Below are 71,629 nucleotides of genomic sequence, written 5' to 3'. Positions count from 1 at the left end.
TGGCAGGCATTCTGCCTTGTCTGGCTCTGTGACAGGCGCACCCCACCCTCCAACTGCGTCCTCCCCAGAAACCCGGCCTCATCACCCACAAAGGCCGGCCTCTTCCAAAGCACAGGGGCCTCATCACGGCCAGTGTCCGGCTTCCTCTCGCTCAGGCATGGACGCTCCTGCCCCGGCAGCTCTGTGTCTGAACCCTACCTGGCTGCACTTCCTCCTCCTTCATTTCTCCAGAAGCGTCGTCACCTAATACTACTTGGACCTCTTTTTCATTTTTACTTTTTCTTTAACGAGTGCGCATATTTTCCTGCCCTTTACCATGAGTGCCCAATCACACACACATTTTTATTTTCAGTCTTGCTTCCTCCCTAAATCTTAGGTCCCTGTTTCTAGCTATGTTTTTTTACTTCAGGACACTGTCTTTTACACATGATGATAACAGTAATGGCGAGGACGCTGGTGGTGATGGTGATGATGGTAAAGGGGATGTGGTGATGACGATGGTGGTAACAGAGAAGAGATGGTGATGCTGATGGTGTGATGATCATGGTGACGATGGTCGTCATGGTGATAATGGTGGTGACAATGACATCTTCGGAACCTCACTGTGTCCTCACAGAATCCCTGACTCCAGAAAAGATGATCATTCAGAAGATAATTCAGGAAGAGAAAGAACAAACCTAGTCTAATAAATCTGTGAAAGTGAAGTCGCTCAGTCGTGTCCAACTCTGTGTGACCCCAGAGATGGCAGCCCACCAGTCTCCCCACCAGGCTCCCCCGTCCCTGGGATTCTCCAGGCAAGAACACTGGAGTGGGTTGCCATTTCCTTTTCCAATGCATGAAAGTAAAAAGTGAAATTGAAGTCGCTCAGTCGTGTCTGACTCCTAGCAACCCCATGGACTGCAGCCCACCAGGCTCCTCCATCCATGAGATTTTCCAGGCAAGAGTACTGGAGTGGGGTGCCATTGCCTTCTCCAATAAATCTGTACATCCCTGCAAGGTAAATACACTCCAGGGTGGGAGACAAATAAGCAACAAACACAGGTATATACGTACACAAGACACATGGTGACAAGCGCCGTGAAGAGAAACGTGGTCTGGCTTTTAGCACAGCGGGTCCTCCAAGGGCAGAAGCTGGGCCTGGCGAGGGGGGCGGTCTGCGTCTCTCCTTGCCTTGTCCCCAGGCTGCTATCTGAACGGCCACGCCCTTCTCCTCCAGCATCCCTTCTTCCCCTCCACCCCGGCCCGGGGAGATTTCATTGCTAAGGGCTGGATTGCTCCCCCTGCGTCCACTGGTAGACACCAAACCCCCAGTGTGACTGGAGATGGGGCTTCAGGGACGTGACTGAGGAAACACACCATGAGCTCCTGGGGGGCCCTGACTCAACAGGACTGGTGCTCTTCTAAACAGAGAAGGAGACACCAAGAAAGACCCCTCGACCCTGCCCCGCCGCTGGGGACACGGCGAGGAGACGGCCGTCCCCAAGCCAAGGAGAGAGGCCTCCTGAGAAATTCCTGGCCCCGGACGCCCAGCCTCCAGACCGTCCGAGCTGCCCAGGGTGCGGGTTCTGAGAGGCAGCCTGAGCAGACAAATACATTCAGTTCTCCGTCTACAAAAAGGAGGACAGTTCTAGTCCCCCATCAGAGGGCCCGGGTTCCCCGTCGTCTCCCCCTGCGCCCTCTGCCCCAGGGGCAGGCGGCCCTGAAGCCCGGCCGTCTTGGCCTCCCGCCAGCCTGGCCCGGCTGAGGCGCCCCCGCGGGGCCCCGCGTCCCGGCTCACAGGCCGCCTGCCGCGGCCTCCTCCGTGCAGCGGGGCCGGCGGTCTCTGCCCACCCGAGAAGGCTCGCGTGTGGGCCGTGCTGGCGGCCTCCAGAGCCAGCAGGCCCGGAGATGCTGCATCACGCGGGCGGCTCACCCTTCCCCTCCCATCTCTCCTCCCAGCGCCCGGCCGGACCACGCAGTGAGCGGTGCTGCCCGGATCCCGGAACCTCCAAGGACTCGAGGTCTCAGCCCCAGCGTTTTCGCAAAGAGCACCATCCACGTGCCCTGAGACTCGGGCAACGTGGAGGCCTCAGGCCTGGCCCTGCCCCGGCCAGGCCCCGGGAGGCAGGAAGGCTCCAGAGCTAGGGCACGTCCGCCCCGGAGCCTGCGTGTCCTTCCTCCACCCTGGGCCCTGGGACCCCAGTCCCTGCTCCCCTATCTGCTCCCAGGCCCTGAGGTCCATCTTTCCTTCCACGACCAAAAGGCTTCCCACAGGCCTGATAACCCATCCGGCCAAGAGCCAGCAGGTGGCCTCCCGTGAACGTGAGTGAGCTCGTGTCTGCCCACGGCTGTGTCCGCCTTCAAGGGCTGAGCCCCTCTGGCCCTGCTTCCCCGCGGCTGGGGGGAGGGGGCAGCCTCCTGGCCTGAGCACACCGAGGGATTCCCTCCAGCTCTTTGTCGTTCTCGCCCTCAGCATGGACGCGATGCTCATCCTTCTGGCAGAGGGGATGTGCCCTCAGGAGCCCGGCCGGCCTCCCGACGCCCTCTTCAGGACTTGGCCTTGCTCTGTTTGCTGCACTCGTCTGCTTCTGAGATTTGATGTCGTTGTTCAGTTACTCAGTCATATCTGACTCTTTGTGACCCCCATGGACCGCAGCACACCAGGCTTCCCTGTCCTTCACCGTCTCCGGGAGCTTGCTCAGACTCATATCCATTGAGTCAGTGATGCCATCCAACCATCTCATCTCTCCTCCCCTCCTCCTGCCGTCAGTATTTCCCAGCATCAGGGTCTTGTCCAATGAATTGGCTCTTCACATCGGGTGGCCAAAGTATTGAAGCTTCAACATCAGTCCTAATGAACACTCAGGACTGATCTCCTTTAGGATGGACTGGTTGGATCTCCTTGCAGTCCAAGGGACTCTCAGGAGTCTTCTCCAGCCTCACAGTTCGGAGAAGGCAATGGCAGTTAGAAAGCGTCAGTTCTTAGATTTGTGCACGTGTCATTCTGGCCACCGAGTGTGCCCCCAGGAGAAGATAACAGCACTTGACAGCTGGGCACTCGGCCCCCAAGGCAGCCCTGCCTCCAGGGCACCTGGACCCGGCTGGAGCTGGCAGGCGTGAATTGCACTGGGGACGGAGGGAGGAACGCCATCTCACTCATGGCCAAGGACGGGATGCGCCCTCCGTGCCTTCACACATCTTCACCTCAGCATCCCCCTCACCAGGCAGCAAGCCCACAGTCTGGCATGCAGTAGGTGCTCAATGCCTGTATGCTGACAGAAATGATGAATAAAACGTGTGTTTGTAACGGTTACTTTACATTCAAGTGTGACCCCCATCTGCCATCTAGTGGTGGGAGCGGGCAACTTCGGGAGGACAAGCTAGGGCCGCGCGGCTGGGATGCTGACAGGGAAGGAGGGGCCGTGGGTTCCAGGGCAGGTCCCCCACCCCCACCCCATCTTCGGGAGGAGCCCTGGGGATTCGGCCCTGGGGCCAAACCTGACACCTGTGGAGCGGGGAGGGGGAAACCTTTGAAAAGACAGCAAACTAAACGATGCAAAGGGGAAGGAGCCCCAGTTAAATGCACGTGAAGTTTCCAGGGGTCCAGCAGGGAAGACTGGGCCAATATTCGAGGTTATGCTTGATACTCTAATGGGAAAATCTGTTTTGCTCCCAACTTTGCAGGGATCAGATCCATGGGGAGCTTTGACTGAAAAATACAGGAACACAGCGTTCTGCATTTCCTGAAGGAACCCACAGACAATGGGGGAACATTTAAGTGAATTCAGAAGAAAGAGAAAGAGGGAAAGTGAAGACAGTAGGGAATAGGTGTCAGAGAGATGCCCGCATGACGCACACTCTCTATGAAAGATTATAAAGGTGCACAAAGACTGCACACTCCAAATACCTGTGGGTGTGAGGGGGTGGGGTCACGTGACCCCTCTGGACCCTCCCCCACCAACCTCCTGGTTAAACAAGAATTTTAGCCGACATGGTCTCTGGGGGGTTTACAGCCCTCACGTTTTCCAGGCAGATGCCTAACTAAAACCTTAATGTGCATTCATGACAGGTGTGAACTTTTCAGATGTTTCCTTGAATGGTTCTTTTGTTTCCATAGGAGTCATTCCAAACCCAAGGGCGCTGCACTCGGTTCAAACGCTACATGATTCATTAATACGTTAGCCTACGCCTGGGTTGCATGGAACCCTAACAGGACCTCCAGAAAGGATCCAGGGCATGGGAGGGGGCCTGCCATGCTGAGAGCAGTTATCTCCCTGGTACTAGGTGAGTCAGGCTTGAAGGTGGCCAAACACAGCATCGTGAGCAGGCATCAAGAATCACTGTCTGCGATGAGCCACCAGCGTCTTAGAAAATCCTGGGCATGACTTGACCTCAGGCTGCACAGACAGCTGTGAGACTGGAGCCAGTCCTATTCTTGGGGAAATTAGGAGGAAGCTATGAAGGTTCAGAAGGAAATGGCAACCCACTCCAGTACTCTTGTCTGGAGAATCCCATGGACTCCTCAGAGGAACCTGGTGGGCTACAGTCCAAGGGGTCGCAGAGAGTCGGACATGACTGAGCAACTTCACTTCACTTTATGAAGGTTCCCTCCACACCCCCACACCCGACTCTGAATTCACGGCCTAATCGCTCCCAGCTGTAGGGGTACCTCCAGGGCATCCTGACCCACCTGCCATACGGGGCAGGCACTCAGACCATCCCAGGGCATGAGCACAGACCCTGGAAGTCCCCACCCCTGCTCCCCACCGGCCCACTCCACATCCACCCCGCCCACCATCCCCCCCCCCACCACCCGCCCCCCACAGAGCACAACCAGACATCCATCACCTCACTCCTGAGAATGAGGCTAGGTACCAAGACCCAGACTCTGGGTGATGGAAAACCAACAAGGAGCGAGGTTTTGGAAGAAATTCCACCGAAGGATCAAGGAATATAAGGAATGCAACATTCCTGCTATCGTGGTTTTTAAAAACACATCCCTTGGAGATACACACTGGAGTATTTACAGTTGAAATGTCATGACGTCTGGGAATTACTTAAGTGATTCCAAGTCAAAACAACTATGACAACAAAGTAAAAGATGCCAACACAAGCTGGCAAAATGTTGTCATTGTTGGATCCGGAAGATGAATATGAATGAGTATGCGTGTGTGTCTCATTTTTCCTTTTTTTTTTTTTTATTTTTTTTTTTCATTTTTCTATTTTAAAAGTCAGAATACATGTAGAATAGGAGGAAAAAACAATGACAACTATAAGGTCCTGGATAACTTGCGTGCGTGCATACTAAATCGATTCAATCCTATCTGACTCTTTTCGACCCTATGGACTGTAGCCTGCCAGGTTCTTTTGTCCTTGAGATTCTCCAGGCAAGAATACTGGAGAGGGTTGCCATGCCCTCCTCCAGGGGATCTTCCCGACCCAGGGATCGAACCTGGGTCTCCTGCATTGCAGGTGGATGCTTTACCATCAGCGCCATCTGAGAGGGCCCCTTGACAACATGAGACAATTCAGCAAAGGTGATGGTGGTATTCAAAGCTGCCATGGGGAGAAGTGACCGTGGACTATTTTTTTAGGAAGATTGACATTAAAAGACAAGACATGATAGATGGAGAGGAAGCAGAGGACCAAGGATGGGTTTCATCCATACTTGGGGGTGGTTCTGAGGAAGCGGACGTCCAAAGTGTGAAAGGAGCAAGGAGAGAAGGGAAGGCTGGGTCTGCAGGAGCTCAGCTGATGGTTCTGACAGGACACACGTGAACTCACACTCAGAAATCAGCGTCCCTACCCCTGTGTGTCTGTTCTTCACATACAGAAAGTCAACCAAGAGAACCTTTGACCCCTCTGAAATACGATCCCAGAAATCCAAAACCTGTTCTGATTGGTGACATTCCCCCGTCTGTCTCTTGAAGGCGGGCCATGTATCTACACTCCTGACCTGGCGGACAGCTGCCCTGACCCACGGACTGGGGTGGTTTCTGTGCTTCAGAAAGATGAACCGTATCATAGGAAGATCATATCCCTACAGGCTGCATGCAGGGCGTCAAGGCGAAACAGCAGTGCAGCAGCAAGTCACTGGCCGCGTAGCTTTGACTGACTGCGTCACCTCTGATCTACCTTTTTTTAAACTTGTTAAGTGGGGCTAATAATGCCTGCTTTGAAGAGCACTGAGGCTTGAATGAGCTAAAAGATAGACGCAAGCTTCCACCTCAGTTCCAGGCACACGGACAGTCCTTTTACACAGGATGGTGTTGCCATTGGTCTGGATTTACCGCGAGGCTGAAAGGGGCATCACCTGGACCTAGACTAGGACGATTCTCCTGTGCAGAACTGCCTGGCCCGTGTCCTTCCTGGCCTTTGTCTTTCTCAGCCTGAAAGGTCTCACCTTTTCCGTCTCATGCTCAAGCTTCCGCTTGACACCTGGACTGTCTACCTCTGGCTTGTTTCCGGTCCTGGAACTTGAAGGATGACAGACACACACACGGGAGCTGAGGAGAGATGCCCGGAGTCTACACAGACGCAGGCTGTTCTGCTGATGCGGGGTTTTGTCAGTGTCTTCCCCCTGGTATGTGTCATGGATCTCTGCCTGAAGCCTCACTTTGAGTTAATGTCATCAAGGGATAATTGACAATGATCCCCGTCCCTTTCCTCTGTCAGATCTGACAAGTCAAAATATGTTCTGAGTGTTCCAAGGGGCATTTCTCAGAATGCATCTCCTTAGGCTCTGCCTCACTGAACCTCACGCCACTTCTCTCCCTCCTGTCAAGATCTCACAGATGATCCCGGTCAACCAAGGTCTGATGTCAGATGCAAATTTCAATTTTAATTCCAAGCCATCACCCCAGTCATTTTATAAGTTTGTTTCCAAAATTCCAGGCGCGTGCCCCCCGGTCCCAGGGACACACGGCATTTAGTTGCTTTCGTGAGCTCCTCGGCCTCTCTCCCCAGGGACCCCATCCCGCTCCCATCCACACCCCCAGAGCCTGTGCCCTGCTGGCTCAGAGTTCGTGCTGACACCTGCCTTCCTCCTCGACCATGAGGTCGCCAAGAGCAGGTGCCGTTTTGCCCCTCTCTCTCTGCCGGGGGTGAGGGCTGCACTTAGACTGGCTGGCTCTCAGGACGTGCTGAATGAACTTATAGTGTCAAAAACTTTCTGCACAACCTCTACAGTTTCAGAGGAGCCTGAAGTCCAGTGAGGTCTGGTTCCACCTGCCCTCTCCATGCAGGGACCCTGGTCCTGCTGCCCTCACTCCAAGCTCCTGCTTGACTGCTCCAGGGCCCATCTGTCGGTTCAAGGGGCAGGTCGCCCTACTGTTAAATGGCCGGACCCTCAGGTCATCCTGTCTACCGAGCCCAAGTCAGCCTGTACCTTCCGCTTGCCTGTCCCAGGTCTGCAGTACGAGGCGTCCAGAACTCGCTGTTTCTCAGGGCAGACCTCCGATGGCCTCACAACAGCTCTCCTGTCTCATGTGACATATACCTTTCTTCCCTGAAAGAAACCCCCTCTTTGGGTCTCCGTGACCCCGTCCTGGAAATGCATCTAGTTTGCCTTCACGACTCTCTAAATGTCATTCCCAGAACTGAACAGAAAGTGAGGGGACTGGAGAGGCAGAGTCAAGTGGGGAATGGGGCTTCTTGCGACCTGACCATGGCGCTTCTGCTGATGAACCCCAGGACGAGGAAAGGAGAGCGCCCTCTTGCCCTGCCGCGGCTGGAGCTGTCAGCAGCCAAGCCAGGGGCTCCCTGGGATGCCCGCTCCCGGCAGATCTGACATCCCTTTGGGGGAGGGGGCTTGGGCTGGGGGGCTCTCCATCACATCCTCTTTAGTTGAAATGAGAGACAGAGACAGAGAAGAGGGAGGGAGAGGAAGAGCATTCTCAGTGCAATCTTCGTTTCACCGTCTCTTTCATCTTCCCGTAAAGGAAACCGGCCGGAGGGCTGTGTGACAGCCACGTGCTCCCAGGCTCCGGATTCCAGCAGGACTCCCCGCCCTTGGAGCCTGCCAGGTCGGGAGCACCAGCCGGCAGAGAGGAAGTCAGACAGTCCAAGGACTTGGCACACAGGCAGATACCAGGGCGTTTCACACTCCCTTTTCAGTATTCTTGCTGATCTCTTGAAGAATGAAAAGTGCAAGTGTTACCGCTCAGTCGTGTCCCAACTGTTTGCGACCCCATGGACTGTATAGTCCACCAGGCTCCTCTGTCCATGGGATTCTCCAAGCAAGAATACTGCTGCGGGTTGCCATGCCCTCCTCCAGGGGATCTTCCCGACCCAGGGATCGAACCCACGTCTCCTGCATTGCAGGCAGAGTCTTTATTGTTTGAGCCACTAGGAAGAATACCTCGCATTTTGAAAACACAAGACTGAGAACATGTGTAGGAGACCAGGAACGCACCACTCTTGTTTTCAAATGGCAAATCAGTGAGAGGGAGGAAAGGTCCCGTCGCAGGGGGTGGGGGGGGCGGGGGGTTGGCACAGGGATTTGTCTTGTGTGTGTGCAGCTCAGCCACATTTGCCTTGAGCAGTGTGCGAGGCAAATCACAGATGCAGTCAACGTTCAGACACCATCAGCCACCTCATTCCCACCGCCAAGGAGGACATCCATGGGCCTGTGGCAGGACACCCACATGGCTCTTTGGTGACCAGTGGATAGACAGAGAGAAAAGACAGCTGTCCTCCTGGAGGAAAGAGTGCAGTCACCGCAGGACACTCCAGATGTGCGTCTGTGGTTTGAACCCACGGAAATCACACACCCGTGTTCCCTGGAGGGAACTCTGCATACCTGATGACACACAGATACCTGGGCTTATTTCTGCCTGTTTCATATACCGGGAGGGAGCCGGGCTGCCTCTGCCTTTAGCATCAGCACCCTTCTCACCAGACCCAGCCACCTGGGGGGAACAGGGCTCTCAACTGAGCCATGATAAACTGAGATCCCACGCAAGGTCCAGGTCTGATGTCTGCAAAAACCTAAAGACTCTCTGAAAGCCCCTCAAACTCATTTTCACCCGAGAACGCAGGGGCACAAGGGGGCCGTCCGTGACCCCCCTGGATGCCCCCTTCACTGTCCAGCCTCGATCTTCTGCCCTGACAGACACAACGTGAAGGGCACGTCAGGTTCCCACCCTTCCTGCCTTTCCCTGCCCGCTCAGACAGAAATCTGTTTCACTTCAAAACTCAGGTTTATCTTTCCACACTGAAATTCTGTTACTGCATCCAAGGGCCCAAGTCCTGTTTCTGCCATCTGAGCAGAAAATGTACTGCAAGTTGAAGAATGCTGTATTTGGTGTCGGAGAATGAGAGGTGCTGGGGGTGAATGAGAAACACAGTCACCTTTAAAGAAGAGGAACAGTGTGTGCGCCCTGGAGTCCACACACTTGAAAAAAAAAAACCTGAAAAAAAAAATCCTCTGGTCACCTTAGCACATTTTTAAATGAACCGTCTTGTGGGATCATCCCTCAAACTCTTCTGCTTATATAAATAAAGAGCACTAACACCTGGGGTTTGCCAACAAAAATCTTCAAATGCTAGACCCTGACGGGCTGTCAAACGATTCAAGCCACCTCCTGAAATAGGGGAAAAAGGTCTTTTCGAGAACTCAAGAACTCCAAGATGTTTTTATTGATTTCAATTTCCAATAAAATGAATATGTCTTATCTAAATATTTTTATCACACAACTGAAACATTATTTTTTTCAGAAATAGAGTTAAATACATCAATCTAGTTACAAATTCTAATATAAAGAGTACAAAATACAATGTTATAAACTGTATTTTAAAAAAGAAGTACAAATTCTGTGGTCTTTTGCATCTCACTGCCTCAAAGCATAATTAGCAAAGTTGAAGAATGAACATTTTCTCTCGGTCATTCCACAGACACACTTACGGGGGCACCTGAACCATCGCCTGAAGTCCTGGCCTGTCGTTTTCCTTTCTCTTCCTTTCTGCTCCGTGTATAACATGTCCTGTGATTTGAGCTCGCCCAGGTGAGAAGCAGTGGAACAATACATGCTACTTCAGGTCTGGAGACATTTGGAAAGTGGCAAAGCAAACCTGGGGAGACCCAGCTGTTTTCTGTGCGTTGCTCAGACCTCCCGGGGCAGGGCGAGGAGGGGGGTGTTTGCCTGCTTTAAAGATGGAATGTGGGTGAAGAGAGTCTCCCCGTGAGACACCAGGAGGTCTCCGTGCAGCTGTGACCTCGCTCTAACTAGACCTGCCACCCTGCGGGCTACACTCTGACTCCTGGTGGACAGAAGGTGCCTCAGCCTGCACCAGCGGCCCAAGGAGGCGGCACAGGCCCCTGCACCTGCGGCCTGCGCGTGCCTGACTACAGCCCAGAGGATGCAGCTGGGTGATAGCTCACACCCTGGGGGCGTCTGTGTACAACCTGGGACGGAGCGCTCTTGACATCTGGGCACAAACCTCCCTCACGTCACCAAAGTGGCCTCTGTCATTCCTGGGGCCGTTTCCCGGAGCATCTTCATGAAAGGGAGTGTCTTTCTTGGTTTAAAAGATAAGTAGCCATGGGGAGGCAGCTCTTGGAGCACTGGGTACTTCTCAAAGCCTAGGAGGCACCACCCCCTTGGCCTGAGGATCTGGACTGTGTCACAGCCCAGGGGAAACGCATCCGTCTGGGACGGCCCCAGGCCTCCCAGGAGCCAAGGGAAAGGAGAGACAGGACAGCGGACGCACGCCCGGAGAAGGTGCTGAACGGCTGAGCGTCCAGAGCATCGAAATGCTCATTCTTCAAGTTAAGGAATAAGAGTGAATAACCTGAAAGAGCTCATCATTTGTGTCACTTGAGTTGGACGAGGAGGAAGAGGCGTGAGCAAGGAGCAGGAGTGAGGCCAGCAGGCCGGGAGCGCAGGTGGGGGTCGGGGGGAGACACACGGAGAAGCTGAGGTGCAGAACCGAACCCTTTATTGTCTACGTTACATCTGACGCAACACGGCAAGATCCTGCCGAGAAGCAGGAGACAGCGGAGGAGGAGAGGTAGCGGAGAGTCTGTAACAGTCGGAAGGCGACGTACAGGAGAGACCACGCGGAGACCCTCGTTCGAAAAAAAGCGAGCCAAGCCACACTGGCTAAATAAATAAGTAAAACACAAATCATATTAAATGCTACGGTCGAACTGACATCAACGCAGGAGCAAACCCATACAATGCTGATGATCAGTGGGAGAAAGGAACCACAGTCAGGCCCCAGGTGGCTTGTCTCGGAGGCAGCGTCCTCGCAGGGCCTCCCCACCCCCTCTTCTGCTGAATGAAGTGAAAACCTTATTTCTGTGCTCCGGGCAGAAACAAGTATTCCAACTGGCTTGGGCTGTGCGTCCAGCCAGCAGGGCCCCAGGAAGCACCCTTCCAGCAGGCTGCCCACAGAGGGGCTCCCAGGATGCCGTCTGTGGCTCTGAAGGTGCGCACATAGGCAACTCCTCTGCGCCGTATTGTGTACAGAGCTCCTTTAATAACAGAAACACAGAGAAACAGCAGGCCCTGAACTGTCACCCTTCAGTGTCAGCCAAGAAAATAAAAGCCAGAAAATACAGAAATGATCACTGAGGGGAGACTACGGACGTGATCAAACGTAAGTCGACAGAAAGGCATTCTGATTCCCAGTGTGACAAAGGAATGTGTCTCTGTGGCTTTGTTCAAATAACTTGACAGGACAGTCAATTACAGCCGCTGATCATATCTGCACGGACATCCCTAATGACACCGACACGACAGGTCATTCTGGAACATATCTGGTGTAAGAATGTCAGGAAAACATAAGTAAAAAAGTTATATATATATACATACACATATATGCATATATATGTGTGTGTACATACATGTATATATATTTATAGATATAAGCTAGCCAGTTACATTGCATCGTTTGCAAACACTGCAAAGTAACCTGAACCGTCAAGTAATTTAAATTCAGTAACAAGTAGAATCCAGAACCAAACATTAACTAAGAACAACAACAATAACAACAATAATAATAATAATATAATTCAACAAATCATTAGAACAGGAAAACCACACTTTAGGGTTTGTGTGTGTGTGTGTATTTAAACAACTCTTTGTATCAGAAGCCCATTTCTACAAAAACTGCACTAATCCATTACTGTATTAAGTAAACTGTCGCTCTCACCAGTTTTAAAGGTTAGGATAATTTCTGTACATGTAAAATTATTGCTTTTTTGAAAAATATATTTAGCATGCTCGTTTTAATCCGTTTCCTGCCTTTACAAAATTTCACAATTAAAAAAAAAAAAAACCTAGTAAAGCTTTTGCAAAAAATTTCACAGAACATTTTCATTCAAGGCAGCAGTAACTTGTGATAATGCATAAGATCACTATGTGCAAAAACCTGAACATCTCAGAAACCCCGCCATCACACACAGTGTCATGGCGATGGGAAAAGAAAACATGTATCTCTGCGGAATACAATTTTAACTGCATACACTGCAAGGCTTAAGATCCTTTCTTACGGGCCTTAACCCCCCGCTAAAACTTGCCTCTGTGTGACTGAGGAAGAGGTATATAAAGCCGCCCCCACCCACGGGCCTGGGGGCTTCCCCGGTCTGGGAACGAGGGGACTCGCGAGTGGAGGCCCCCAGGCCCGAGAAGAAAAGACGCCTACTTGCTGGGACATATGGACGGGAAGGTGGGGGGGCAGGAGGACCCCAGAGCGCCAGGACCCAGGGGTGACCTGGCCCCCCACCTGCTCCAGGGGTTCTCCCGCTTGAGTCAAAGGGTCCGGGTCGGGGGTGGAGGGGTTCAGTGGCTAGATCATTTGTTAAGACGGGCAGTCTTCTGTTGTAAGCAGTTTGCAGAATGTAGCCCTGTTACCAGAAGGTCCTGAGAATAAACAAAGAAGCCTGCTTTTCTTAGTGTTCAACTAGCGCTCTTTCCCGAAACACAATCAAAGCCTTCCCATGGCCGTGTCACCTCTTCTGGGTTCACTGGGCACAGACGGGAGGGGAACTCAGCTGGGGCAGGCGGTGGGACCCCTGAAGACGGAGGGCCTCGTCACCCGGCACCCCCGCCACCCCTTCGAGCCTGCTTCCACAGCACCTGAATGCCCATGCTGCCTCTTACTTACTATTTTAAATACGCACTAAGACGCGGGGAGGCCGGGGCATCGTCAGCACCCCGCCCCCCTGGCCCCCCGCCGTCAGTCCCAATGTCACCCCCGCGGTCCTCCAAAATCCCACTTGGCTGCTCCAGTCTGTCGACACAAGCATCTTTCCAGTGTCTCGAACCTGTCTTGAACGATACAGATGCTCTGTGTCCCTACCGTGCCTGCCAACACCTCGCTTACTGTAAAAAGCACGGACTATGATTGGTGAGCACGTGGATGCGTATAGAACATCTACAGGTACTTCTAAGAAGAGCATCTTCGCCGATGTTTAAACACGTGACAAGAAGCCCCCTTTAGCTTCCGCTCTGGCGGGCAGCTGCAGGATGCGAGGCGGTGTCCGGCTGGGGGGGTCTTCCACGGGGCGGCCAGGGTGGCTGTCTTGGGACGTTCAGGAGGGGGCTGCGGAGGAGGTCACGGCACCGGAACGGACCAAGTGTATCTCTAGGTTCCCTTTCTGAGAGGCACTGTTTGGACTGCATCTGCGTTAGAATGGTCTCTCCCCTGGAGGAAAAAAGAGACAAGAGAAAAGCTCATTTCTGCCTCCCCGGTTACTAAGGGCAGTTGTCTTACTACTTTCTTAGCGTCACCCAAAGCGCAAACAGTAACCTTCACAGAGCCACTGAGTCAGCAGGCAAACACACCTGGCTTTAGCTGTAACTCATGACGCACGCTTACTTAACTTATATGTAGAGTACATCATGAGAAATGCTGGGCTGGAAGAAGCACAAGCTGGAATCAAGATTGCCGGGAGAAATATCAGTAACCTCAGATATGCAGAGGACACCACCCTTATGGCAGAAAGTGAAGAACTAAAGAGTCTCTTGATGAAAGTGAAAGAGAAGAGTGAAAAAGTTGGCTTAAAGCTCAACATTCAAAAAACTAAGATCATGGCATCTGGTCCCATCACTTCATGGCAAATAGATGGGGAAACAGTGGCTGACTTTATTTTTCTGGGCTCCAAAACCACTGCAGATGGTGACTACAGCCTCCATGAAATTAAAAGACGCTTACTCCTTGGAAGGAAAGTTATGACCAACCTAGATAGCATATTAAAAAGCAGAGACATTACTTTGCCAACAGAGGCCTGTCTAGTCAAGGCTATGGTTTTTCGAGTAGTCATGTATGGATATGAGAGCTGGACTATAAGGAAAGCTGAGCACCGAAGAACAGATGCTTTTGAACTGTGATGTTGGAGAAGACTCTTGAGAGTCCCTTGAACAGCAAGGAGATCCGACCAGTCCATCCTAAAGGAGATCAGTCCTGGGTGTTCACTGGAAGGACTGATGTTGAAGCTGAAACTCCAATACTTTGGCCAGCTGATGCAGAGAGCTGACTCATCTGAAACGACCCTGATGCTGGGAGGGATTGAGGGCAGGAGGAGAAGGGGACGACAGAGGATGAGATGGCTGGATGGCATGGGTTTGGGTGGACCCTGGGAGCTGGTGATGGACAGGGAGGCCCGGCGTGCTGTGCTTCACGGGGTCACAAAAAGTCGGACACAACTGAGCGGCTGAACTGAACATGACACACGAGCAGGAGGAGCTTGCAATGTTTCCAAGGCAGCCTGGGCAACCGTCAGGGATCTACAGAGAGGCCCTGGGCATCTCCAGTCCGCACACCAGAACAGCAAATCCCAGGGTCTGAACCAGCTCTGGAGAAAAGCCTGAAAAGATGGCAAGGTGGGACTGGAGGAGAATTGGCAAGGTGGGACCGGTGGGCTTTCCCTGGCAGTCCAGTAGTTAAGACTCGGAGCTTCCAGTGCAGGGGCATGGGTTTAATCCCTGGTTAGGGAACGAAGATCCCACAAGTCATATGATGCAGCCAAAAATTAAAAAAAAGAAAAAACAAGGAAAATCTGAGAAAATCATGGTCAAGGGGACCTAGAGAGTCAGGACAATTAGATGTAATGTCATATCCTGGAGAGGACCCTGGAAAAGGATCAAGGACATTAAGGGAAAACGGAGGAAATCTGAATCAAGTATGGATTTTCGTAAATAATGATTTTTTTACTGAGCAAACTCTGGGAGATGGTGAAGGACAGGGAAGCCGGGAGTGCTGCAGTCCATGGGGTCGCAAAGAGGCAGATATGACTTGGCAAGTGAACAGCAACAATTTTTTAAAAGCAGTGCTCTGTAGTACAACGTAGGTTTACATGTGAACGACAATTCCAGAACAGGGTTAAATTTGGGGGCCGTATACACAAACACTACAGCACTCCCACAGGTCTGTCAGGACCTGAGAGAATTCCACTCATTGCCAAAAGTAACAACGGTGTTGGAAAAACGGAAGGGGTGTTCTAAAGTCATGGGACCTACAAGATGGAAGGGAGATGGAAGGGAGAGGGAAGGTGAGCCCCAGCTTTCAGACAGGCTCTCAGGCAACGTCTGAAGCATTACTGTCTGAACGATGGCGTTTACAATCTGAGGACAACACAACAGGGCAAGATTAATCTCACTTAACTGCATTAACCTTCAACTGAATTCTCCATGAAGTAAAACCAACAGCTTGAAATTAGCATGCACAGATAAAATGCAGCGCTCCTGTGAAATTCTAACTGCTCTCCGGCTATGCCGGCAGCAAGCCTAGAAAAAAGTTCAGGAGGAAGGTCCGGTTGACATAATGAATTAAATGCTTCTCTTTAGTTAACAGTTTCAGAAACCCCCTGTGGAAAGCTCTGCATCCAGATTTCCCGTCGACATCTAGGGGAAGTCAGAAAGATACCAACAACATTTCGTGCGGGGCTGGGGGCTGGGCACAGTGGTACGAACAGGGGGCTATTTGAAATGTAGGAAACAGTGACAGAATGTTGATTAAACTTCCTTAGGTAGACGGTGAATTTCCTGCAGCAAGTTTAAAGTGGAAGTCACTCAGTCGTGTTCAACTCTTTGTGACCCCAGGGGTATAGTCCATGGAATTCTCTAGGCCAGAATACTGGAGTGGGTAGCCTTTCCCTTCTCCAGGGGATCTTCCCAACTCAGCGATTGAACCAGGGTCTCCTGCATTGCAGGCGGATTCTTTACCAGCTATAAGGGAAGCCTGCAATAAGCTGAGAAGAATATTTTGTATTTTTGCACAGCGACATCACGTGGGTAGAGATCCATCTCCGATGGCATTCATTAGAGGAAGGGAAATGGCCTTTGTGTTCACAACAGGAAAATGGGATTTCTTGTTGGCTGTTAGGTGACTGGCCTTGAGAATTTCTAGGAAGTAACTGTATGTAGCAAACACACTTGCCAAGGATTCCACAAATGGGTGAAGAATGTGTGTGAACATGCGTGTGTATTATGTGTGTGTGCGTCTACACTTTGCAAACACAACTCAGACTTCACCCAGGCAGCCCCTGGATTTCCCATCCTGCGGGCCAGAATTCACAAACTTGTACCGGCCGTTAAGAGAGGAGAGGAGGGTGGCCGTGTGTCCTTAAAGGACTGAAGCTGCACACTGCAGGCACGGAAAGTTTTTACACTACTTATTTTGGGGGGACTGCAGAACCCAACCCAAACCACCAGGGTGCTCAATTCAGTCCACCAACCGCGAGGCAGACATGCCTGCTGTTTGCGAATGAAGGGATGTGCTCAAACAGCACCTCACTCTTGAGAGAGGCGTTTTCACTCCCTCACTCACTGGGGCCATCACCTTACTGCTCACTGCAGCAGTCCTACAGGGTTTGTTAAGAAACGAACGCACTGCATCTGAGCAATCAGACGCAGGGGAAAAGGCAGCCACGGGAGACAGAGTCACAGAAACACTTCAACTAAGTGGACTCGTGATATCTGAGTACACACAGATTGTTCTTATTCTCCCACAAACAAAGAGTCATCTAAGCCTGCTCTTAGAAAATTTGGCTTTTCTCTACAGCGGCTGTGTGACTTGCAGGTTCTTCAGTAAGACTGAAAGAAACATCTTTCCTTCAGGCATTTCAATGTTCTAGGGGTGAATACTGACTTCTGGAATTTGATGAGACCTGCTTTTTCGCCCCTTTTGTCTTACAAGGTAGAGGAATGCGTACGTGCTCCTGTATGAGGGTCAGTGACAGACACACACAAGTGCTGGAATCCCCAGGACATGCGTGCGTCTTCTGGAGGTCAGTCTGCACACGAGGCCTGCCTTAGACACGCGCAGTGATGCTACACGTTCCACAATGTGCACGGAACATCTCGGTGAGAAGGGCCTTTCCCGAGAAGCCATCAGTACATTCTGGCTCACGGTGTCACGGGTCATTTCAGGTAAACCACTAGTTGCATTCACGACTTTGGGCGTTGTATTATAGTTAATGGAAAAATGCATGCTGTGTTTCAAGAGCTTACATGAGTTGGATTTACATGAGTAAGAAATTGCTGAGACAAATCCTCTGAATTTGGAGATGCGATCCGTGATACAGCGAATCTAAAAGGGATACTGAAAACAGACATGTGAGCCTGCTCGGTCACTTCAGTCGTGTCTGACTCCGTGTGACCCTACAGACCATCACCCGCCAGGCTCCTCTGTCCATGGGATTCTCCAGGCAAGAATACTGGAGGGGGTTGCCACGCCTTTCTCCCAGGATATCCCTGACCGAATCCAAGACTCCTGCATCCCCCGCACTGCAAGCAGGTTCTCCGCCCACTGGGCCACCTGGGAAGCCCACTGGACACACACAGGGTGCGTGCTCAGTCATGTGCAACTCTGTGCAACCCCACGGACAGTAACCCGTCAGGCCCCTCTGTCCTGGGTTTTCTCAGGCAGAATGCTGGAGGGGTTGCCATTTTCTGCTCCCGGGAAGCTTCCCCACATCCCTTTGTGTCCCCTGCACTGGCAGGCCAGTTCTTTACCTCTGTGCCACTGGAAACAGATACAGAGATTCAAATCTACCAGCCACACCGTTTATCCATCATTTGCATTAGAGCCTCTGCAGCTAAAAATGTGGCAAACTATGTTGCCATTTATTTTCTCATTTCTCTTTATTTTGATTAATGGAATTATTTCTCCAGCTTAACTATTTCAAAATAGCATTTAGAACAGTAAGAAATAAACTATTAATCATAGACTATAAATTCTGGCAAGGAATCCAAACAAATCAAAACACCAGATTTCATAATTCAGCAAAAGACAGTCTGGTCTCTGAAATCCCGAAACCAGGGGAATGGAAGGAGAGTGGATTAATTTTTCTTGGTTTTAGACATTACTTAATTTCTCACATTTCACAAAAAATATAGTGGAAAAACACAATTTCTCCACAACATTTAAAAAAAAAAAACTATTTTTTCTCTAACATGCATAGCACAATGATACCAATATTTTAGCATATTATGTTCAAAAGTATTCTTTCTAATGATTAATTTTGATGATGAGTAGAAATTAAACACTCAATTTTGTTAAAGCTATGGCAGAGCATTTTGAAAATGATGACATGCATGAATCCCTCCTCTTTATTATAGAGTTTTTCTTGGAATATTAGCTTCTCTTATGATCAGAATCATCTTCCTACTATAAGCACAAGCAACGCGTGCCTTCAGTCCCCCAGGGCTGAAGAACCCATCCCCATGGCTAGAGAAGCTCACTCATGAAGTGGGCTCCTCAGTGCCAGGGCTCAAGCCCTTTTACAAGAAATGCAAAGGAACTGGATGCCTACAGAATCAATACTGTGCCCAGGAACCAACTATTCGACACCCTGCCCTCTCCTAACCCAGACTTGTAACTCCTAATGAGTCAGTATTCCTCCCCACCCCACCCATGAAGGGAACGTGCTGAGAAAGACAGCCATCTGGGATCTCAGAGCTTCAAGTGCAAGCCTGTGTGTGGCACAGACGGGGCTTGGTCAGCATGCATGCAGAAAGAGACCACGGCCAAAGACACACCAGAAGGAAGCCCTTTCAGGGAGGGGGATGGCGGAGGGAGGGATTGGGAATTTGGGGTTAGCAGAAATGGTATGGACCAAACAGAAGCAGAAGATATTAAGAAGAGGTGGAAAGAATACACAGAAGAACTGTACAAAAAAGGTCTTCACAACCCAGATAAACACAATGGTGTGATCATTCACCTAGAGCCAGACATCCTGGAATGTGAAGTCAAGTGGGCCTTAGAAAGCATCACTATGAACAAAGCTAGTGGAGGTGATGGAATTCCAGTTGAGCTGTTTCAAATCCTGGAAGATGATGCCGTGAAAGTGCTGCACTCAACATGCCAGCAAATTTGGAAAACTCAGCAGTGGCCACAGGACTGGAAAAGGTCAGTTTTCATTCCAATCCCAAAGAAAGGCAATGCCAAAGAATGCTCAAACTACTGCACAATTGCACTCATCTCACATGCTAGTAAAGTAATGCTCAAAATTCTCCAAGCCAGGCTTCAGCAATACGTGAACTGTGAACTTCCAGATGTTCAAGCTGGTTTTAGAAGAGGCAGAGGAACCAGAGATCAAATTGCCAACATCCACTATATCATCGAAAAAGCAAGAGAGTTTCAGAAAAACATCGATTTCTTCCTTATTGACTATGCCAAAGCCTTTGACTGTGTGGATCACAATAAACTGTGGAAAATTCTGAGAGAGATGGGAATACCAGACCACCTGACCTGTTTCTTGAGAAACCTACATGCAGGTCAGGAAGCAACAGATAGAACTGGACATGGAACAACAGACTGGTTCCAAATAGGAAAAGGAGTACATCAAGGCTGTATATTGTCACCCTGCTTATTTAACTTATATGCAGAGTACATCATGAGAAACGCTGGGCTGGAAGAAGCACAAGCTGGAATCAAGATTGCCGGGAGAAATATCAATCACCTCAAATATGCAGATAACACCACCCTTATGGCAGAAAGTGAAGAGGAACTAAAAAGCCTCTTGATGAAAGTGAAAGAGGAGAGTGAAAAAGCTGGCTTAAAGCTCAACATTCAGAAAATGAAGATCATGGCATCTGGTCCCATCACTTAATGGGAAATAAATGGGGAAACAGTGGAAACAGTGTCAGACTTTATTTTTTGGGCTCCAAAATCACTGCAGATGGTGACTGCAGCCATGAAATTAAAAGACGCTTACTCCTTGGAAGGAAAGTTATGACCAACGTAGATAGCATATTAAAAAACAGAGACATTACTTCACCAACAAAGGTCCGTCTAGTCAAGGCTATGGTTTTTCCAGTGGTCATGTGTGGATGTGAGAGTTGGACTGTGAAGAAGGCTGAGCGCCGAAGAATTGATGCTTTTGAACTGTGATGTTGGAGAAGACTCTTGAGAGTCCCTTGGACTGCAAGGAGATCCAACCAGTCCATTCTGAAGGAGATCAGTCCTGGGTGTTCTTTGGAAGGAATGATGCTAAAGCTGAAACTCCAGTACTTTGGCCACCTCATGCGAAGAGATGACTCATTGGAAAAGACTCTGATGCTGGGAGGGATTGGAGGCAGGAGGAGAAGGGGACGACCCAGGATGAGATGGCTGGATGGCATCACTGACTAGATGGACGTGAGTCTGAGTGAACTCCGGGAGATGGTGATGGACAGGGAGGCCTGGCGTGCTGCGATTCATGGGGTCGCAAAGAGTCGGACACGACCGAGTGACCAGATCTGAGTGAACTGAACTGAACTGAGGTGCAAACTATCATGTATTACATGTGGGGTACATAAACAACAAGGTCCTATAGCACGTGGAGCTAACTGCATTCGACATCCTATAACAAACCATAATGGAACAGAAGAAAAACTAAACTGCAAGCATGACCTGCTTCAGAAAAACAAAAAGAGGAAACGCTTTCATTCCTCCTCAAGCAGCTACATTAACTGAATAAATCCATTCCTGCATCTAGATATTATGACATTAGGATCACCCCACACAGAAAATTCAAATATTATCTCAGCAAAGTAAGTGCAGCTGCTGTATGACTGTGGTACAGACACGGCGGCTGCCCAGCAGCGTGGGGTCCACCAGGAACCACATTATGCCAACGACACTTTCCTCAAACTGAGAGTTTTCCTACTCTCCCTTTAACGTGCAACTGCTGCTGCTGCTGCTGCTGCTAAGTCGCTTTAGTCGAGTCCGACTCTGTGCGACCCCATAGACGGCAGCCCACCAGGCTCCCCCGTCCCTGGGATTCTCCAGGCAAGAACACTGGAGTGGGTTGCCATTTCCTCTCCAGTGCATGAAAGTGAAAAGTGAAAGTGAAGTCGCTCAGTCGCGTCCCACTCTTTGCAACCCCGTGGACTGCAGCCTACCAGGCTCCTCCATCCATGGGATTTTCCAGGCAAGAGTACTGGAGTGGGGTGCCATCGCCTTCTCTGTTAAGGAGCAACTAGAACAAGACAAAACCAGAGCGCTTCCGAGCACACCGCCAGGTCCTGATGAGGCAGGAAGACCGCAGGAGAGGAAGCAGCCGAGACGCTGGGTCCCTGAGCACAGACGTCCCCGAGTGGCGCGTTGGTACAAGTGTGCAGATGCTCACACACGCATGCGCCACTCACACACGGTCCTGTCTCCCCAGCTCTTCAGGACAACGGTTCACTCCTAGGAAACTGACAGCCGCCAACGTGCTGGGCGTGCCGCCTCTGCCAGGCTCAGCGCGCCATCCTCGAGAATTGTCTCCGCGGGCACAGACGTGTTGTTGCTGCCCTCATGTTACAGATGAGGACACCCAGGTGAAGTTCGCTTGCCTGAGGTGAGACCTGGGTTACAGCCTCCTACTTGGTAAGCCAGTGTCTTAATAAGTCGTATCACTGAGTCGCTTGGAGTCGAACTGGCTGATCTTGGCTGCTCTTCGACGTTGCGAGCTATGAAATATTCATATGTGCCCCACCCACATCGTTCTCCTCTGCTTCCAACCCACATATTCACCTGCCACAAGGCATCACCAACTTGACTTGAAAGTCAATAGGAACAGATTTTGTCCAGCTCTTCTGGCCACATTCCAGGCACCAGGACAGGCTCCTCTCCGGAGCTGGAGCCTGAAGCCAGAACCCAGATCTGGTCCATCCCTTCCCTGCTTCCCCCCACATCCAATCCCCAAGTTCCTCCAGCCCTCGAACATCCCCACACCCATCTGTTCCCCCCAGCCCTGGGTCTCGCTGGGATTGCTTGAAGCCCCTCCAGAGCTGGGCTCAGCCCACTGTCCAGAATCTCTGCAGTCCATCCCCGACCCAGGCCAACCCGACTCACCGTGGACGCAGCACTGATGACATCATCCCCGCCCAGGGTCCCCAGTGCACAGGTCAGACTTCCTGCACCTCAGCCCTGGCACCCACGCCTGTGTGTCACCCCAGACTCCTGTCCTGAGCTCCTGCCCACCTGCCCAGCTCTCCCCTCAAACAGTCCTCCAGTGAGACGTCTCTTCCACCTCTTGCGGGGGGGATGTCTCTGCAGGGGGCACCCACCCTGCTGTATTCCCTGCCCGCCCAGCACGCTCTTCTCAACACCCCAAGCCTGGGTTCCGGGACCCTCACCCTGTCAAAGTGGCACCTCTTCATCTTCTTATCTAAACCACCCACTGGACCTCAAAAACCATAAAAGCAGGAAAGATGTTTCCCTGCACCTCTAAATCCTGATTATTCTCCACCAATAAGATAGAGCCTGGCACACAGGAGGTGCTCAATTAATACTGTTAATGAGTAGACAAATGAGGATTACAAAACTGCATTCCCAAATTCTGTTTCAGTTATATAATTTAGCATCTATTATGTACATCTATAAAAGTCCATCCACTGTAAGTGCTACATCAAATACCTTCTACATGAATACACAGTGTTGTATGATTTTTTTTAAAAAATCCCCTGATCCACATCTTCTAAAGCCCACAGGAAAAGAATATGATTTAAATATTAATTAGTTAACATTGGCAAAGCAAGCTCAACGTGAAAAAGAATATGACTGATCAGTTTAATGAGTCCCCTTCTAGACATAAATAACTACAGAATCACTCTATGAATCTATCTTGTATTTTAAATCTAAGATAGCAATTGTGATTTTTGTAAACAATGAGAACTTCACCATAAGAAAGAACACTAAGATATAAACTGATATCTACTATTGCTACGTTTTGCAGTTACCCTGGCAGACACATCTCTATGAGAATTCGAAAATCCCGAAGTACGCTAAAGAAAACAGAATTCCCTTCAAGAACCAGAACGTCCAGCGATTAACCAACAAAAGCTACTCTGAATGTAATGAAGGACTAAAAGAACTTTCAGAGGCCATAATCTTGAATATGCCATCGCGCGTGTGTGTATAGTCATGTCCGACTCTGTGACCCCACGGACTGTAGCCTGCCAGGCTCCTCTGTCCATGGGATTTCCCAGGCAAGAATACTGGAGTGGGGTGCCATTTCCTCAACTCTAGGGGATCTTCCTGACCCAGGGATCGAAGCCAAGTCTCCTGTATTGGCAGGCCGGTTCTTGATCACTGAGCCACCTGGGAAATCCATAATTAACACAGAACGAATTTAAAATACAGTCTCAGTGATTTGCTTTGTTGATCTCTTTCTCCTATGACAGAAGCCTCTTGCAGAGACTTAGCTGGAATTCATGTGCAGCTCATAAGCAGATGTGCGTCCCTGAAGAGCCTCACGGTGCTGTTCAGAGTGCCAGCCAGTGATTCCCCGCCAGCCCCGCCCAACGCGCGTGGAAAAGCCACACCTAAGGGGGACGAATGGGTCGCCTGTGTCTGCAGGACCGCTCTGAACTGACTCCACTCACTCTGCCAGTGTGCAATTCTCCAATTATGGCACGGCCTTGCTGCTAATACAACCCGCAAACATCACAGTGACTCCTGTGGAAAGGGGGTTTCACTTCTGTTAAAAAGGAGAGTGCGATCCAGTTTGAGCTGAGGTCACCTATGTCCACAGATCTTTCAATTCAGCATTCAGCGAGATGTTTTCTTTTCCCATAAATATGGGTTTTATTAAGAGAGAAGGCACCTACTAAAAACTACAACAAAGGGCAAGGCATTCTGTCTGTGATATATGAAGAGAAACCTTTAAACAGCATACAGGGATTCTGAAAACTGGATAAAAAACGAAACCAAAGGCTCTGATGAGGTTCAGTCCATCCTAAGGCGGTTCAGGCGTGAATGGCTGCAGGCTCTGGGGAGGGCTCTCACACACTGTTCTCTTCCTGAGAAACAGAGTGGGCTCCTCTGCTTCCCTCGCCACCGTCAAAGACCAGGAATCCCATACGGGAACAGGAGGGCGTGCTAAGTGGACCTGACCGCCTGGACGCGATCCTGGATGTGTACCTTGGCGGCAAGGAAACCCTTCTTCACTTACAAAGGGGAGGTTGTGGCTACAGAATCTCCTTGGGCAACCAATGAGTAGGCAAGACGGTTACGCAGAGAATGCTTGTGGGAGAAGCGGGTGGACTGACATCCTGTAAAGGGACACAAGGAAGAGGAGCCTGGAACCACGGGGTCTTGGTCCAGAGTCATAGGAGAAACCGCGAGGAGCGCACGGGCCTCCCGACCTCAGAGCTGCACGCTGGACTCCACTATCACCGCGCCCAGAAGGCCGCCACACTCTGCAGACTGAACGGTTTACACATGAAGGCCACACATCCATGGTAACTCAAGGCCTATACACACGCGTGCATTATGCATTCTGGCTGAGTCGGTGGCGTGCTTAACAAAGAATCAAATCAGGACAAGGGCGAGACCACGGGAGACCAGACTCAGCAGCAGGCTTCTTACGGAGCGATTCAGAAATGTGATTCTGAAGTAAAGACATCTGCAAGGACTGAGAGGATGGACCCAGAGCCGGTCACACAGAGGGAAGGAAGCCAGAGAGAGACAGACGGCGGTGAGCAGCGCCTGTGTCTGGAATCTAGAGAAACCGCACAGGTGAGCTTCTGTGCAAAGCAGAAACAGAGCCACAGATGCAGAAACCGGACATATGATACCCAGGCAGGTGGGATGAGTCGGGAGACTGGGACAGACACGTACACACTATTGACACTGTATAAGACAGGGAGCTGATGAGAAATTGCTACACAGCCCAGAAACCACCATATAACTCAGTGCTCTGTGGTGCCCGATGTGAAGGAATCCAAAAAGAGGGGATATGCCTATAGTGATTCACTTTGCAGCGCTACAGAAACCAACACCACAGTGTAAACCAATTACGCTCTGATACAAATTTAAAAAAAAAAACAATTCTCAAAACGGGAGGGGAAGCGTAACTTGGTCTCAAGTCGTAACTTCCAGGCAAAACATCCCAAGTGGAAAAGTCTGACTTTTAGAGCTTTTCATCACCCCCAACAGGACCCCACGCAGCTGCACGGACCCCACACAGCTGCATGGACCCCCAGCTGTGTCACTCACGGCCCCGGGAGCTTCTGGGACTATCAGCCACCCCCGGACCGCTTGGCAGGGCTGGGTTCTGATTCAGAGCAGCGAAGAGCTACTTGCCCACCTGGTAAAACACTGCATGGTACTCTGAGGACCACGGTGACACCCTTCCCCAGCTACCACGTGGAAACCCACAGCCTTGAGGACCACGGTGACACCCTTCCCAGCTACCACGTGGAAACCCACAGCCTTGAGGACCACGGTGACACCCTTCCCAGCTACCACGTGGAAACCCACAGCCCCGGGGAGAGGGGAGACCTACTTGTTTGGGGGCGTCTGCGGAGGTGGTGTGGGCGTCAGCACCTCGGAGGCCGTTAGACTCGAACAGCACTGTGGGGACAAGGACGCGTGTCAGCAGGCTGACCCGAGCTTCCCGTCGCCGGGGACGCACACCCCGCACAGACTGAACACTCACAGGCAAAAAAGACGCCAGCCCAGCCTGTGGCCGGGAAATAGCAATTTACCATAACACTTATGCTGAGAGACGGAAAACGCTGCCTGGGGCCAGTGCCCTTTTTAATTCAGGCTTCACCACGCAACACCCCACCAGGGACAGCATTAATTAGCGGGGGCGTGCAGAGGCCCCCCCACCCCCCGCGGGGGCCTGTCACTGCGCATCAGACCCTCCAGATATGGATACACCCTGCATATCAGAGGGGGCACCGGGGCCCGCCCCCGCCATGCGGTGTCCCTGCTACACATCCGCCGCCGTCGCAGGCCAGCTCTCTGCTCACAGGCCGAGAGAACGTGCCACTCAGCACCACCCAGTGCCCAGGCCAGCGGGTGCCGGCCAGCAAAGAGCCAGCGTGCGTCATGCCAACGGACGCAGCATGCAATTAAAATGCAGCTTTCGCAGAACAGGCTGATCAAACCACAGGGCACTGGGATGCGGGGGCAAAGCTGTTTCAGGCGGGGGGGCTGAATGCGGACTCTAGAGCATGGCCCCGGCCCCCCGACCGGGGCTGGGCCCCGGGAACCAGAGGCTGCGTCCCAGGCCCCGGGGTCCGCGGGCGTACCTGTGTGAGCCCGCACGTGCGCCCGCAGGTGGCTGGGCTGGTGGAAGCTCTTCCCACACTCCACACAGATGAAGTCTCCCTGGTGGGCCTGCGTCCGGAGCGTCCCTGGGGGGTGGTGCAGGTGCGGGGAGCGGGGAGAGAGGGGGCGAGAGGCAAGCACCATTAGTTCCTCTGAGCCCTGACGGGAGGCACCCCCAGGCCCTCCGCCAGGACCGAGAGGGCGCACGGGATACAGCGAGGTAAACGCCACCCCCATGATGCGACCTCGGGCGGGCGGGGCCTGGGCCGCGGGTGCCCCGCATCTGCCAACGGGGTGACGCAGCAAGACAGCTGAGGGGCCAGACGCAAGGCCAGCCCGGACCCCGCAGCAACGCCACACACCTGAGAGCTGTGGCCCATCCGCCCCCCACCCCTTTTCTCCACGCCCTGTGCAGCGGGCAGAGCGCAGACGGGACACCTGCAAGGAGGCTGGGCTTGAGCACCGACCTCCGTTCCTCCTGTCCCTCAAAGACACCTGGCTTTTGTTAGGAAAGGAGGCAGAAGACGCTTTTTTGTTTGCCTGCCTTTTCTGTTTGAGAGTAGGGGCTTCCCCGGTGGCTCAGTGGATAAAGGATCCGCCTGCAATGCAGGAGGCGTGGGTTCAATCCCTGGGTTGGGAAGGTCCCCTGGAGGAGGAAATGGCCACCCACTCCAGTATTCTTGCCTGGAGAATCCCTTGCACAGAGCCTGGCGGGCTACAGTCCATGGGGTCGCAAAGAGTTGGACATGACTGAGCGACTTAGCACACACACACTCTGAAGAAAGGGCTAATTTTTCATGTAATATTAGCTCCCAAACCACTTCCGGGAGCCTGACCTTCCCCACCAATGGGTCAATGGTATCTCAATTCAATAGCAAGACAAAAATCAAAAATACTACCTAGAAAAAGTTACGCCTATGACAACAAAATTTTTTAAAATGATGTTCCCTGAGCTGAGCATTTCTGCACCCTGAGCCTGACATTTGAATGCAAAAGGCGAGTGCAAGGACGACCGAGGGTCTTTGCCAAATTATCTGAAACCAAATCATGCTTCTTATCCTAAGTCAGAAGAGACAGCATACAAAGATAATATAGAATTAATGCTACTTGCCCTCTGTCCACAGGATTCTCCAGGCAAGAATACTGCAGGCGGTTGCCATTTCCTTCTCCAGAGGATCTTCCCAACCCAGGGATCAAACCCCTATGTCTTCCATCCCCTGCATTGGCAAGTGGGTTCTTTACCACTAGCGCCACCGGGGAAGCCCAGATACCGTTTATGAGGTAACAGTCAAGGAAATTTGTGAACTGCAGAGCAGATCCTGGCAGATTTCTTGTGGGACAAGTCATGAATGTGAGTTTCCAAGAAACAGAAGAATCTGCCCACAAAGTTCTCAGCTTCCCACAGACTCCTTCAGGGACATCAGGAAAATGACGGCTCATGTTTTAACCCACCTGTCCCGTCACCAATGAAAGATCCCTTACTGACGAGACGGGGTCCCCAGTTCCCAGGCAGACGTGGCCGCCACAGGGCAGCCAGCCCCGGGAGCCACGGGCTCCTCTGCTGGGCCCACTCGCCTCGTCCCTGGCTCTCTGATCAAGCTGGGGCGGGACGGAAAGCTGAGGAGGACATCCCTGGATGACCGACTGATGGGCTCAAGAGGGGGCTCCTAAGGGTGCTGGACTCCCCGGTCCTTCCAAGCATGGCAGCGTTAAGACCCCTTCTGCCAGCAGCTCGGCCATGTAGGACAGTCGCTCCCTCCTCCGATTCTGGCCCAAGAAAATCAGCTTCGCCAGTGCTTCTGCTCCTCTCTGCCGTTCACTATGAGCACCGTCCCCTGGGGGCTGTGAAGACCCTCAGGGACAACGGCCGTCGGTGCCCAGATTTTCCCAAAGAGTAGGTCTTCAGTACACCTCTGGGTCACACACTGATGATGAACCCTCCTCAAGTGGGCTCTGCAGCTAATCCTGACAACATGAGAAAGTAAACCACTGTGATGCTTTTCTTCTAAGTAATTCCCATCCAAACCAGCAGCAGAAAAAGCAGGATAATAAGGTTTTGTACCCACCCCTGAGCTCGTGTACCCTGACCCATTCTGGTTTCCTTGTGTTAAGTATGCACACACATACCTGCGCTCACACTCACACGCACGCACACACGCACACACAGATTCTCCCATGCATTCTATCACATCATTTTCTCCCTACTTTTTAAAGAAAAGACCCTTGCCCTTTATGTTCAATAATATTATGCCCAAGCTACTCCAAAATTCTGAGCTAGTAAGAAAGGTTACACACTTCATTTGAATTGAAGGCTACCTGGTGAGCAAGCGGCTCTGACACTCTGACCTCAAAAGCAAAGTTGTGTATAAAGTGGGCTCAGGAAGGAAAGGGAGAGGCCTGGCGGGTCTTCGGGGGGCACCTGCAGACTCGCCCCCAAAGCCCTGCCAACTCTCATTCAAGTTCATTACGCTGTGAGGTGCCCTGGCCCCTGCAAGGAGAAGGGCCCCGCAGACTCTACCATGATGCACACAAAGGAAGCCCACCTCTTCCATCGTCACCCGAGCAACGAGTCTCGGGCATAAAAGACATTCTTTCTTAAAGTCCCAACAAGAAAGACTTTATATATTATCCTGTCTGGAATTACCCTATTCTTTTACTTTCAGTGTTTTTATTCTAAAATCCATGTCATCGTCTACTGCAGGCTGGATACAAAGTCCGGACATGCAGATAATGTATTATTTTATGACTTATTCTGTCCACAAGCCATTCATGCTACCCTCGTACCTATTTCCAGACCGGGGATCTACACTGCAGAATGATCACAGAAAACGTGGCTCTTTTCATCCTTAAACGATTAGGCTTCAAGCCCTAAGGGAAGTGACGGTGACTGTTCCCGTGTGATATCTTTTGTCTTTTGGCAGAACTTCCAGACCATTCATTTCTACACAAACATCATTTGGTCAAAACACAGGTGGGGAAAAGCTCTCTGAGAATCCTCTCTCAACCTCAGAAAACCTCGATGCTGTAGAGGCATCGCCTGAGTGCAACATTCTACGTCAAGGCGATTCGTCCCTGAAGAATCACACAATCACACCTCCAGCTCCGCAAGGACCGATCTCATGTCCACAACTGATGAGTTCCTCTCCGTTCATAAAATTCCCTTCTGCACGTTTCTGTCTCCCCCACTACCAGCTGATGCTAGCAGCAATCCCGGGGTGGGAGGCTGCGATCCTCACCCCACAGATCAAATCCCATAGGGAAATACACAAAAACTGAGTCAGAGGACAGCATAATACCCCCAAAGTCCCGGGACTCCTGGAGTAGGACAGTTACGAAGACTATCTTCGAAGGAACCCTAAAGGAGATCAGCCCTGAATATTCACTGGAAGGACTGATGCTGAAGCTGAAACTCCAATACTCCGGCCACCTGATGCGAAGAACTGACTCATTGGAAAAGACCTTGATGCTGGGAAAGATTGAAGGTGGGAAGAGAAAGGGATGACAAAGGATGAGATGGTTGGATAGCATCACTGACTCAATGGACATGAGTCTGAGCAAGCTCCTAGAGTTGGTGATGGACAGGGAAGCCTGGCATGCTGTAGTCCATGGGGTCACAAAGAGCTGGACGCAACTGAACTGAACTGCAAGATTATCTGGAATGGAGACAAATTAGCCAAGATTCTAGATTCCTGATGCCAAGGTCAAACACATACGTACTCAAGGAAAAAGAAAACTGGGTGCTCAACAAGGAGCGGACACCAGAACTGCAACAGTTTAGTTACTGCCAATTCAGCAACGTGTTGATGACATAATTGTTGGGAGGCGGTTCCCGAGCTGCAACAGTAGACATCGTCTCCGTCACAGGAAACACCACTGTCCTGTTCACTGCTCTAAAATGAGACTTTGCCACGCCTGCTGGGTTTCCCTGTAGCCGCAACACTTTAAAAGCATCATAAATGCTTTTATGATGTAAAAGACTGTACGCAATCTGCACAGTCAGATTGTAAACCATCTGCCCGCAATGCGGGAGGCCTGGTTTCGATCCCTGGGTCAGGGAGATCCCCTGGAGAAGGAATGGCAACTCCCACCAGTATCCTTGCCTGGAGAATACCACAGAGAGAGCAGCCTGGTGGGCTACCGTCCAAAGGGTCACAGAGAGTCAGACACGACTGAAGCGGCTTAGCATGCACGCACCTAAAGAAACCCAGACCAGGGTGAACAAGAACACCGTGAATCTGCACACTCACACCTGACATATTTCAGTGCATCCATGAGAAGAGTGAAACATCCAAGAAAGAGCAAAGAGGCTTCACGACGACTTAGCATTTTTCACTTTAAAAGATAAACATGGAACCTCTGTTTAAGGGGGAAAAGCCTTAGAATGGTTCATTTTAAAAATCTTAAGGAAAACATTCCAGGCTACTGGTCCTTCAAATTCTGTTATCTGAAGTTCTCTAAACCTTAACTCAGAATTTGAGTCTCCTTTTCGGGGGAAGAGGCAACACAGCAGGCCCGGAAGCAGCATAAGAGCCTCAGGAAGCGGGTGTGTTTGCCGCTCACCAGGCGCCGACTGGCAGGCTTGGAGCAGAGTCCTGCGGGCCGTGGGACGCAACACATGAAGCTCCAGTGTGGTTTACGAAGTGGGAGTCACTTCAACACCGGTGCAAATGCAGGGTCGGGGGACAGACTCCAGGAAGCCCTGGACGGAGGGGAGAAGGCGACCAGGGACACAGTGCCCACAGAACTCACTGTCATCTGCGTCTGAGTCCTCTCTGCTTCAGGGGCCACGAGAACCCGATCTAAGAACTGAGGTCGCGTGAGACGCAAAGGGCCAACCTACACACCTTTACTCCGTCTCAGAGCAAATGACCTGCACTTCTCGGACACACTGCTGAGAACGTGAAGCTGGTGCGTGCGTGTCTGACTCTGCAACCCCAGGGACAGTAGCCCACCAGGCTCTTCTGTCCACGGGATATTCCAGGCAAGGATACCAGAGTGGGTTGATTTTTCCTCCTCCAGGGGATCTCCCCAACCCAGGGATGGAACCCACGTCTCTCGCGTCTCCTGCGTGGGCAGGTGGATTCTTTACCACTAGCGCCACCTAGGAAGCCCCAGAGTTTTATTTTTAAACTTTCCTTCTTTTCTGGCCACACCATGGGGCGTGCAGGACCTTCATTCCCCAGCCAGGGATCGAACTTGCCTGCCCCAGTGGAAGTGCAGAGGATTAACCACTGGACTGCCAGGAAAGTCTTTTCAATTCATATTCGAGAACAAGGGCGTCGGGTCCCATGCGGGTGTTCCATGGAGCTGGCAAACTCGCTGCAATTGCTAATTATTATCAGTAATAGGTGACGGACGGCATCACCGACTCAATGGACATGAGTCTGAGCAAGCTCTGGGAGATGGTGAAGGACAGGGAAGCCTGGTGTGGGGTCTCAAAGAGTTGTACATGACTGGGCAACTGAACAACAACAAGCATCAGTTCTGAGACACTGGGGAGATACGAAGACAATGATATGAGGCATAATTTTTTCTAGAATTTTAGCGCACATCAACTCCCCAAACCATGTAAGGCACATTCCTGCTCTCCAGAGGCTCCACTTAATACCCTGCGCACTGGCGTGCCCTGTTAGAATTACAAACGTATAAAGGCAAAGCATGAACAGTCTCTTCAAGTGGACATCCGGTCTTTGCAGAGACGGGAGGCAGTGGATGTCTACTGACGCTTGTTGAAAATGGCCGAGTGCGGACGCGCCCTGGAGGCCGCCTGCTCAGCATTGAGGAGACGTGACTGGGGTGCAAGGGTGTCGCAGGAGCAGGGGGCCCAAAGCCAAGTGCCCCGGCCCCCAGTGGGCAGGCAGGGGCACGGGAAAGCAAGCACCCACACCCATGTGCAGCGCCGGAGGGCACAGCAGCCAGGCCAGCTGCCTAAGGACCCAGACCCAGCAGGCAGGCAGCCCATCGCCTTCTACAGAGGGGGCTCCCTGAGTGCCCTGGGCAGGTGGGCTCCCCCTGAGGGCCTTGGGGGGGAAAGGGGGCTCCCCTTCAGGTCGTCAGGGGGGGCGGGCAGGCAGGGGCTCCCTGAGGTCCTGGGGTCGTGGGGGCTCCCTGAGGTCCCAGGGGCGGGCAGACGGGGGGCTCACCCTGAAGTCCCAGGGTGTGAGGGGCTCCCTGAGGTCCCGGGGGCAGGCAGGCGGGGGGCTCCCTGAGGTCCTGGAGGGGTGGGGCTACCCTGAGGTCCCAGGGGGGCGGGGGCTCCCTGGGGTCCCGGGGGGTGGGCAGGCAGGGGCTCCCTGAGGGGGTGGGGGGCTTCCTGAGGTCCCCGGGCGGGAGGGCAGGTGGGGGGCTCCCCTGAGGTTGTCAGCCAGGCGGGGGGCTCCATGAGGTCCTGGAGAGGTGGGGCTACCCTGAGGTCCCAGGAGGCAGGGGCTCCCTGAGGTCCCGGGGGGTGGGCAGGCAAGGACTCCCTGAGGTCAGGCAGGCAGGGGCTCCCTGAGGTCCCTGAGGGGGTGGGGGGCTTCCTGAGGTCCCTGGGTGGGAGGGCAGGTGGGGGGCTCCCCTGAGGTCGTCAGGCAGGCGGGGGGCTCAGTCTGAAGTCTCAGGGTGTGAGGGGCTCCCTAAGGTCCCGGGGGCGGGCAGGCGGGGGCTCCCTGAGGTCCAGGGGGGTGAGGGCTCCCTGAGGTCCAGGGGAGTAGGGGCTCCCTGAGGTCCAGGGGGGCGGGGGGCTCCCCCTGAGGTCCCGGGGGGCGGGCAGGCGGGGGCTCCCTGAGGTCCAGGTGGGGCCGGGGGCTCCCCCTGAGGTCCCGGGTATGGGCAGGCGGGGGCTCCCTGAGGTCCAAGGGGGTGCGGGCTCCCTGAGGTCCAGTGGGGGCGGGGGGCTCCCCCTGAGGTCCCGGGGGGCGGGCAGGCGGGGGCTCCCTGAGGTCCAGGGGGGTGGGGGCTCCCCCTGAGGTCCCGGGTGCGGGCAGGCGGGGGCTCCCTGAGGTCCAGGGGGGTGAGGGCTCCGAGGTCCAGGGGGGTGGGGGCTCCCTGAGGTCCAGGTGGGGCGGGGGGCTCCCCCTGAGGTCCCGGGTGCGGGCAGGCGGGGGTTCCCTGAGGTCCAGGGGGTGGGGGCTCCCTGAGGTCCAGGGGGGTGGGGGCTCCCTGAGGTCCTGGGGGCGGGCAGGCAGGACCGCAGCTCTCACCTCTGCGCTCGAGCACAGGGCTGCTGGCGCCCCAGCTCTGGTAAAGGGAAGCCAGGTCCTTCGGGATGTACGTCTTGAAGATGCTGAGGAGGTCCAGGCGCTTCTCGGGGCCCTCGGACGCCGGCTCCTGCTTGACGGGGTGCGGGGCGGGTGGGCCCTGAGGGGCTGCAGGCCCTCTGGAGCCGGCCTTGGAGGGGGGCTCCCGGGGAGGTAGAGGGGTGCCCCCGTCGCCTTTCCCATGCGGCTGACCCTGAGGCTGAGGGCTGAATTTGGCTTTGGGGGGGTCTGGGGCACTGTGCTTATTTGGGGGCCCGAGGCCCGCCCCCTGCCTGCTGCTGGCAGGGGCCTGGGGGCCCGCCCGGATGATAACAGTGGGCGTCGGGGTAGCGCTCCTGCTGAAGCCCCCGCTGCCTCCCGCGGGCCCGGGTCTGGGGCTGGTCTCCTGTTTGGGCCTGGGCGGAGGCTGCTCCAGGCCAGGGCCAGGCCGGGTCTGCCGAGTCCCGTCGGGGCCGGCCGTCCAGAGCGCACAGGGTGCCCCGGGGTGGCCCTCCTTGCTCCGGGGCAGGCCGGCAGCTTTCGTGGGCACCCCCAGGGGCGAGGGGCTGCCTTTGGGGCCAGGCACCCCGCCTGGCACCTGGGTGCGGGTGAACCGGGCGATGGGCAGAGGCTGGCACTCCTTGCCCCCGAGGGCGGGCGGGGGGCCCGTGCGTCCGCTCCGGGCCAGGAACACCAGGTTGCTCCTGATGCTCTTGTAGCCGTTGGGCTGAGTCCACTGCGGGGCCATGGCCTGGCCGCTGACCCGGTGCCAGACACGCTTGTGCATCCAGAGTACCTCAGGGTAGTAGGTCTTATGGCTGCAGTAAGGACACGGGTGCACGGCCAGCGCCGCCTGCAGCGAGGAGGCCGGCTCCCGGCGGCCAGGATCGTCCCGCGAGGACCGCTCACTCAGGTCCAGTGGGACCAGGTCTGGGGCTGGCGCCCGCTTCCCCGCCGTGGGGTGCTCCTTGGTGTGCAAATCGGGCGGCCTCTCCCGGGGGTAGGTGGCCTGGCTCTCAGAGGGCGGCTGCAGACCCGCCGCCTGGGCCGGGCATGAAGGGAGGTCAGCCGCGTCCCTGTGGCCCGGGCCCTCCTGCTGGGGGCCGCACGCTGGTGTCTTCAAGTCCACAGAACACCGAGGCGGCTCGGGTCTCCTGGGAGCGTCCCTGCTGCTGCTTTCAAGCACGGACACGCGGGCCACGATCCCCGTGCCAAGCTCCCCGGCCACTCTTCCTGATGGGCTGTTTCCAAGTGTGTGACTTTGGTCTCCGTTGGAGAGCGCAGCCAAGGAGACGTCTTCTGGGAAGCAGCAGCGGTGTGGCTCTGCCCCTGGAGGATCAAAACGCAAAGTGTGATGTTAGTGTTCCTCATCAGGACCGGAGGTCGCTGAGCTCACCCAAACTGCCCTGTGCCCCGCACAGGGGAGCCGCTGGAGCTCAGGAACAGTGCAATCCAGTGCCTGGATGGATCAGCAGCTTTCTCTTAAGGGCAGACCAAACTCGAGGGCAAACCAGCATTATTTATTTCTCAATTAAGTGACTCAGTAGAATGCAAATGAGGATAACACAGCTGCCTATCTAGTGATATGTAACTACATCATTACTAGTTAACAGACAGGGACCAGCTGTATCAAAACACAGAAATGAGCACTTAATTCTTTATGACATATAGGACTTTCCGCAACTTTCAGCCCATGGTCACACAGAGGCAGGGCCAGGAAAGAGTGTTCTCCCCCCAGTGCACCCCCAGGGAGCCTAAGACTGCTTCAGAAACTATGGACCACTGGTCTGGCCCAGGACGGGCCCCGTGACTGTTCTGTAAGCCCAGGTCTCGCCATCCCTCCCCTCACCTCCCCCAACCTGCTTCCCGGGGTGGGGGGGGGGGGGTAGAAACAGTGCCCCTCCCTGAGTGGGGACCCTGCTCCCACCCCCCGGGGCCTGCCTGGAGGCTCATGCTGGCGGCGTGGCTTCGGAAGGCCTCGCGGTGGGTGGTGGAGCCCTCGCCCACCCGCTGCACCCTCGGCCAGGGAGGGGCCCAGAGGATGGGAGTGACCCTGTCCAGTGGCTGCTGGGGGAGAAGCAGGTGCTCTGGGGTAAACTCAGCTTGACTGTTCCAAATGCTGAACCATCCTTGGGGTCAGGGGCTCGTAAGGGGAAGAGCTGAGCCTCGCGTGCGCAGCAAGTTTCTAGAACTTTTCATATCGGTCCCCGAAAGACTTCACGTCTGCAAGTCCAGAAGACAGACTTTCTCTCCAAAAGAGGAGGTGCACGCAAATGGTGATGCAGTACAACACGGCAGAGCAGCAGAGAGCTCAGGAAGAGACTTCCCTGCAGCCCCTATGTTATCTTCCTTTACCCTGGAACAGCCTGAGTGGGAGATCCGGCTAGCAGCCCCGCTCCCGTCCTTAAAACCCAGATGTAATATCTGCAGTGTGTGTGTGCGTGTGTGTGTGTGTGTGTGTGTGTGTGTGTGTGTGCGCGGGCGCGCGCGCACATGTGCACTCAATTGCTCAGTCATGTTCAACTCTCTGCGACCCCATGGACTGCAGCCCATCAGGCTCCTCTGTCCGTGGGATCCTCCAGGCAAGAATAAATACTGCAGTGGGCTGCCATTCCCCACCCCAGGGGATCTTCCCGACCCAAGGATTGCGCCTGAGTCTCTTGTGTCTCCTGCATTGCTGGCGGGTTCTTTACCACTGAGCCACCTGGGAAGCCCAGCACTTGCAGAAAGGGCAGCTGGCGCTCAGGGAGGACAGCAAACCGCATGCTCAGGAAACAGGGTCTCCCCACCCCAGAGGCTGTAAGGATGCCCCTTCCAAGCTGTTCCTCTTCATGGGGGAAAAAAAAAAAAGACCCACCAAACTAGTGTATGGGGGTGGGGACAGTGAGGAGGTTCTTGAGACAGAAAAGAGCCTAAATACAAATTATTCTAGTGATTTGAGCTGTGTCTGGAACATACAGTAACCCTCCCCACAAAGATAAAAGATCCCAACTACTGTGAGCCTGAGAATTCCCACAGTGAAGAGCTCTTGTGTTTAAGGTAATTTTGAGGGCTTCCCTGGTGGTCTGGAGGTTAGGAATCCACCTTGCAATGCAAGGGACACTGGTTTGATCCCTGGTCCGGCAAGATCCCACATGCCTCAGAGCAGCTAAGCCGGCACATCACAACTACCGAGCCTGCGCCCTGGGGCCACAGCTACGGGCCGAGCTCCTCACCAAGAGAGATAAAAAACACATACAGACATCTTTGTAAAAGCTAATTGTGAGATTTCCGCAGTTATTTTAATTTTTTAATATTTATGAGTTCCCAGTAACTTTTGCAACTATTACCAGTTACCAAACACTTGTTGTGACAGCAAGAACATCCGTTTTTAAATATTTCTCAAAAGAGCCTTCTTTAATAATGGTTTACCCTGCCTTAAAAGGGACAAATATAAACACAGGGCAGAATAAAAGGTAAGATGATGTAAGAGAAATGAGAGCCCCTTCGCATCACAACCCGGTTTAACTGACACTTGAGAGTTACCCATCTGAAATGCAAGAAATTAACAAAGAGAAAACCACACAAGTGTCTGGGGGTAGGGGGCGGGGAAGAGTCCCTGAAAAGATATTTCAGCTAAAACTGTCTCAGAAACACTGATTCTCAATGAAACGCAATGGGGAGAATTATCATTATCACAGCATATCTTGGATACAACGTAAAAATGATTTAAGAAAACGTTTCAGCTACAACATCCATGGGGCTTTTCAATTATCAAACACGATTTAATAAGCTTTCTGTGCAAGTGAAGCAAAGGAAATGCTGAAAACCCTGGCCCGGGCTGGTTCGATGGGGAAGTTCTCCTTCTGGGAGAATAAAGGGAAAATCAGCGAGGGGCGAAGACACGCGGCGTGTCTGCTGTCACAGAGGGCACCCAGGAGAGCACGTGACCAACTGGCCCACTTGCGAGGCCGCTGGGAGGAGGGGCCACAGCAAACAAGGAATCGCCAGGCTTCCAGGCCCGGAGACGACACCAGCAATAAAGCCAAAGTCCCAGCTCAGCCTCACTGCCCTTTGTAAAAGCACAGGCTTTGTTTCCACAGCGAACAGCGCAGAAACCACTTCTGACGGCCCAGTATTTCTCCAGGACGATCTGGTCCTACAGTCAGAAAAGCGTCTCTTTAAGACAAGCATTCTTTCTCAAAGGGTTCTCACTCATTACACATGCAATGTGAACAACAATAATAATATTAATAATAAGGTCTCAGGGATAAGGAAATCAGACAGGACTAGAACAATGACAACTGAATAATCAGGCTTAAATATTTTATACGCAAACAAATATTTATTCCCTACATTGTTCCTGCTCCTTTTTCTGCTGACTGAATGCAGTGGGCAAGTTTTCATTTTCAGTAATTAATCTATTCACATAAATAACTCGCAAAACTGTAACTTATTTGCGTTTACGGAAAAACATGTATTCAATAAATATCTTAGCACTCTGGAAGCCAGATTTTGATTTCTGAAGAAAAAAAGCTGCAGATTAAATACAGGACTTCTGACTAAACCAAGTAACCAGGTGCCAAAAGAAAACTTAACACTTGCAATCTGGGAAATAACTTTCTTAAGAACATTCCTGTTCAGAGATTAGAGAGTCAACGTTTTAGAGGTTGATCAACTATCTCGCGTGTCCACCCAAGCTTCCAGTTAATGGACAGCAGTGTGTCCCGCCATAAAACAGTCACATTCTAGAAATCAAAACTTACTGCTTCCTCACTGACACAACCATATACATATGGCACTCGGGCCATATTTTCAAAAACATGTATTTTTGAAAAGATCAAATCTATGCTGAAGCGAACAGAATTCAAGTCCATTAATATTTTCATGGCTAATGTACCTTATACACCGTCCTTCAACCCCAAATCCTAACAGGAAACTATAAGCTGTCCCTTTGACAAAGGTCTATGGGGTCGCACAGAGTCCGACAGGACTGAAGCGACTTAGCAGCAGCAAATAAACGTAAAAGTAAAAAGAAACCACAAAACAAAGCTTTACAACCCACGCTCTTAAGAATACTGAATATTTCCACTTTACAAAGGCAAATAGAAAGTAAGTCGAGTACCATAAGGAAGCATGTTAAAGTTGAAGGAACTGGCGAAAGAAGGTGTTTCCATCACTTCAGATTTTAAACTGTCCCTGAGGGAGAGGACGGAGCCCAGGGGAGCCTCGCATGTGAAGCTTGTTCCCCAAAGCTTCCTTAAGGACAGGGCGTCCGGAACTGCCCTTCCACCTCTACAAGGAACCCACTCCACTCAAACCACCTGTGTCCTGACACCCCTTGCGTTTTGCGAGAGCCAGGTCGGATCAAGACTGCAGAAGAGAAGGGGCCTGCGGACCTCCAACATCTAACAGGGACTGCGGGTACACACTAGCAGCTGCGTGGTTGGAAAGTTTTTCTGCTACTCAACTATCCCAGAATACAAGACCCGCATTCTATGCATTTACGAACGAACTATAATAACCCTCTTCAGGAAACCAGGGCTATGTCTCCGCCCCGCCTTCCGAGGCAACGCCGGACACACGCCGACCCGCAGAACAAAGCCCGCGGGGCCCGGCGCCGGCCGCGGGGGAGGGGCGCGGCTTCCGGCGCCGTGCGCGGGCCTGGCCAGCAGAGGGCGCGCGCTCCCCGCGCTCCGCGCGCGGCCTGGCTTTCAGAGGGGGCCAAGGCGGCACCGACCTTTAAACAGAATATTCAGGTCCAGCAAGCAAGCGAAGCAGGGACGCAGAGAACTTAGAGTGTGCATCAGTACAATCACGCAGTTTTCTCCTCAAAGTACAGAACGTACCTGAAATGGATAAAAGGGGTTCATCCAAAGGTCTTAAAGTAAGTTCACCAGTATTTTCAGAGAAAATGTGCAAGGCTTTAAACCAGTGATGCACTTGAATGAACTGACCTAAAATGAACTTACCTAAAAGGACGGACCTACCGCATCGGACTGTGGGGCTCAGACTGTAAGGCAGCACTGTCAAATGTCCAGTTTCTGGACAGAAATGCACAGAAAAGTGGCACCTCACAGCGGATCTGGCCCAACACAGACATGACGGGGCCTGACTTTTTCATGCCTTTCCACCCACAGAACCGCTGTCTACATCAACATCAAAATTCTTTTCACTCCTGGAGTGCTGTTGAATGTGCACTCAGAGTGGGGGGCGGGGGCTGCATGATCCGGGGACAGTTTCCGAGCAGCACTTGGCAGGACTTGTCACCTACACAGCCGCAAAGTGAAAATTTTATTATTTCATGAACCTGACTGTATGCAGGAAACACCCCTTCCTGGCTCATTCCTCATCTTTTCTCTTAGGGCTCCAGCCAACGTGTACAAGGGTGGTCCTGGCCTCGCACGGGGTTACCTGTGAATTCAGAGCCTGACCCCACAGAAGGAGCCACAGGGATGCTAACTAAGCACCACCGGCTTGTCTGCCGAGTCGTCTCATCCCCACCAGAAGCTGGGTACCGGGGTCCTGGAGCCTTTGATGGTTACACACGTGTGAATACAAAATAGAGACTTTCTGTATTGCTCACATGAGGGGTTCAAGCTACTTTATAAATAATAAAATTTCAAATGTTTCAGCCCACCAGAGACAGTGAAAAGAATTAGTTTATATTTTACTTAGTATTTGCACCAAATCTTTCCAAGTCACATCACTAAACTGTTTCTGGACTCTCAAGCAGGCTGCAGTATAATGGGTTGTAGTTAAACTTTGTAATTAAAATGCAAAATCAAGGTATATATACATTTATTCTTCATGTACCACACCTTAGCTTTCATTTTCTCCCCTTTTTAAGTAGAGGAAATAACTGTATTCCCCTTTCTTGCATACATATCTTTGGGTTTCCCCTTGACTTGTATAAGCTCCCCTTCAATTTATCCAGTTACTTAAAAATCTAGACGAAGAATGACAGCCCCAATGGACCGATGCCGCACAGAACAATCTCGGGAAAGCCCCAGTTACTAATGTTTATTTTCTCAATCCTTTAGTCATATTTCTATTTTAAGAAGGAGTTGCAATATCATATTTCTGTGATTGTTTTCCAGGAGCTCACTGGCTAAGCAGGAGCCGTGAGTCTATGAATTAAAAACGTTTAAAGCTAAGTAAGGGTTTTCCAACATTCTATGAGCTGAACTCAAAAGAAAGGGCCCCCGGGCCAACTCCACCTCCACTGGCCTAGCGTCCCCTCCAGGGCTGTCCAAGGGGACCTGCAGCTTTGGGAGCAAGCCGCCCGGCCTGAAATAACTCACCCACCGGCATGGAGAAAAAGCAGGGGGAGGAGGGCAGGGAGCAACACGCGACTGGTCACCACTTTCATTCAGCCCCAGACAGGTCAATCCTAACCAGCGCATTCTCTCTCTAACAAAGCCTAGGGGCGACTGCGGTGCTCCGGCTGGGTTCACGTGGTGAGCGGCGCACACGCGTGGCCCTCACGGAGCTCCGTGATGAAGGCCAGCAGCCCAGCCACGCACCGGGGCCCAGAAGCTACCCCGCGTCCTCCACTCCACCTGCCCTGTGACCTCTGACTTGTGTTCTCCCCCGGCACTCACATGAGGGCAGGACCCCGCCCCCGAGGCCCCTTGGGGGACAGGGCCCCAGATCCTCCCCGGAGCGGCTGAGTTAGGCCCGAACAACAGTAAGACGTGAAACAGGAAGTGACCTGAAAAGTCACTGCTTATCCGACGTCCAGATTCTGGGACCTAGACCCACTTTTCAGAACCTCAGCCCCCGATGCCACGTCTGTGCTCTGATGTAAAAACCCTCTGCCAGGCTGCTGGGCTTCCACCACCCGTCATTGATAGCCTCCGCTTCGCTCCAGGTGCGGCAGCTTACGGTTTACACAGCACTGCAGGGATGCACTGGTCCTGGCGGAGGAGCTGAAGCCAGAGCAAAGCTCATTCAAAGACACGGCGCTCCTGAAGCCTGTGTATCTGCCAGGCAACCACCCGGCCCACTCCCCCCATCTGTCTGTCTGTCCCCATCCTTCCCTCCTCCAGGCACAGAGATGACCTGTGAGCACGCACTCACGCGGCCACACATAGTCACAGCCATGCGTGCGCAGATGCACACACAGCCACACACATGGACACAGTGTACACACAGGCTCACGCAGGCGCAGCCTCCCACAAGACATCGGCTGTTTGTCTGGGCTGGGGGACCACTGGGGCGGCTGCTGGCTCAGCAGGTAGCTGCCACGTGACCTCAAGTCCTGAGAACTCTCTCCCTTTCCCACAACCAGACAATTACCAAGTCCAGAATTCGAAGCCCAGTGAATATACCATTCTTTGAAAGGAGAAAGTGTGTGTGTGTGTTGAGGCTCTTTTAAGAAGCTGAGCATATTGATCCACACCCTGACCACCTTAGCATGGCCGAGCCCAGCCCCACCTCGAGCTACACAGGTGGGAACCCAGGGTCCCGACTTCCTATTCTACTCACAGACGTCAAGAGACTTCAGGGTTTCCAGGAAACATACACACCAAACCTAAAACACATAGCTGCAAAAAGTGAAATTTTTGCTACTATTTATAGAATCTGGGAGAAACCACACAGCCACCCAGCACAGTCACGTGTCTTTGGAACCACTGCTCCACGGCTGAGAGTCCACACGGGTCCCGGCGTCCACCCGGGTCCCTGCATGAGGTTAAGGCCCCCGCAAGTCCCACACGGCCTGCTCGCCCGTGAGGTCCCGGAACACAGCCGGGGCACCATACCTGAGGCTGAAATCACCCCTCTCTGCTCTGCCAAGGGCAGCTGGCCAGGCTGAGCACACAGGCCTTTTGCCCCTCCTGGGAGCTTCTGCAAAGCGCCCAGGGGCACAGACCGACCCCTGGGAACTTGCCTGAGACACAGCTCAGCAAATGGCAGAAGCAAAGTAAGGCCCGTGGTGGACATTTCCCTCATCTCCTTCCTTGCCAGCTGGACACAGGGATGCTCCCTGTATGGCCTCACTGCCAGCCCAGGGGACCCTGATCACTGCCCTACCACCCCCTCCAGCCTCAAAGATCCCGGGATCACCACTGTGTACAAGTGTGTGTGTGCACATACATGTGTGTGTGTGTGCACATATGTGTGCGTGCCCGTGCGTGCATGCTTGCACACTGTGGTCCCCAGAGAACATAGTCTGTTCAGCCACACCCTCGCGGCCCCGCAGCACACTCTGAGATGCACACCCGTCCCCTGTTCCCTGAAGACATCTCCAGCCCACAGCTCAGGTGTGAACAGGATCCAAGCACACGACGTTTCCCAGGACGCACCTGGTGAACGGCTTCCCAGGGCCAGGGCAACGGCACACCAGCAGGTGACGGGGGACCCAGCCCCCGGCGCAGGGTCTGCAAAGGCACCACAGTCAAAGGAACCCCGCACACTGCACCCCTGCCACGGACGCCCACACAGAAGATCCGGGGACCAGAGGTCGCGATGTGTCCCCAGCAACGGCGCAGCCGTGGAGCAATCGATGCAGCTGGCGTCACAAGCATGGGCTGTAAGGTGTCGGGGCCCGGCTCGGGCTCGGACTGGACTCCGGCTCCACCTGGAGCCCTGTCTGCAGGACAGGGTAGGCTCAGCAAGGAGGTCCAAGCAGTCAGTCCTAAAGGAAATCAGTCCTGAATTCTCACTGGAAGGACTGATGCTGAGGCTGAAGCTCCAATACTTTGGCCACCTGATGGGAAGAACTGACTCATTTGAGAAGACCCTGATGCTGGGAAAGATTGAAGGCAGGAGAAGGGGACAACAGAGGATAAGATGGTTGGATGGCATCACCGACTCGATGGACATGAGTTTCGGCAAACTCCGGGAGTTAGTGATGGACAGGGAGGGCTGGCATGCTGCAGTCTGTGGGGTCACAGAGCCTAACACGACTCGGTGACTGAACAGCAAAGGCTGAGAAGCACGACACAGACTGGTGAGGGCAGGCAGGGGCAGAGGACTCCGGGCAGGCTAGGGGCATCCATGGGGGCAGCCGGGACAGCCTCTCATGCCCTTCGCCTTCCACACTGTCAAGGCCATGGTGTCCTAGTGGCGGTGCTACTCACAGCTGAGTTGAAACCACAGTGAAGCATCATCCCCCCGCTGCAGACAACCTCAGCCATAAAGCCTCTGTGTTTCCACGACGGGTCCCACATCAGTCTGTGAGTCACCCACGTGGTGCACGAGAAGCACGTGTCCTGACTGCTGCCTCATCACCAGGCTTCCGGCGGACAGAGGCTGTCTCACCCGCGGCTCGGAATTTCGCCTGCATCCAGCAATGGCCAAGCAGGGACCTGGTCCCCGCCGACCAGCCAGCAGGGCGCCGGCTCGGACAGGTCATCCAGTATGAGTCGGCCACAGAAGCGGCGTGCCCGCATCAGTAGCAGGCTGGCTCCTGCCACAGAACGCCCGTGACCTCTGACCAGCCTCTCCTTCAGGCGGGCATCCCAGCCACTGCCCATCAAGGTCATGGTCACTGTGAGGAAGCAGCCCCTGACCAGCAGCCCCAGGTACCTCCTGCCTGCTTCTGCTCCAGAGGCCCTAGTGAATCTGATTCTTTTTCAACAGCACAGCAGTTAAAAGGCGCTTTCCTGTCTCACCAAGGCCTCCCCTTTCCAGGCCACCCCTTCGAGGTTATGCTGACTTATCGGCACAGATGAGGATTTCTGAGCTTTTGCTGAAACTTTCTTGTTGACACAAGAGATGTCCAAATTCCCAGGTGTTAGTAACACTCTCTTTTTCACCACCAGCAGCGGGTCCCACCTGAATCCACCAGCAATCCTAAAACAGACAGTGTGGCTTTCTCAAAGACGTGGAGCCCTGAGTGTGCGGTAGAGACGGCAGCCCAGAACAATTCAGGGAAAACTTTCCATAACAGGCCTGCTCACTTCATCTCCTCCGCACAGGTGTGTACTGTATAAAGATTCTATTTTTGTAGATCAAGGATACTGGAGCAGAACTCTGATGACCAAATTTAATGACAAAAAATTTCATTATCAGAATTAATTAAAATGCATAACCAAAATTAATAAAATTCTATTTCTTAACCTTGCCCTCAAAAGACTACAGAAAATGCTACCACTGGCACAACTAATTTGTCAAGTGAAATTAAAAAGAAAAAAACTCTAAGAAGATATATGCTCAGTCGCTCAGTTGTGTCCACCTCTTTGCGACCCCATGGACTGTAGCCCACCAGGCTCCTCAGTCCACGGGATTTCCTAGGCAAGAATACTGCAGTGGGTTGCCACTTCCTACATCAGCTAAGAAGATAATTTTGAAGTTAACAGTATTTTGAGGGGAAAAAAAGCAGGCATCTGAATATCTCCTGAAGAGAAATCATTTTTCTGGTAGGGATAACATCATTCACGTACCAAAGTGAATTATACCCAATATGACACCAAAAACACCCCATAAGGCCAGGCTCCGGGAGGCCTTTTAACATCAGTGCCCAGGACCCTGCATCAGCCGACCTCCACCAGCCTCCCTGAAATGGAGACTCTGGAGGCTGAAGGAAGGTGCCTCTCACACAGCCCCACAGCCCCACTGATGCCCAGGTCCCCGTGGTGGCTCAGACGGCAAGCAATCTGCCTGCAGTTCAGGAGACCCAGGTTCGATCCCTGGGTCAGGACAATCCCCTGGAGAAGGGGCCCACTCCAGTATTCTTGCCTGGAGGATCCCATGGACAGAGGAGCCTGACGGGCTACAGTCCATGGGGTCACGAGTGGTGCAAAGAGTCAGACAGGACTAAGCGACCAGCAGGCTCACTCTCCCGTATCGGACGCCTGGGCGGGTCTGGAGCAAGGCGGCTGGGGCTGGCCCAGCAGGTGAGGCTGCGGGGCTGCGAGGCGCTCCTATATGCTTTGCTCCGTCATAAAACTAAAAGCTGATTTTACTCTCTCAACTAATCAGGCCCCTACACCCCCCACGGCATCCCCCCACAGAAACCAATTTTATGCGAAGACAGAAAATGTTTTCTTAATCTAACCCGTTTCTGGCATCGGTTAAGTGTCACTGCATAAAACTAAAACCGAAGCAAGTCTTTAAAGAATGATGTAACACTAGTGACCAAGTAGAAGTCTTTACAACACCCGTGAATGAAAATGCTCCAACACAGTTTTTTGGTATCTGAGTGAACATCTGTCTATTTAAAAGGTTCCGTAAATATTTTCTGAAATTGATACACTATTTAAACAGCTTGTATAACTACCAAGTAGCTCAAGGAATTTTATGTAACCTTTTTTTAAAAAAATTAAACATCTGAAACAAAAAGATGCTTTGGAGAAACTGATGCCACCAAAGCCACCCGATCCTTTGCCCTCACTCTGAACAAATTCAGTTTACAACAGTACTTCTGCCAGAGCCCGAAAGACTTATATATACATGTACACATGTACACTGCTAAGTACTTGAGTAAACTACGTCATTTATTACTGTTTGGCTTTCAGCATTACTCACTGATGGCTCAAAATCCCACTCTGGGAAAAAACCTTATTTCTTCTGAAACGGGCATTTTCCTTTTCTTCATGAATAGCCCATGAGCACGCACTTAAGTAAGATTTCATTGAAAAAAATAATCTTATGCAAAGCTGGCACACCAGCTATGACCTTCGTCATTCAAGGAGTTTCTTTTAAAAGTCCGAATCCCTTGAGTTTAATGTGAGGCTTTAGGAGTCAGCTGATGAGAGGCCCGACTTCGGGCAGGGTACCCACTGCAGCCAGCGGGATGGGGGCGGGGGGGGCAGGCAGACGCCCAACAGCCTTCCTGGGGCTGGTGACTCTCAAAGCTTGACATCTGAGCCACAAGGTATTACATATTCCAACCTATTCAGAATTGTCAGTCCAAGCTTCCTTTTTATTTTAGGTTTTCTTAAGACTATCACCAACCCACAAAAGGCCACTCCATTAGCACTGAAGCTTGTTAAAGCATTCTTCATCTTGCCAAACTGGCTTAGAATCATTTAACCATGAGAAAGGCAAAACAAGCCAGAAAATTCTAGCTTTGTTCCTGAATGACGGTCATAATTTTGTTCATGACGGGCCACAAGAAGGATGATATCAACAGGCACCTACCATTCCTGTTCCCACTAAACAGAGCGAGTCTGGCTTTGAACCCTTTATTGGGTTCATATACATGTTAGCAAAGGAGTAAACACACTGTTAGCAGCCTTCCCGATACCTGGAGGCCCGTCACTAACTGACCGGAGCAGAGCGAGCTGCGCCTGCCACGATCCTCCCACACTAGACGTACAGATGGAAAGACCGACTTCCCACACCACCCGCTGAACCACTGCGTCTGAGAGGGAAGGCCAGGCTCCCAGGAAAGACAAGCAAAACCCAGGGACGAAAACCACACAGCGCTGAGCCATTTGAAGAAAGCCACGATCGCTTCATCAGCCCCGCTGCAGGAGGCCAGCTCCGCAGGGAGAAGGCTCCCCTGGGCGTCACACGCCACACAAGCCGCACGGCCCTCCCTCTTCCAGCGGAGCCGGGGAGCTCCCTGAGCCCAACAGCAGGCCTCTCCAGGAGGCGTTAGTGGTGAGGAGCCTGCCTGCCAGTGCAGGAGACACAAGAGACGCGGGTTCCGTTCCTGGGTCACGAAGATCCCCTGGAGCAGGGCCTGGAACCCAGTATTCTTGCCTGGAGAATCCCATGGACAGAGGAGCCTGGCAGGCGATGGTCCATGGGGTGGCAGAGGGTTGGATGTGACTCAGCACGCGCTAGACACGGAACCTCCACCATGGACACCATGGCTGCCAGATCCGTAGGGAGGAAAACTTGGCAGAGTCTTCATCATTGGCAAGAAAATATGTTTGACGATACACAATTCCCCCCACCTTAAACACTGCCTCCATCTCAACCTGATGCTAGAGAAAGGAACAAGAGCTCCGCTTCTCCGTTCTCCCTCCTGCAGATCAACCTCCAGTTTCAGCCGCTGCTAATCAGCAAGCACAGAGGAGAGAAGGAGAGGCAGGGAAGTCTGGCCGCTCTCATCTTCGGCCAGCGTGGCCCCAAAGACCTCCATAAATAACCTGGAGAACAAAGGGTCAGGGCAGCCTGGGGTACTGAGAAATAAACAGATTTTCACAGTGCTTCCCAGCTTGTGACCATTTGAGGACTGCTGTAAAGTTCTGAAATGAAACTTGGCAAAGGGTCTCCGTGCGATGCCTTTGAACTCCGAGTGCTTCCATGCTGCAACTTACCCAGTGGTTCATCTGGTCCCTGCCTCCCAACTTCAAAGGACAGGCTCGCCCTGTCCCCAGCAAGGGCAGAGACCTACACGCACAGCTTCAGCCTTAAATGTTTTACTCCACCATCCTCTCTGCTCTTTCAAAATTGTATTAACCCGTGAAAACGTGGATATCAGAGCTATCAGGGACAACTCCAAGAATTTTGAACCTTCAAAATCTGAACACTTTTCTGCCTTCACCTAGCGTGGAAACATTCAGGGCTTTCTGTCTTTACCAAGGAGATGTGTGAGCAATGCATCCATCTACCTAACACACACTTTGTTAAAGTATTTAAATAAATGCATAATCCACAGACAGCTTTGGTGGCGCAGTGGTAAAGAATTCGCCTGCCAAGGCAGGAAATGCAAGAGTTGTGGGTTCGATCCCTGGTTCAGGAAGATCCCTTAGGGAAGGAAATCACAACCCACTCTAGTATTCATGCCTGGAGGATTCCACGGACAGAGGAGCCTGGCAGGTTACAGTCCATGGGATCGCAAAGTGTCAGGCACAACTGAGCACACACACACCCCCTATCCTATTAAGGAATCCTTGGTTAAAAACCTGTTATCTCAGAATTTACAACTGACACTTTCCTGCAATTTAAAGTCAAAAAGTAATAAAACTTAGAGGGATTTTTTAATCCCTTTTTGGATGTAATTAATGATATTAACTTGGTAGCTTTCAATTAGAGAAAATACTGCACTGAAAGTTTTATGATTTCTTAAAAAAAAAAAAAATGCACAGCTCCTTGGAGAGTCCCCTGGACGGCAAGGAGATCAACCCAGCCAATCCTAAAGGAAACCAACCCTGAAGCTGAAGTCCCAATATTTTAGCCACCTGATGCAAAGAGCCAACTCACTGCAAAAGACTCTGACGCTGGGAAAGGTTGAAGGCAAGAGGAGGGGCAACAGAGGATGAGATGGTTGGATGGCATCACCGACTCAATGGACATGAGTTTGAGCAAGCTCCAGGAGTTGGTGATGGACAGGGAAGCCTGGCGTGCTGCAGCGCATGGGGTCACAGAGTCAGACACTTCACAGTTCTCTGATTTAGCTTACAGTTAAAAAAAAAAAAAAAGAAGGAGAGACACTGTGCCACAGACTCCGTCTTTCAAAGGTGAAAGGAGCTTCTGAAGACGTTTCTGCAGAGCTGGGTCAGCAGGTGGAACTGGCACTCAAGCCGCCATGGGTCTTCCTGCTTCGCACGTGCGTCAAGCTGTGTAACTGGCCATTTGGAGGCAGAGCTTCTTTTATTTAATATTAATATAGATTAAGGCACCAGACAACCAATGATCATTATTTCCATTTTAAATAAAATTATGGCCACTCAAGCAATTTAACGTAAAAACCAGCCAAATTCAGCCGAGTCGCTGTACATGCAAATAAGGCCGACGTGGTCTTTGGTGGCTGACCAGAACTCAGGAAGTCAGAGCTGCTGGCTGCGGACGTGGAGGATCTGCCCTAAGGCGAGGCTAAGGTGACAGGTTGCAGGCAGCGCTGTCCCTGTACCCACGTGTGTGCCCCCCACAGGGCTGCAGGTCCAGGCACAGGGCTCAGGACTCCTCCGGCAAGAGCCGAGGGTGAAGCACACGTCTCCCCGCCGCCCTGCCCCACGGCTCAGGCGGTGAAGAACCCGCCTGCAATGCAGGAGACCCAGGTCCAATCCCCGGGTCGGGAAGATCCCCTGGAGGAAGAAACGGCCACTCTCTCCAGTACTCTTGCCTGGAGAATCCCATGGACAGAGCAGCCTGGCGGGCTACAGTCCGTGGGGTGGCCAAGAGTTGCACACGACTGAGTGGCTGACACTCACTTTTCTCCCCCGCTCAGTTCCCAGGGCCCCACAGTGGATACAGGTGGACGGTGGGGATCAGACACAAGCAGGCTGTCCCTGAGACCATGAGGCTGGGGACGCACATTCTGGAAGCCAAGGGACCATAAATGCAGTCACTGCAATGGCAATCGCGGACGGTCTCCACCTGAAAGGGTAAGTAAGAGGCGGTCCTAAGGCTATAGGAGACGCGCCACCGTGTTTACGGGGAGAGAGGACAGGAGACACCACGCACTAGATGGAAAGGAGTCGTGGCCCATACAGGCTCGCGCACACAAACCCCAGCACGGAGGTTGAGGAGGACGAGCAGGGCGATCCCGGAGAGGCGGGAAAGGAGGGGGGTCTTCCCAGTCCCGCCAAGGAAAGGACAAGAGAAACAGTTTAAATGACAGGCAGTGAAGGAGAGAAGGAATTCCAGATTATAAAACAGGACAAAATGGAAAAATGAAACTGTCCAGCATTAATTCTCCTCTGCACAAACCTTTAAGATACACAAAGAAAATCTATGTTTGTGATTGGCTGGTTGAGTTGTAGCTAATGAAAGAAGCCAACAGGTCCTCTCAGAACCACTTGTAATCCTACAACGAAAAGTTGCATCACGTTGCCGCCTGGCGTCGGCATGGACACCCTGTGCTGAGCGCGTCTGGAGGCTTCCACTTGTGAGCTCAGAGGTGCCGGGAGTCTGTCGGGCAGCAGGCAGCCCCTCCCGGAAGGTCGGCAATCACCGGAGTCCACGCAGGGCTTCGCTACGTCTTTCCAAGGGAAGGGTCCTCAGGAGGAAGACAACGCCCCCCTCCTTTACAGGTGGGAAAGAGAGGTCGCAGAGGTCCAGCCTGTGGCCCTGCAGCTCTTGGGGAGAGGCCCGCGCAGACCAGGCCTCGCTGCGCATTCCCACGGGCGCTTCCTGACGTGCCTGGCAGGATCTCGCCTCCAATGCCAAGTGAGCAACAAGACGGGACGGGACCTCGATGGCAGGAGATGATGCTCACCTCCAAATCCCACTCAGGTGGAGTCAGGACCTTCACTGACTCACGACGGCCTCACTTCAAGGTGACACCAGATTCCAGAACCCTCTATTTCAATTACACATCAGTCTTGCAAAATGAACTCAGGAGCTCTCTGCACAGTCAGAAATCAGAGGGAAGAGGTCAGAGGGAAGGGAGGCGCCCACCGCTTCTAGAGGTTGTCCATCTGCACTGTGGATGCTATGGTGGGGGCATCAGAAATTCTCCAAGGGTTCAAACCAGGGACGCGGGAGTCCCAAGCCAACAGTGATCAGCCAGATTTTCTCCACCCATATTTAGAGAATATTTTTTTTAACCAAAACTGAACGAGGATAGATCACTCATAGGCAAAATGAATTCAGAATCAGAATAAATACACCCAGTAAATAAACCAAATTTCATATGCTGCTTTGGGGGATGGTCTTGAGTCCTGGGTCATTATTGACTATTTCTGTGCAAATAACAGGCTGCAGATCACAGACTGAGATTATAGGACCCTGTCTCTACATCTGGGCAGCCCAGGTCTAGAGTATGGTCTGAAGGATTCCTGGGGCTCTTTTTTTTTTTTATTGGAAGCTAATTACTTTACAATATTGTAGTGGTTTTGTCATACATTGATATGAATCCGCCATGGGTGTACACGTGTCCCCCATCCCGAACCCCCCTCCCCATCCCATCCCTCAGGGTCATCCCAGCTGTCATACGATCCTATACACGTTTCAATGCTATTCTCTCAAGTCATCCCACCCCTGCCTTCTCCCGCACAGTCCAAAAGTCTGTTTTCTATATCTGTGTCTCTTTTGCTGTCTTGCATACAAGGTCATCGTTACCATCTTTCTAAATCCCATATACACGTGTTAATATACTGTACTGGTGTTTTTCTTTCTGACTCACTTCACTCTGCAAAACAGGCTCCAGTTTCATTCACCTGATTAGAACTGATTCAGATGCGCTCTTCTTAATGGCCGAGCACTGTTCTACTGTGTACATGCCCCACAGCTTTCTTAGAGTATGGTCTGCAGGATTCCTGAGCTCTTTTTATTTTGAATTAAGGAGAGGGGCCCTCGCATGTAGGGTAAGTTTCAGCAGTTCAGGCTAGATGGAGCCTTTTAGTAATCAAGCTACCAGATTCTTGGGGGTGTCTACCAGGGTCCCACAGAGTTAGGGCAAAGCTGTGACCCCAGTACTACATACATCGTGGATAACTGACACCCCACTGTGGGACAGCACGAACCTGTGAGACAGCAGCAAACCCCACCTACCAAATTCCAAACGAAGCAGAACTTTCCTCTGATGACTGACACCCACGCTACAGCAGCCACCCCTGGGGCAGCATTATTCTCTAGGACGGATTTCAGAAAGAGCCAGTCACAGCGGCTGCACGCTATACAGGACACTCAAATGTGTCACGCGGCCCTGACTCCACGAAGTGCATGGAACATTTTCTGTGTTAGAAAACGCTAGGATTTTTTTCATCCATCAAACAGAATAAATGCAATTTTCATTTTCTCCTAAATCTCTTTCTCCACCAGCACTGTTCTGACCCTCAATGCAGGTAATGCACGTGTTCCAAGTATCGATACCTGTAAACCAGAGAGCAAGGAGTCTCCACTAGACAGCCATCCCCTTTTATTCCTCAGCTAATTATCATCCCAACATTCACAGCATGAGGTCACCAGCATCTCCATACAGTAGTGAACAGAGCTACTGAACAGGTCTCAGTCAGCCAACAAGCAGGTCAGGAAACAAGACCAGGCATTTCCTGGGTGTCCTGAAATAACCACCTGCCAGGAGATTCACCCAGAGACACACACCAGGGAACGCACGGGGGAGCCAGGTAATCTGAACTGCAGACCAAAGACAAGTCACTTTTAGCCTATGTCTCAGATGCTATATGGGACATACTTACACTAAAAAAGGCTATTCGATGTTTATGTGAAATTTACCAGGCATCCTGTATTTTTTATGTACTGAACCTCTAACATGTTTTCAGCTAAACAAATATATTATTTACATGAATGACTTCAAAGGAAGCACTGTATGAATCAGACGCTCAGTCCAAAAAAAAAAAAAAAAAGTGTCTATAGTGATATAAACGCCAGCATCACGTCATGAAGAAAATTACTTTTCATCTATATGCGGTATCATTCGTTCACTGAGAAGAGGGAATGTACTCATGGGAGACAGAGCAGAAGCCGGTATTACCTTCAGGGGACCCAAACCACAGGGCGGCATTTAACCAATGACCAGTCTCTACCAGACGGGCCTCTCAGAGCCTCGGTGGCTCCAAGGGCCCTCCTGTGCAGGTGAGGCGGTGGGGCTGGACTCAGGGGACCTTGGCCCCTCCCCGCCTCATCTGGGGGCAGAGGAGCTGGGGGTGAGCAGTTCTACGGCAAAAAGACCCGCTTTGGGGGACCCTGCTGCTGCTGCTAAGTCGCTTCGGTCATGTCCAACTCTGTGCAACCCCATAGAAGGCAGCCCACCAGGCTCCCCCATCCCTGGGATTTTCCAGGCAAGAACCCTAGAGTGGGTTGCCATTCCCTTCTCCAATGCATGAAAGTGAGAAGTGAAAGGAACCCTAACCTTGCCCTTAAAGGAGATCACCCCTGAATATTCACTGGACGGACTGATGCTGAAACTGAAGCTCCAGCACTTCGCCCACCTGATGTGAAGAGCTGACTCACTGGAAAAGCCCCTGACGCTGGGAAAGAGTGAAGGCAAAAGGAGAAGGGGACAGCAGAGGATGAGATGGTTGGATGGCATCACCGACTTGATGGACATGAATTTGAGAGACTGGAGGAGATAATGAAGGACGCGGAAGCCTGGTGTGCTGCAGTCCATGGGGCCGCAAAGAGTCAGACACAACTGAGCCTCTGAACAGAAAACCTTTCCCTGGACGGCCCTGCCCCGCACCGAGGGCATCAGAGGGAGCGGAGAAGTGGCACATTCCCCTGCAGCCAGGGTGGAGGGCCGGGAGCCGGCAGGGGGGGTGCCCAGGACTTCGGGAATGACAAGAGCAGGGCTGCAGCGATCTGTTCCGGGCACACTGGCTGCAGCCTGTCCCTGGCCTCGGGTCACAGAGAGACAACAGGCACGGGAGGCTCTGCGGCTGGACGGACCGTCACCCAAGCCCCCCGTGCCCCAACACGGTGCCTCGCAGTGCACCCTGGGCGCTGGGTGTGACTTGGTGTCCTGTCCCCTCCCTTTGCCCTCGGATAGAAAAGGGGCCAAAGGGAGGGCAAAGGGGCTGAGCAGGATGGGGGGAGACGGTGACCGGTGGGCAGCAGGGTGGGCGAGGCTGCTGCTGGACCCCTGGCTGGAGGGAAGACCAGCCCCTCCCCCACCTTCCCCGCACCTGCTCTGGGAGGCATCCTCGCGTGCTGAGGTTCCAAAACCTACAAGCTTCTAAAACAGCTCCCCCCAACACACCAGACCTTCAAACTCAGAGAAAAGGATCTTGAACTCAAGGACGAAAAACCCAAGGAACTCTGATCCAGAATGGGAAAGAAATCTGGATATTTAAAACGGATCCAAGAACCCGGCATCCACCCGGTGCTTTCCAGCTCGGGAGGGAGCTCTGGGGGCAGCTTTCTCTCTTCCCTACTAACGTGCAGGCCCGGGGCCCTTTCGTGATCAGTAGCAAGAACCTGTTTCTAAGTGGTGAGCAGGCTGTCACCATGGAAACTGCAGAGACTCTTTCTCCCATTTGTGTTGCACACCACCTGTCCAGAACTTTGTGTTCAGAGTTCACAAAATCCCCAAGTCAGGACTGTGCAACCCCTTTCTCTGCAGCTGGAATTCAGGAACTCTGTCAGCCACCTCCGGTGACACCCCGAACTGCACTGTGCGGCCATTAACAACGCTTCTCTATCAGCCAAGGAGCTTTACAAGAAAAAGAGCTGTTAAAGGTTTAATGCCCGTTTTTAACCTCATGGCCCTACCCTACCAAATTTCACCATTAAAAAAAAAAAAAAAAAACAGCCCCAAATTCTACTTCTTAAAGACAAAAACTTTTGTTTGATCCACTACTGTGCGTTTCAAGTCCAACGCCAGAATAACCTGTGTAAATCATATCTCACGAATGCTGCAGAAATCTGTTTTTTAAAAGCCAAGAACATCACAGACAAGCTTTGAAGGAAAGCAATTATAGCATCCAGAAGTCAGACTGGAAACCTGACCACCATTCCCATGTCCAAAATGGCATTCTCCAGCGGTCCAGCCCATCAGTGAACTGCCCATTCATCTGCAGGACAACCTAACCGCAGGATTCTGGGGAGGAAGCCACGGCTCCCAGCAGGCTTTGGACGTTAGGGCCAGGCACACACACCATCTTCTCCAGCATGGTCAACCCGTCATCAGAGGGTCCCACTGGGCTACCCTTTTAGATGGTATATTTCAGTAACCAATTAGACTGAAAAATGAAAAGTGCAGTGAGAGTAAAACTGGAACTCAGTTTATCCACAGGGCTGAAAGTCCGGAGTTCGCAAAAAGAGCGTCAGTAACACTCAAGTCTGGTACATTGTTAGGAGAACATACTTGGCAGCTAGCAGTTAGCCTCAATGTCTTCCTCACATGTGAAGACACTGCTCTCGGATTAACGGCTGCCTTTGTAAACAAAGCCGAAGAAGAGGCATGCTTTGAGTGGACATGAGTACACTGACCGCACACACAGGTCCTGGTAAAATTCCAGTAAAGAAAGTCTGACCTTCTAACCTTCAATCCAGAGAAGACTACCCCTAGCTTTTTCAATTCTAGTAGAATACAGATCTGAAACTACAGTCTGTTTTAATACGCAAAGTATGCAAACCGTGCATGCAAATACTGGGTCATATCAGGAGCCTGCAAAGGTTTCACAAAAACCAGTCTTGGATTAGGACCTGCGCACAGAAAATTAAGAAATTTAAAAAAAAAAAACTGAACCAAAGTTATGGATGAAATTTTAAAAACCTGTGCCAGAGACATGTACACAACATACTTATCAAACAAAACCTAAATACTTGACTAAAGAGAATCTCAGATATAAATGATTCACTGCCCACGATGAACACACAGACCAAGTATGATACGAATCAAATAGCACCCTCGGTACGGAGCTGGCTGGGCGAGAGCGTGCCTCGGAAGGACAGTACATCCTGAAAGAAGGGGTTGCCTGGGCTCCAGGTGGGTCTGCTTCTGAGGTCACAGGTGAGGACCGTGAACCTCGGACTCCCAGTGGGCTTGGCCACGGTGGAAGCAGAAAAGGACCGCTCTTCTCAGCAGCAAAGACCCCAGGGCCAGGGGCAAAGGCACCGGGTCCTTGCAGCCTCTCACCATGTGCACCCTGACGATCCCCCCCAGAAAGACAGGTGTCAGTGGAGTGACATGTGCCTAGGAAGCTGGGACACCCGAGCTCACCAGGCGTGACCCCACTTCCGCAGCCCAGGGTCATCCTCCTGCAGAACTGCCCGGGACATGCCCTGCCGACCAGCAAAATCAGTTGGTTCAGAAGCAAAATCAGTTCAATCCAACTCTTCCCACAGAAGGCCACATCTCAGGGGTCTGGGGTGACAGACCCAAACTCAGCTGTTTCTCCTACAGGGGGTAACGGGCTTCCCCGGCGGCTCAGGAGTAAAGAATCCGCCTGCAGTGCAGCAGATGCAGGCGACATCCGTTCAATCGCTGGGTCAGGAAGATCCCCTAGAGGAGGGCATGGCAACACACTCCAGCATTCCTGCCTGGGAAACCCCGCGGATGGAGGAGCCTGGCGGGCTCCAGTCCACAGGGTCACAGAGTCGGACACGCTCAAAGTGACCGAGCATGTACGCATGCACACAGAGGGGCGACATCTACAAAGAGGGGGCTCACACGTCACGTCAAGTCAAAGCTCCTGTCTGAACCGGAGGAGACCGGGCTCCTCTTCGTGACGTGTGGACCACAGGGGAGGAGCCGAAAATCAACGCCAGCAGCACCACAGCGCACAGGGGAAGCCACAGCCAGCAGGACGGCGGGAGATGACGGACTCGGAAACGCAGAGACAGGAGGGACTGAACAGGGGCCGCATCAAATAAGCCTCTATGGACACAGGGCATGCATTTTTTATTGGTATCCAGGAACATCATTAATTTCTCCTCCAGAGAACACCCACTCCATGTTGCCCACGAGCAGCCTCCTGGAGAGGATGGAGCTGGTGCCCACCCCAGCGAGGGCCGGAGAGGACTGCAGAGCTCAGCAGAGCTGCCTCCGCTCCATCTTGGCTGCCTTCGGGGCCGGTGGCCGTGGAGACTGTGGATCTGGAGCCCCGGGCGGGGCCTGAACTTCAGTGCGTGTTTCTAGGACTGTGTGTTTAGGACCACAGGCTTCTGCCCCTCAAGCAACAAGCCGAAACAGACACCCTCTCCCAGGCTGGGAGTCGGATCCTGTGGACGTCGGTTCTGGTTCTAACTCTGGCACCAACAAGAGTCGTGTGAACAGGACGCCAAGCAGAGCCGGGCGGAGCCGGGCACCGCAGGGATCATGGCAGGAACAACCCCGCAGGTGGGGTCCTGGCCCCCCATGTGCAGCCCAGAAAGCCGGACCCTCAAGTGGCTGAGGGGTGAAGACACACCGCTACTGCACGCAGAAGAACTGCAGCCTGGAGTCCTGAAGACGCTGGGCAAGCCACAAGGATCCCCCCGTGCCTTGGTTTCCTCTCTGTTAAAACGGGACAGACCACTATCCCCCAGTTCCCTCCAGCTCTAAATTCTATGCTTCTGTCTTGTGTGAAGGGCTTCCCAGGTGGTGCTAGTGATAAAGAATCCATCTTTCAATGCAGGAGTCGTAAGAAACAGGGATTTGACCCTTGGGTCAGGAAGATCCCCTGGAGAGGGAAATGGCAACCCACACCAGTATTCTTGCCTGGAAAATCCCATACACAGAAGAGCCTGGAGGGCTACAGTCCCCAGGGTTGCACAGAGCTGGACACGACTAAAGCGATCTGGCAGAGCACAGCACATCTTGTGTGAAAGACAGAAATGGAGACAGAGACAGACAACAAAGAAGCATTTGGATCCTGCTAAGAAGCCACAGTGTTTGCACGGCGTCCGCTTCACAGCCCAAGGACCATGCATCCCACGTGTGTGTCTCAGCGTCAAGAGAAAAGCTCAGAGCATCATCTCCAGAGTCTGATGTGTTTCACAGCGTAATTCGTTCGTTCTGGAAGGTCAGAGGACACAGCATGGTGATCAAGCAAATATGAGCACACACGCCATGCACAGATGATCAGTGTTTGAAGAATCAGAATAGAATAAAACACACTTCTGAGGCTCTATTCCCATCGCAACTGACACTTGCTGTGATAATTCCGAGGCCTACCAGGGGGCTGCAGGGCCGGTGAATAATTGCCGGTGTCTCCGTGCGTTGCTCCTGGTTGCTAAGATGCTGACTAAACCACAGGGCATTCTGTGGTCGGTTGTCAAGTGCATCTGGGTATTTTTCTTAAAGAACTTCAGTGCGTCTTTCTACTGAATAAGGATTTGATAGGAGGGTTTACAACTCTCGCTTTACTCCCACCTAAGTAAATTCCTTGGTGTTTCGTCCAGTAGGAGAGACTAAGGGGGGTGGTCGCCCTCGCATCTAGCTCAGAGGCATCCGCCTGCGTTCGCAGCCCCTCCTTGTGGTCTGGGATCAGCCTGCTCTCCCTTCCTCCCTCAGCCGTCCCGAGTCTCTCCCGTCGGGCCCCCACCTCGAGGCTGCGCCCAGCGCTTGCGGGCATGGGGCAGGGAGCACCCCTGCCCGGGGCCCGGCCCAGGGCCAGCATCGCGGCCGGGCACTTCTGCAGCAGCCGACCAACCCGCAGGTGCAGTTATCAAGTTCCCATCATCCAAGGTGCCCAGGCTGCCAGGGATGGGAAACGGCCCGGCGCGCCGGCGGGAGTCGTGGCCGAGGGGAGCCGGCCTCTTGGTCTCACTCGGACCCATCCCACGGGCTCCCGTTTAACAGGGTCCCAGGACCATGAGGACTGCCACCGCCCGGGGTCCCAGGTTCACTCCTGCCCCAGCCAGGGGCCCAGGGAGTGGGGGTTCGTCTCAGGCACACGACTGTTCTTGGATGCGCCTGCCACCCCACAGTTGGTGGTGGTGGTTTAGTCACTCGGTCGTGTCCGACTCTCATGACCCTCCAGGCAAGAACACTGGAATGGGTTGCCATTTCCTTCTCCAGGGGATCTTCCCGACCCAGGGATTGAACCCGGGTCTCTCCACTGCAGGCAGATTCTTTACCCGCTGAGTGACGCAAGCCAGTTGCACACACCCTGCTTCCCATCCTCCACTCTATCTATGGTCTCTCCTCCTTGCCCCCAGCCCCTTTCCTGGGTGTCATTTTTGGCTTCTTGAGTCGGGGAGGCACTGATGAAGCCTTGCGTTAGGACAGAAGTCCTTCCCGGTCACTGAGCATCAGAGATGGGAACCAGGCAGGTCTGCAAGCGGGGCCCAGCTCCCTGGCTCAGAACACACCTCGACATGGATCCGGACAGGACCCTGGGAAGCATCCATGCCCACAGCCCCTCCTGCTCTGTCAAAGTAAACGCCGCTGCTGCTAAGTCACTTCAGTTGCGTCCGACTCTGTGTGACCCCACAGACGGCAGCCCACCAGGCTCCCCCGTCCCTGGGATTCTCGCCAGCAGGCCCAGCTGCCGGTAAACACCTCTCCCTCACCCACCCCACACTCCACCCTGGGACTGCTGTCCTCTAGAGTCCCCCCAAATCCCGGCACAATGGGAGGACACGTAGCAATGCTTCCTCTCTAAACTGCTCTAATGACTAGCCACGCTCTATGGGAAAAAAAGAGGGGACTAGCCGGTTAACCCTTCTGGAAGCTGGGTGAGCACGGCCTGGCTGGCCTCACCCACCCACACACTGATGTGGACGAGCAGTCGGGCTCAGAGCACGTGCTCCACCAACATCTTACAACCAAAACACTGTGGTCCTTCTTGTAGTTACAACAGGGAAGAGATGAGCTGTAACGTCTGAAAGTGTTAGACTGGAGGAAGCCAACGAAGAAATATCAGAAAATGGAGGCTTTCTGAAACAAGTAACTTCTTCTTTCTAAAGGTCTTTTCTTCCCTTGACTGTACTTTTTAATCCTGAAACCTCTCTCCTTAATTCTTCCAACTACATATAATACTGTGGCACTTGCTCACAGAACTTTCCATTCTATGAAAGTTGAGTCAGTTAGAAACAGTCAAATATTTGCAATTTCATTATCTGCAATTTCAAAACTTGGGGTTTTACTATCTATTACGTTATGGCCATCATCCAAAGATACAGAAAGAGGCTGGGCTCAGTGGATTATGGATTTGATGTGATAGAAGAAGTCAGAATAACAGAAGATAGTCAAAACCAAGGATATATTGTCTAACACAGGGACAGTCATTACTTTGTAATAACTTTAAATGCAATATACCTATAAAAATACTGAATCACTATGTCATACACTTGAAACTAACATAATATTGTAAAGCCATTATACTTCAACAACAGCAACAACAACAAAAATACCTGGGGTAATCAATCACCTAAGTGTTAGCAGAAACGGTATGGAGATACCCAGTGGGAATGGGTTTTGCATCAAGTCAGGGCCCCCAGCATGAGGCCAGGCTTCCCCCAAGGGCACCATGTCTTAGAGGACAGTGAGCTCACGAAGAGAGTCCTTCAAGACACACTCAGGAGGGCTTCCATCACTCCTAAGTCACCCCAGCACTCTCGTGATTTCAATTCTTTTTCCTAGCTGCACCACGAGGCATGTGGGATCTTAGTTCCCCAACCAGGGATGGAACCGGCGCCTCCACCAGTGAAAGTGCCGGGTTTTAACCACTGGACTGTCAAGGAAGTCACCTACTCCAATGCTTTCTGAGAAGAATTCCTCTTTGGCCTGTTCACCTGTCCACAGTGATGACTTGTGAGCACCCTAACTCTACTCTGTGGTTGAAAATATGAATTTTTCTAATTTCAATTTTATGCCCTTTCAAGGCTCCTCTTCCCTAATTAAAAGGACTAATTTTTGTGAACTCCAGAAGTGTACTTGCCATCGGTGCCAAGTCACTTTCTCAATGGAGACTTAAATCCAGCTCACTAACACATTTTAAATTACTGAGTTTTATTCACAACTTTGCTCTTAGACTATTTTAAGTCCTTAATGAGGGCTGCAGTGACTCAGTCTTACGTGGAAATAGAGGTAATGACAATCAGAGCTTTCCAAAGCAGGAGGCGGCAACACTCAACAAAGAATGTTTCACGAAAAAAAAGAAGTTTCTTTCAATTAATCTGATCAAGCAAACTGTCTCCAGACTCAGAAGCAGCGCTCAAACCTACTCCTGGATGTCAAAACTCTTTGGAGGAAATTATGGCATGATGGGATTTACTGGAAAGGTCACAAAAATCTGAATTCTGATGTCAACTCTGCCACCACAGTTGAACTCAGGTTCATGAGAACCAGTCTGATCTTTCTATGACTCAATTCCTATGTGTTTCCTCTCATAATTTTAACCAGTCATCCCACCCAGGTTCTATGAGAATTGAAAGTCATTTCAATGTTTGAAGATCTAAGTCATCTTTCGGTGATAAGAAAGGCAAGTATTTTCCAAAGGTGAATGCATTTTTTAAACAAAAAAAAAGGTTCACTGCAGATCAAAATAGAGGATTCAAAGCACCCATTTGCTTTTCCAAAGTATTAATGGTTGTCTCCAAGTTCTCGCCAATCCCTGCCAATGAAACTGTTTTGTGAGTCTTAAATCCATATAACACTCCTCTCTCCATAAGGGGCATCAGAGATCTAATGACAGCTAAAGACACTTGCTCCTTGGAAGAAAAGCTATGACAAACCTAGGCAGTGTATTAAAAAGCAGAAACATAACTTTCTCAACAAAGGTCCATATAGTCAAAGCTATGGTTTTTCCAGTAGTCATGTACAGCTATGAGAGTTCAACCATAAAGAGGCCTGAGCGCCGAAGAACGGATGCTTTCGAACTATGGTGCTGGAGAAGACACTTTAGAGTCCCTTGGACAACAAGGAGATCAAACCAGTCAATCCTAAAGGAAATCAACCCTGAATATTCACTGGAAGGAATGATGCTGAAGCTCAAACTCCAATACTTCCGCCACCTGATGCAAAGAACTGACTCACTGGCAAAAGCTATCTGATGCTGGGAAAGATTGAGGGCAGGAGTAGAAGGAGGTAACAGAGGATGAGATGGTGGGATGGCATCACCAACCTAGGAAATAGTGAAGGACAGGGAAGCCTGGTGTGCTGCAGTCCATGGGGTTGCAAAGAGTCAGACATGACTGAGCAACTGAACAACAAGAATATTAAAGGCCTGCTATGATATAAAATTGGTATCTTTAGGAGTAAAGATACTGTCCTTGGGGGCTCCAAAAAATGACCTGTGCAGACCTACAATGTTCAACATTTTACACCATTGTCATAACATAAAATTTTCTAGTCTCTCAACAAGCTATAATATTCTGTTGTCAACTTGCAAAATTCACTACTGTATACAATCTTTCTATGGAATCATCAGAGGCACCAAATTTCTCAAAAAGTAGATTACATATAGAGAAAACATATAATCTCATTAAGAAGTAAATGATAATCTCTAAAATTTAACGAACCTGAGGGGAAAAACAGAGTAAATTTCAATTTACAGTGAATGTAATTTGATCTTTCCCACATCTTGACTTTAAAGGCACTGCTGAATTTGCTTATTACTAGGCATCTCACATCTATCATAAGAGATGAGGTGAAGGACAGCTTTTCCAAATATTAAAAATATTCGTCTTCAAAGTTATAAAAAATTATTACCAGCTTAGCATTTTATCCAAATGTGCTCCAAAAAGTAGACAAAGTGTTACTGGTATGTGACCAGTAAAATCTATAGTTGTCAACATATTTAAAAAGGAAAAACAAAAACTAGTCCTCAAACATGCCACCCAGGGTCACAGTTGGGTTCCCCAGGTCATACATGGCCAACTGCTGTTAGAATCCAGACGATCTCCCAGAATGCAAAGTACAGTTTCAGAGAAAGGAATATTATCTTGCTTCCTCCCACGGGTGAATGACTAAGAAATGAAATGCAAAATATGAGATGATGCATAATGTGCTATTTTTCATTAATGGGCATGTACATGTGTGCAGATTCAGTAGAGACTGCCCTGCAGGATCAGAGAAGCTTTTTACTACACTTCTACTGACTTTGCATATACCTGAGTGTACCAGACGCTCATACAATACATTGTCTAGACCTGTAATAATTAAACTCTGTTCAAGAGAACTAGCTTCATTTTCAGTACGGGGAAAATGACAAACACTCGTGTTGTTTTAAAGAGTTGCACAGGGGCGGTTTTCCTCACTACGGAATACAAAAAGCTGAGCTGAAGCACTGGGATTTCCATCATCGCCAATCTTTCCCTAAAAGTAACATCCAGTCAAATCAATTTTCAGGGAGAAAGGAAAACATTCCTGGCTATGGGGAGAAAGTTACAAGCTTGGAACTGAAACATCACCTCCATTTAAAGGAATTACCCAAGACAAAAATTAATGAAGAAAATACCAAAATGTATAAAATTTGTTAAAAAATAGAACATGATGGGAATAAAGTTGGCCAAGCATCTTTAAATATTTACATAGCTGCAACTGGGAAAGTAATCTGGTTCCAATTAGCCACCTCTAAACCCAAAGGGTTACTGGAATCCGAGGAGATTAATTATAACTGCACACAATATGAAGGTCCTCTTTCACTCAGCTGTCCGGTGCAAGGAGAGAAGCAGAGGAAAGGGTGTGTGCCCCAGCTGATGGTGAGAAGAGAAGGGCACACCTCGGAGGGGCTCCATCACCCGGTCTTTGCTTAGAAATATCTGATGCTCCAAAGAGACCACGACCTCAACAGCTAGGGTTGATTTATGCAAACAGTATAGGTAGTCAGCAAACAGGAGCCTCAAGTGGAGCTGACAGGGGCCTGGGTCTGCACCCACCAGCCCATGCTCCAAGTACACATTGGGTACAGACTCTCTGAGTGCAGAGGCACCTGAGTCAGGACTACCCGAGCCTGGAACACCTGGGAAAAGTCAGCAAGTGCAGGGTTACCTGGGGGTAGGGCCACCAAAGGATGAGGCTACCTGAGCACCAAGGATGCTGGGCCACCTGGGGGCAGGGCTACCTGAGCCTTAACCGCCTGGGCATTAATGATGCCTGAGCCATAGGGCAGCAGCCTACTGGATCTGGACTTCCCCAGCTCAACGGTACCTAAGCACAGGGCCATCCACGTCCAAGATAACCTGAGTGAGCCTGCATCACCTGAGCGTGAGAACCCGGGCAAAGGTTTCCTGGACGCGGGCCACTTGGATATGCGGCGACCCAGCTACAGGGCTACCTGAGCCCAAACCACCTGGACGTGAGATACCCGGGCAAGGGCAACCCGGATGCAGGGCTACTGGGACCTGGGCCACCCGAGTCCACCCTACCCGCTCCTGGACCACCCGGGCGCACGGGCTCACCTGCTACGGGATGGGCCGGGGCCTCCTCTCCGCTCTCATCAGCAGCCTCATCAGCGAGGCCCGAGCCCGGGGAGTCGGCGGCGGCGCAGCCTGACCCGGGGCTGCTGGGCTGCGAGGCCGAGTCGCCCTCGCTGAGGGAGCCGCAGCGGGTGCGCGGCGCACGGTCCCCTGGGCCGTCCCGCTCTCGGTCGCGGCGCGCACGGCGGTGCACCCGCGAGTGCAGCACCATCTGGTGGTACGTGCGGAAGATCTTGCCGCACTCGAAGCACTCGGACGACTTGCCGTGGCCGGCGGGGACGGCGGCGCGGCGGCTGGGGCGCGCGGCAGGCCGGGGATCTGGGGGCCCGGGTGCGGGGTCCCCGGGTGCGCCCACCCTCTTGCGCGGGGGGCCCTGTGCACCCGGCTCAGGCTCGCGCTTGCGCTTCTCCTGGCTCACCAGGATGAACTCGCGTCGCTCCTTGTCGAAGGCCACGTCCCCGGCCAGCGCCTCGTCCCACGCCGCGTACTTGAGGTACTCGGCCGGCTCGGCCACCTTGCCCCGGGTGGCCAGCTGCCAGGCCTGGTAGCTGTTGACCGGGTCCAGCTCGGCCACGCGCCGCCCAGTCTGCCCGCGGGCTGGCGTGCCGGCCGCCGGGCGCAGGTTCAGGCACTGAAGGAAGAGCTGCTGGGAATCTGCAGGGCCAGTCGCTGAGCCCTCCCCAACGGCGGCCCGTGGTTGGCCGGCCTCCACCCGGCGGTGGATGGCGTTGTGCGCGTTCAAGCTGTCCAGGTTCGTAAACAGGTTCCCACACTTAGTGCAGACTTCGTAGAGGCTCAGGCCGGCCACGATCACCTCTTCCTGCACCACGTCGTTGATGGTGGCCACGGGCTCCAGCTCGCTCCGGGGCCTGTTTTTGCTCCCCGCCTTCGGGCCATGCGCCTTCATGTGGTTTTTCAGGAACCACGGCTCCTTGAATCTCCGGCCGCAGATGTGGCAGCCGTGGTCGAAGGAGCCCCTGTGCTTCTTCATGTGCGCCTTCAGGAACCAGGTCTGGCTGAAGGCCTGGCCGCACACCTCGCAGGGGAACTCGCCGGGCGGCAGCTCTGGCTTGCCGTTTTCGGCGAAGGCGTCTCCGCGAGGCCCCTGCGCCGCGATGTGATCCTTCTCGACGTGACTGAGCAGGGCCTCCTCACGCAGGGTGGCGTAGCTGCACAGGCGGCACGTGAAGGGCTTGTGCGCCTGCTGCACGTGCTGCGCCAGGTCCTTCTTGCGCTCGAACCTGCTCTTGCAGAAGGCGCACTGCCCCGCCGCCGCACCCTCCGCCTCCTTCCGCGTGCTGCGCAGCAGGATCTTGCCGGTGTCCGCCTGCGTGGCGCCGTTCAGGATGCGGTTGCAGGCCGACGTGCTCTTGGTGGGGCTGGTGCAGCCGCCAAGCCCCTCGGACACGCGCGTCTCGGCCGCCTCAGGCTCGCGGCCCTGGGTGAGCGTGCCTGCGCGGTGCCCGCGGATGTGGATCTTGAGGTTGCCCTTCTGCGCGGCGCGGTGGTCGCAATAGGGGCACTTGTAGGGCTTCTCGCCCGTGTGCTTGCGCATGTGCTGGGACAGTGAGCTCTGGAAGGGGAAGGTCTTGCCGCAGATACAGCAGCTGTAGCTCAGCGCCCTGTCCCCGTCCGCCTCGGGGCTCCGGCTGGCCCTGGGCGGGCTGCGGCCCCCTCTCAGCTCCGCCTCGGCCTCCCGGGAGCGCTCCATTTCGACGGCCGCGGCGGGCACAGCTCCTGGTCACGCGGGCCTGCCTGCCTGAGGGCGCCTTATCTCTCCATGTTCAGGCGAGAAGATGGTTCCCGCTGCCCCACTGCAGAGGTGCGCCTGCCCCGCGGGCGGGCGTGTCCTACCTGGAGAGCATGGCGCTGGCGGCAAGCACCTGGAACAGAAAAGACACAAAGGCCTTAGGAACCAGGCTTCCCGCGAGAACAGCGGCCCCATAACATCCGCGGATATATAACGTCTACACGTTGCTCGTTCAGAATCCCATTCCCGGCCTATTTACAGAAAAGCATCCGTCAAAGTTTAAACTGACCAACAAGCAGCTGCTTTCCTTTAAAAGATCAGTCACTAAACAATTAATGTCTGGTAATAACCGAGTGCTAAATCATTAAAATAAATCATTGTAGTTGACTGCGTGCTAAAGTCATTTATCGTCATAGATATCCGTCCATGCGTGCGTGTGTGCGTGGGTGCTAAGTCGCTTCAGTAGTGGCGGACTCTTTGCTACTCCCGGACTGTACCCCGCCAGGCTCCTCTGTCCACGGGTCTCTCCAGACAAGAATACTGCAGTGGGTTGCTGTGCCCTCCTCCAGGGGATCTTCCCCATCCAAGGATGGAGCCCACATCTCTCATATCTCCTACACTGGCAGGCAAGTTCTTTACCACTAGCACCACCTGGGAAGCCCCAAGGTGGTCCATTAAGGCTGTTAAATATCAGAACCTCCAATTCATGAGAATTAAACATCTGAAACCCAGCCACGAAAACAAGACTCATGGAACAAGAAAAACTCAGCTGATTAGGGATCATAAAAAGCAACCTATGAATGCACCTGGAAATTAAATGAAAATTTCGAGGAGTAAGAATTGTTCCAATCTCCAAACAGTCCTTCTGTAGCCAGTGTTCCTTCCTTCTCTGCTCCTCCCTGCAGTTTGGGGCCACAGAAAGTGAAATGCTCTCAGAGTCAAGAGGCTGCTCTGGGGATTCTGCACAGAGACCCCAACCCTGCAGTTCCGGTGTGGGCAGAGCTGACCCCAGAGCTGACTCCAGTTTCCAGGGCGTGAATTTTTCAGGAGATGGCCTTCCCATCTAGGCATGCCCTCACCTGTCAGGTGCTGAGAATCGGGAAAGGACATCAGGAAGCCCCCTGCAAAGCACTCAGACCCCCGGGCACAGGCTGAGCGAACGGTCACAGACAGTGAGACACCTGCCCACTGGGGCCTCGCTTCTACTACCAGGAGCCTCCAAGCTGGCCACAGAGCAAAGAGGACCAACTGTAAGCGCAGCCCCATCCACTCCAGCACAGGCAGGAGAGCCAGCCAGTACCCAGGCTCACCTGGGTCCAAAGGATGCAGCTGGACTGTCCTCCTTTCCATAGGGGGGCGGGGAGGCAATGCTGCCACCTTTGCTGCCAGAGAAATCCACATTTTGTTTCCTAACTACAGCTTTGATGTTTAGTTTCTGATTCCCCAACACCCCCGACCCCCAGCCAAAGACTAGATGCTTCCACTCTAAAAACCCAATGCTAGAGAATATACTTTTCATTTCTTATCTGGGCTTCCTGAAAAACTAGCTTAAAAGATTCATGCGAAAGGTAGCAGGGTCCTGCAATTTACAGGAAAAGTCTTAAGCAGAGTGTTCATGGCGCCCATCAACCAGCACAATAAGCTCTTCTTTCTCTTTTGTTTTCCACTTCTCTGCCCATCCCCATCATTCAACACTAAGCTCTGCTGTCGATCCCTCTGAGAATGACCCGGGATATCTTTTTAAAGAACTTAAAAATATTTGGAGGGGGAAAATGGAAAAATGAAAAAAACACCATGAGGGTAATGACCACTTAAGCTCAGAACACCATTATCGTTAAGGAAATCATAATGTTAACAAAACTGGCTCCACCACTAAGTGACCCCCTTTCTGAAGCCCACGGTTGACTCACAAAGTTTCTTGCAAACGTTTAAAGAAAGAGTCAAAATGGAATTTCCCACAACTGGCTTTCCTTTGTCAGTGGCCCAATCAACAATCTTCACGATCGTTCTTTTTAGCTGCAAGCAAAAATCGATGCTTAAGACGGGTCATCACTTCTTTTCCCCAAAAGAAAAGAATGGTGTTGACAGAACTTTCAATGTAAAAATGCACATGGCCAGCAGCCCCAGTTAGAAGATTTAGGAGGACCTTATTGGCCCCATATACCATAGCACTGGGCTTCCCAGGTGGCACTAATGGGAAGGAACCTGCCTGCCAATGCAGGGGACGTAAGAGACTCAGGTTTGATCCCTGCGTCGGGAAGCTCCCCTGGAGAAGGAAATGGCAGCCCACTCCAGTATTCTTGCCTGGAGAATCTCATGGACAGAGGAGCCTGGCAGGCTGTAGTCTATGGGATCACAAAGAGTCAGACACCACTGAGCGACTGAACCATCCCCAGCCTCCGTGAGCCTGAGGGTTTCAGATGGTTTCTCAGCCCTGGTTGGGGTCTCTGGTAGTGAGCAGTCCTCCTCCAAACACCACCCTGTGAGAAAAGGTTTCAGTAAATGCATCCAAGTACTAAACAGCCGCAATTGCACTCTCTCAGGCAAACGCACGCCACGTGCAACTTGGTGCTTCAACTTTTCCTAAAACACATTAACCTAAAATAACTAGCCTTACAAAGCGTGTCAATAAATGTGAGCTTTTTACTCAGACCTTCCGTACTTCTAATAACACAAACGTTAGGAAGCAAGAGGGCAGAGAAAATGCATGTTACGTGTGTTTTAGCTGACACACGACCTGTGTACATACACACATGAAGCACAGCCCCATCGGAGTCACATTTTACCCATAAAGAACCACTTTTGTTGTTGTATTGCAAAGTTTTTCCAAGGCTGTAATTGGGAACTTGCCAGACAAGCCTGTAATTTAATTGTTTAGGCATGAAAATGGCTTGCTGATTAGGGTTTTAAAATAGATTTCCAGTGCATCATTCCGTGTACGTGGGTGTGTGTGTGTGTTTCTCAAAGGAATGTAACAAACAGTTTGAAGCTACTTTTTAAAAATACTTTATGTAAGTTTCTTTTTGAAAAGGTTAGGCAATTTTATATTCATATAAGTATTTATATTTATATACTCCTATATTATTTTATGGGCTTCCCAAGTGGCTCAGTGGTAAAGAATCCAACTGCCAGGAGACTCGGGTTCAATCTCTGGGTCAGGAAGATCCCCTAGAGGAGGAACTGGCAACCCAATCCAGTATTCTACGGGAGAAATCCCATGGATAGAAGAGCTGGCGGGCTACAGTTCACGGGGTCGTAAAAGAGTTGGACATGACTTAGGGACAAAACAACAATAACAATATTATTTGATAACTACAGTAGTAAAAAGTAAAATATTCAAGAAAATATAAATCTGTATTCATAACATAAAAATGCATATCATGGGGATGGGGGAGGGTTTTAAGAGAGGGCAAAATATCAACATCTTGGAAATAAAATACGTCCCTAAACTTTAAGAAACGATCCTGTGGAGGCACAAACAACAAAGCAGCTGGTCGGAATGAATGTATGTGGGGCACTGCCATGCCTTCTCACACCTGCTCGGCACAAGTGAAATCGTCGACTTTCTCAAGACTGCGGACACTGGAGCTGGGGTACGTTTAATCTGGGGGTAGATGTTTCAGCGAATAAATCACTCCTGTAAGTGAGGACCCTGGGAACTGAGTCTTGGACCAGACACCACGCGGCGAAGTCACTTCCTGCAGGGCCCCCAGCGACCCTGAGAACAGGCTCTGGGACCCAGCGAACCCCGCCCACTCCCCTGCCAACAGCAAGGCCTTTCTGAACAAGCCCTGCGGGCAGGGACCCGGGACACATACCAGGAGGAAACGCCCTGTGACCACCGAGCTGTCAGACCTGTAGGAACCAACACGTGACCACGGTCTGTCCGAGTCCCACCCTCATCCAAGGACCTGTCCCCCGGTGGAAGCCCCACTGCGCAGTTGGCGGGCGACTTAGCGAGGGTTTCATCACAGTCCCTGACGGCCGACTGGGCGCCAGGCCACGTTGGGGACCTATGTGCACAAGTAACCAAGCAACAGGCTTGCCTCTGCAGGTCCCACATGTCGGGAAGGAACACGGAGCCACACGGCAGCTACGGGGCAGGGCAGGCAGCGACGACCTGCCCAGGAAGTCCGGGCAGCCTGGGAGCAGGGGGCTGTGGGCTCAACGGGCCTTCAGAACGAGCCCCTGGCCCCCAGCCAGGAGTGACCCCAACATCCTGCGAACTGGGCCTCTGTTTCACACCTGAACCCACACGCCTGCCTTCCTCTCACACCCACGTGGGCCTCCCAGCTGGGGGCCTCTCTCAGACTTCAGCTCATCACAGGCTTTTCACACCAGGAAGATGAGGCCCAGACTCCCCCCAGTGGGCTCCTAAGGGCCTGAACCCCAACTGCTGGGGTCCCTGGGCTCTCAGCCGGTGACTGTGCCTGCCCCACACCCCGCTGCACACCTGCTCACTCCCACCTCTGGGCCCTCAGGCGTGCGGGTCCTACGCACTGTCCTGTATTCTCACAGTAAGCTCAGCCCTGACTCAACAGGAAATCTCGCCATGTTCTGCTCTGTGAAGTTAACCAACACAAAGCTTTATATTCATTTCTCCCAAAACCATCAAACTCTGTTCACTTTCTAACACCATACACAAAAATAAACTCAAAAGGGATTAAAGATCTAAACGTAAGACCAGAAACTATAAAACTCCTAGAGGAGAACAAAGGCAAAACACTCTCAGACATAAATCACAGCAGGATCCTCTATGATCCACCTCCCAGAATTCTGGAAATAAAAGCAAAAATAAACAAATGGGACCTAATTAATATAAAAAGCTTCTGCACAACAAAGGAAAATATAAGCAAGGTGAAAAGACAGCCTTCTGAATGGGAGAAAATAATAGCAAATGAAGCAACTGACAAACAACTAATCTCAAAAATATACAAGCAACTTATGCAGCTCAATTCCAGAAAAATAAATGACCCAATCAAAAAATGGGCCAAAGAACTAAATAGACATTTCTCCAAAGAAGACATACGGATGGCTAACAAACACATGAAAAGATGCTCAACATCACTCATTATCAGAGAAATGCAAATCAAAACCACAATGAGGTACCACTTCACACCAGTCAGAATGGCTGTGATCCAAAAATCTGCAAGCAATAAATGCTGGAGAGGGTGTGGAGAAAAGGGAACCCTCCTACACTGTTGGTGGGAATGCAAACTAGTACAGCCACTATGGAGAACAGTATGGAGATTCCTTAAAAAATTGCCAATAGAACTACCTTATGACCCAGCAATCCCACTGCTGGGCATACACACTGAGGAAACCAGAATTGAAAGAGACACGTGCACCCCAATGTTCATCACAGCACTGTTTATAATAGCCAGGACATGGAAACAACCTAGATGTCCATCAGCAGATGAATGGATAAGAAATCTGTGGTACATATACACAATGGAGTATCACTCAGCCGTTAAAAAGAATTCATTTGAATCAGTTCTGATGAGATGGATGAAACCGGAGCCGATTATACAGAGTGAAGTAAGCCAGAAAGAAAAACACCAATACAGTATACTAACACATATATATGGAATTTAGAAAGATGGCAATGACGACCCTGTATGCAATG

General features: G+C 52.1%; 1 protein-coding gene across 1 annotated transcript; it reads right to left on the bottom strand.

Moving 5' to 3' along the window:
* Positions 1–12,038: 12,038 nt before the first annotated feature.
* Positions 12,039–65,964, bottom strand: ZNF516 (zinc finger protein 516). The gene is made up of 5 exons (XM_052660504.1): positions 64,236–65,964; positions 33,642–35,006; positions 26,439–26,543; positions 25,685–25,752; positions 12,039–13,629 (listed from the first exon to the last, which is right to left on the bottom strand). The coding sequence occupies exons 1-5, from the start codon at positions 65,962–65,964 to the stop codon at positions 13,570–13,572; spliced, it is 3,327 nt and encodes a 1,108-aa protein (XP_052516464.1). The 3' UTR covers positions 12,039–13,569.
* Positions 65,965–71,629: the final 5,665 nt, after the last annotated feature.

The sequence above is a fragment of the Budorcas taxicolor genome, chromosome 22 (genome assembly GCF_023091745.1).
Source record: "Budorcas taxicolor isolate Tak-1 chromosome 22, Takin1.1, whole genome shotgun sequence".
Taxonomy (NCBI): Eukaryota; Metazoa; Chordata; class Mammalia; order Artiodactyla; family Bovidae; genus Budorcas; species Budorcas taxicolor.
The sequence above is the reverse complement of the archived record's forward strand: the minus strand, read 5'-3'. Positions and strand labels throughout refer to the sequence as shown.

Coding starts and splice junctions, on each gene's coding strand:
- ZNF516 (XM_052660504.1), bottom strand. CDS start 65,964: ATGGAGCGCTCCCGGGAGGCCGAGGCGGAGCTGAGAGGGGGCCGCAGC. Junction 35,007..64,235: donor CCCGGCCCATCCCGTAGCAG/GTGAGCCCGTGC, acceptor TTGATCCTCCAG/GGGCAGAGCCACACCGCTGC. Junction 25,753..26,438: donor GCACGTGCGGGCTCACACAG/GTACGCCCGCGG, acceptor TTGTCCCCACAG/TGCTGTTCGAGTCTAACGGC.